Source organism: Lygodium microphyllum, chromosome 27, assembly GCF_053477565.2.
Source record: "Lygodium microphyllum isolate KBCC chromosome 27, Lygodium_microphyllum_v1.1.10, whole genome shotgun sequence".
Classification (NCBI taxonomy): Eukaryota; Viridiplantae; Streptophyta; class Polypodiopsida; order Schizaeales; family Lygodiaceae; genus Lygodium; species Lygodium microphyllum.
In genome coordinates, this window is record NC_141161.1 from 15,285,007 (window position 1) to 15,357,095 (window position 72,089).

The 72,089-nt window shown below is 40.7% G+C and overlaps 1 protein-coding gene across 1 annotated transcript; it reads left to right on the plus strand.

The window, feature by feature from the left end:
• The first annotated feature begins 29,617 nt into the window (after window positions 1-29,617).
• On the plus strand, window positions 29,618-56,773 carry LOC148012088 (uncharacterized). The gene is made up of 3 exons (XM_087669568.1): window positions 29,618-29,771; window positions 56,104-56,192; window positions 56,326-56,773. The coding sequence occupies exons 1-3, from the start codon at window positions 29,730-29,732 to the stop codon at window positions 56,471-56,473; spliced, it is 279 nt and encodes a 92-aa protein (XP_087525694.1). The 5' UTR covers window positions 29,618-29,729; the 3' UTR covers window positions 56,474-56,773.
• The last annotated feature ends 15,316 nt before the right edge of the window (window positions 56,774-72,089 follow it).

Sequence of the window (72,089 nt, forward strand, 5' to 3'; positions counted from 1 at the left end):
ACTTGATATTGATATCATTTCTAATTTCAACCTTCTTGCATTACCTTCATAAATTGAATAAAATGCACTTTTTATACTAACAAGGGTTGCACAATTGTAGCCATTGACTCCCCTTTTCACAGTATGGTGAGGAGGCTAGTACATGCAATTGGTTTTCCTCTGGCAACCCAACATTTATTCAATTTCTAGATTTGCCTTTAATGTCATTGTTGTTCGACCACTAATTTGAAAATTTTTGAAATCTTGTTGGTTAGGCTTCCTACAATACTTAGTCACATGCCTAGATATATTAAAGTGTACCAACTAAATGACTATGCATTTTGTACATCTATATGTCTTTGTTTGTTGATTATTTGTATGGATGATTAAATCATAATACATGTGCATTTTGAATGTTATCTTTTATATGTTGTAGTATTTATATTGCTTCATGTAAAGTATTTAGACCTTGAACTTGAACACAACATGTCTTAATCAATACCATAAGAATAGTGGTTTTGTCACTTCATAATATTTTATATTCTTAGCAATAATTTATAAACATGTTCTATATGTTGAGGTATTTGTATTAGTTCATTTAAAATCTTTGGACTTTGAACTTGAACACGTCATGTCTTAATAAATGCCATCAAAAGTGTGTTTTTGTCACTTCAAAATAATTTAAGTCCTCAACAACAATTAATAATGTTTTATAAATAATCAAGCTATAGGTTCATTGCCTTTTGTTTGCAATTACTTAACTTGTACTAAGAAAATCCAATGACATTTTGTTGTGTGAAATCCTTATTTGATTATGTTTCATATCAGACCAATGAATCTTTGTTTGATAAATTTGTTGAGTAAACTAAGTTGATGTAATGCCCTATAAGACCATTCAAACCTCACGTGCTCTTCTTTTATTAAACCACCCATGGTATGTTGACACATTTTTCAAATGATTGATCCAATGCATCTTTAGTTGGTAGGCTTGAAAAAGATTTAGGATGGACAGTGTGATCCAATGGTTGGTTAATTTTAGGCATAGTTTGGTTGTGTTGATAGTAGACAAACAAAGTTAACAATACTTGAGTAGTATTGTTTACTTGAGTTGTCATGTTATTCAATTAATGTAATTTTTTATTTTTCATTAATGATGTTACATTGATATTTTGCTATTGTGTTTCCTTTTTTTTTTCATGCTTCTCCACCAATAAGTATGTGAAATGCTTGAGAATTTGTCACTCTCTATTATTCCCTTCAAACGTAATACATGGAGCCTCTGATACACTATAGGTCTAAAAACCAACTTCTATCTCAACATTTCTTGCATTTTATATTCTAGTTAGAGATTTGATCCATGTGGTGCCTTTAATGGATACATTAGACAAGTGGAGAGATGAGAAGAAAATTTGGCTAGATCATTTTGAGAGATACAATATACCTATGGAGGTATGGTCATATAGGGTTGAACTCCCAAAATATAATATAGTTTAATATAACATAATATAAGGTCCATTATGGACCATGCAAACATCCATTGAGGATGGAAGTCCACCAATAGGTGTTGGTAGACAATGCTATGTGTAAATTAGTATTTTCATTTTTGCATGCTAGTACAAGTGAGAATATAGTTTCTCCACCAATAAGTATGTGTAATCCTTGAGAATTTGTCACTCTCTATTTTGCCTTTCAAACACAATAGATGGAGTCTTTGATCACTTGTGGGTTTATAGACCAATGTCTAACTTGACTTTTCTTAGCACTTACATACTTGTTGTTGGATTTGGGGTTGCAAGAATGCAAGTACAAGAGAAGAAGAAGCTTGAGAGAGCAGAAGTCAAAGTGTATTAAGAAGTATCAATCGATAAGATTTATGAGACTAATTATGCCCTAAAAGTGAAGATGTACACATACAAGGTTTGGTGGGAAAAAAATCCTAAAGAGGGAAAAAAGTGCCATGGCATTCCTAAGTATGTTCACATGCACCATTAATGATAGATGGTAACAAAACTCCCCTTGGGAGTGAGGTAAATAAGAGCTAGCACTCATGTATAGGGAAGTGTCATGCTTGATGGGCTACAATCAAATCTTTGAGCTTCTAGCAAGGTAAAGCCTTTGTGAAAATATTTGCAAGGTTATCTTGTGTTGGCATATAGACCAAGCAAATGTCTCCTACAAAGAATCTCTATATAACATAGCAATAATGCACCTCAATGTGCTTAACACAAGCATGGTGTACTAGGTTTTGTAAACTACCAATGTGCTCTAACTGTTAGTGAAGATGATGGTGGTAGATAATTGGCTAACACCCAAATTAGCCAAGAGACATCTGAGTCAAACACACTCAACCTATGAAAGCTGCCATCCACTCAACTTCACAACTAGAAGCGGCTATAATGGGATGTTTATTGGTCAACCATGACATGGATGAGTTTCCAACAAGCATGAAGCAAAAGCCACTTGTGGATACATAAGCATCATAACAAAACCAACCTAGTTAGAATCCAAAAAAGCATGTAAATCTAGTGGTAATGATCCCCTCTTCAGAGTACCAATCAAGTAGCAAAAAATCCACTTCATTGCATATCAATGCTTAATGCTTGGGAAATGACTAATGCTCCATTGCATATCAATGCTTAATGCTTGGGATATGAATAAACATGCTCATTTGTGAGACTGCAAATTGAATGTCAGGCCTTATGCACTCTTGGGCTATGCATAAACCTACTCATCTATGAGATTGCAAACTGAATTAGTATTTGACATATGATGTTGGGGATAAATGCACCTATGTCTACACGATCCGTGTATTCACTACACTAATAGTACTCGCACACTTGTACACTACAAGCGGTGGGCACCCATCACAATCACTTCATTCTTTATTATTTCAATGATATTTGAATAAGGAAAGGCCGATCACACATTATGACTATTAGAGTTCCCACATATTGAGTATCTCTCTCTCTTGCTCTCTTGCTCCATCATTCGCCATAGCTCACACCTCCTATGTGTCCGCTCGCTTGTGCTCTCACACGAGCTTCCCCCTTCAATTGATATCAAAGAATTGGTTCAAGGAGCTTCATCTATGATTACTTTAGCCTAAATTTGAAACCTATAGCTCATTGTCAGTAGCCATGGCTTTTTCCCTCAAGGTAAGCATTAGATCACTCACTTCTTCTGAACTTGTGTGGGCTTCACCTAGGCCTTGAATCGGCTTGCTTGAGTACTTCTAAGTGCTCCCCCACCCCCGTTTTCTTCAACAAGGACAACAATAGGTAGCAACGTGATTTGTGCTTGCTACTGCTACTGCCCTGCTCTTAGTCAATCTACTTCTTTCTCAAGCTCTTAGACAACCTTGGCAATCTTGGCAATCATTGTGGCCTATCTACTCTCTACTATCTACTCTAGTGCAGACCTGCTATCATACAAGTTTGAGAGGGTTTACCTAGGCCTTGAATCGGCTTGCTTGAGCACTTCTAAGTGCTCCCCCACCCCCATTTTCTTCAACAAGGACAACAATAGGTAGCAACATGATTTGTGCTTGCTACTGCTACTGCTACTGCCCTGCTCTTAGTCAATCTACTTCTTTCTCAAGCTCTTAGACAACCTTGGCAATCTTGGCAATCATTGCGGCCTATCTACTCTAGTGCAAACCTGCTATCATACAAGTTTGAGAGGGTTTACCTCATTGATTGGAGCTCGTATATGTGCCTACTGATTCTCATATGCATATGCATTGATGTTGGGATATTTGGCAAATGTATTGAGGTGCTCATGGATTAGATTGAGCTTAAGTATCTCAATGTTGATAGAGTTTTATTGTTGTTCTACTAGTGGATACCATACATAAAGCTTTCCAATGCATTTGCAATGCTTTTTATGCTTGGTCTTGATGCCTCAATGGCTTTTTAATGATTGGGATGGCTATCAAATTGATTTGAGTTTGAATCAACTCAATTTTAACAAATATTTAAATGTTGTAATAAACATGATAGCAAACTTTTACACAAGGAACATTATGCCTCTTGCCATTTGATGCTATTCGGATACTTCAATAAATGTATTGATGTTATGCACATGGATATGCGAATGGAATGTCTTGAGCTTTGCATTTGAGTTCAATTACATATTTTGGAGCTTTGGTCAGTTGTTGCTACAATGATCATTGACATTACAGGCTTCAAGATTTACTTAAATGATATACTCACAGCTCTATATTTGATGTATCTTGGATTCTAGATGGCCATGTACTTGATGTTTTGAGCTTGCATTGCTCATTGGGCATTTGGTTTTGTTCTAGTGAGAGTCACTTGAGCTACTTGAATATTATACATTTGAGCAAAGCTTGGGGTTTATGTAGTTGAGCTTCTTTCATTGAGACAGTGAGACTCATTCAACTATGTATATGCTCTCTTAATGCTTATTGTTGGGGGTAAAGGCGCCTCCACCTAGTCGCTCGTGTATTACTACATTGATAGTACCTGCGCTTGCAAATTGCAAGCAGTGGGCGCCCATCACCGTCACTTTATTCTTTATTCTTTTAGTGATAGATGAATAAAGGGAAGGCCGGTCACACATTGTGACTATTGGATTTCCCACATTGTGTCTCTCTCTCTCTCTCTCGCCATAGCTCTCCATGGCTTCGATCGTTCTCACCTTCAACTGGTATCAGAGCATGGTTGGTTGAGCATTCGAGCTTGGTCCGTGACTCCTTCAGCATTCATTCGAATCCCTACACCGTTGGTTCTCACTCTTGGCAGCCATATCTGACTCCTTCGAGCTCCTATCACTCCCTGGCTTCCTAACCCAGTCCATTTGGGTACTCTCAAGGCATTCCTTCAGAGGTATTGAAGCATTCTTTTGAGTGTTTATTTTAGTTTGCAAGGTACAACAGGAAGGGGCATCCATAGCTCCAACCATTGGAAGCTCCCCCATTTCATATCTTGGCTCCTGTCTAATTAGGCTTGACAAGGCTTTGTGAAGGCCCTCTTTAGGCCCTACTTGAGCCCCCCTTCTACCCCATTAATGCCATGTGGACTAGCAGCATACCCAGCAACATCAGACCTATTTGGGCTAGCTTGAAGACCTACAAAAAAAATATCATTTTTTACTTCAACCCCCCCTTGGCACTCATTAGTAGCTTGAAAACACTTCATTTGGCACTTGGGAACACCCCCTTGATGCTCGGCATTGGTGGTTTATCATTGGCATTGATTTGTGGACTGCTTTACCTCAGTCTAGGACTATTTTCCACGGTCCACAGGCAACCACAAACAATGTTACATTAGCACTTTATGTTTATTCTTGGATAGCATTGACATTTGATGCTCAGTTAGTCCCGAATGGTCCCCAAATGTTAGGGGAATGTATGCCTATTAATTGGCCATCATTTGGAGCTGATTTAGTGGCCTAAAATACTCAATTTTACACAATAAATCACAGCTATACACTCCAGGGATGAAGCTTATTTAGTCACTTTATGCTTTGCCTATTGGTCTCAAGCGTGCTTCCCGGGTGTTTCATATGACTGTCGGATGCAAATGAAGGTTGGAAAATGCTTTTGATGGTTCCGAAATGTATTTTGATCCTTGTTTGAGCTCTGTGTTGCTTGGCATTTACCTGATGCTTATGTTATCTACACATGCTAGTTACATTGTTTAGGCTTGAATGCTACCGGAGCTTCATTTGGGTTGACTTTGGATATTCTAGAGCTTATTTTGGTCTTGCTTTGGCTCGTCAAATATTGATTGGCATTGTCTTCATGACATTGGATGCTATCATTGGATACTTGACTGCTCATATGCTTTGGATGTCTTACTGATGTATAATCTTGGATACTCCGTCTCACTGGTGCTCTTAAATGCTTTTTTTGAGCTTATTTGCTTGACACTTACGGCTTTTGTGCCAGTGGGAGCGTCTTTGTCACTTATTAGACATTGAGAAGTGCGGGTTATGCATATTGAGCTTTTGGATACTTGAGATTGGGATCTCCTTGTGGATGATGTATGGTTGATATGCCTTGGTCCGTGTAGATGTACTTGGGCTGATTCGGCATTGTATTCACTGAGTAGACACTGACTTGTGCCAAGTCTTGGCAGTGGTATGTACATTTTGCCATGTTGATTGGGAGGTGTATTGACTTTACTTACAAACTTTATCTGACATGCTTGGGTGTTGGCTCATGTTAGTTTGACTGTTATATGCTTGTTCATGCCCGCTTGATGCTGGTTTTGCATTGACAATCAGTGATTGAATTTGAATATTGGGTTTTGCCTACTGTCAGCTCTCATTGTACACTATTGTAAATTATTACATCAAGCATATATCTCCGGACTGTGATGTATTTTTCATGCTAAATCATCCTAGTTTGATGTACTTTTGATGGTACTTGGTGGGCAGCATCATTAATCTCGCCATTTTGCCTTGGTTTTTGGTGATTTTTTTGTCATTTTCTGCAGTTTATAGCAAGTAGTTTTGAGCTGTCTGCATTGTTTAACTTGCAATATGGCATTTTCTTCCACTGACAATGCTATCTTCAACATCACTAAGCTTAATGGTATGAATTATGCCTATCGGAAGAGCCAAGTTTGGCAGGTATTGGTGTAGAAATCACAGATAAAGCCACTAAGGTTGAGTGAAGAGCAGCTTGAAACTATGACTAATGATGAATGGATGGAGCTTGATAAGTTATGTAAGTCCACCCTCATCTTGTCTCTCATTAAACAAGTGCATTGCAATGTGGTTGAGGAAGCACAGAGTGCTTGGCAGCTTTGGGATAAGATCAAGAACCTCTATGACAAGCAAAGTCCTGCAAGTGAAATGTATTGGATCAAACAACTTATGGATCTCCGCATGAAAGAGAATGTGGCCATGTCAGCTCATCTGAGCTAGTTTCATGCTATTCTTAAGAACTTGGTTTCGCAGGACATTGATTTCAAAGAGGATGTCACTCTGTTATTCTTGCTTGGAACTCTTAATGAGTCTTGGGATGTATTCCACATTACTTTATGTGCTTCTGCCACTACTCTGAAGCTATCTGATATTGAGAGCTATCTTCTGCACGGGAAGAGATAAACCATATGAATTTGGATGCCTCTCGTGTGTCTCGTGCTTTGACAATTAGAGGTCGACATGATGAAAATGCAAAGAATGACCATGGTAATGGCCGTGGACGGGATTCGTTGAAACCTTGGTCCAAGTCATGCAGTAAGTCTTGTGGAAGAAATGCCAATCTGATTTGTCATCATTGTGGGAAGAAAGGCCACATAAGGCTACAGTGTCATGAATTGCACAATGAAAGACACAAAGACAAGGGGAAAGATAAAGTACAGGAAAAGTCTTCTGATTGCAGCATAGTACTTGCTAAGTCAAGTGTTAAATTTGAAGAGATTAATGTTATGCAGCCTGAGAATAGTGATGGGGTATCAAGAGTCAATTGACCGCCCCCCCTATATCCCTCCCTAGAATGGTAAGGCTAAGTGGATGAATAGGACCATCTAGGAGAGGGTTCACAGTATGCTTAGCCATGCAGGCCTACCCCAATAGGTTGAGGCAGTTACGACTGTCGTGCATATCATTAATAGATCGCCCTATAGTGCCATTGATTTCAGGTTGCAGAGGAGGTATGGACAAGAAAGCTTCCCTCTTATGCATATTTACATGTCTTTAGATGTGAGGCGTTTTGCCATGTGCCCAAAGGACAAATGTAATAAGCTGGATCTTAAGAGTGTTAAATGCATATTCCTTATCTATGGCGATGCAGGAGAGACGGGTTACCGTCTATGGGATCCGCATGCGCGAAAAGTCATCCGCAGCCATGATGTAGTCTTCCATGAAGACAAGATGCATAAGCAGCCTGAAAAGATAGTGGAGATACGCAGGGTTATATTTCAAGAGAAGCCATGAGCTCTTGTATAGCCAGCTAGACAGCCTGCAGCAGTAGCAGGTATTCATGGCCATGGTATTGGACAGAATGTTGAGCATGTCAAGATTGTGGGAGAGAAGGAAGGAGTCTCACTTATAGCTTTCTCACTTACACAATGGGGGAATGCACACAAAGGTGGAGGCTGAAAACAGTTTTCCTCTTCTTAGTTGTGTAAGCCAAAAAGAACTCTAGTACAGAGAAATAGAAGAACCCTATATATGGGTCTCAAACCAAACTCAACTAACTAAGGTGGCATACTAACTGAGCCAAGAACTAGAGTAGATAAGGATAGCTGTCATCTAGCTATTATTCATGGGTAGTGTACCAACCGCATCTGCAGCTAACAAGTCAGTGACATAAATGCACAACGGTCACCCTGGCATATCAAGAGTGGAGCTCGATATCTCAACACTCCCCCTCGAGCTCAATCCCAATTCCTGCACACCAAGCAGGTCTCTAAACTTGTGTAGCTTCTCTGTGCCCAATGCCTTCGTAAATATGTCAGCTACCTGATCCTCTGTGCTGACATAAACTAGATCAATAAGACCTAGTAAAACCCTCTCCCGCACATAGTGATGGACCTCAATGTTCTTTGTTCTAGCATGATAGACTGGGCTATTTGCCAAGTGTATACTACTCATATTGTCACAATAAATGACAACTGGCCCATTTGTAGGCTGATGCATATCATAAAGTAGCTTATGCAACCAAGCTACCTCACACGCAGCCATTGCTACACCAACACATATCCACTGGTAGATCGTTTATCAGAAATACTACCAGCCCGATCAGCATCAGTGTATCCATGCAACTGTATCTGAACCCCAGTCTCATAAAATAGTCCATACTGTAATGTGGACTTCACATACCTGAGTATGCGTCTAGCCGCATCCAAATACGGTTTCCTTGGAGCCTGCATAAACTGACTTACCAATCCAACAGCATAGCTCAAATCTGGCCTAGTAATAGTCATATAAATCTTCCAGAAGCTCACCTGCATCTGTGCTCAGCTTCACATTCTGCTCCAAAGGAACTGAAATATGCTTACAACCTGTCATCCCATATTTGGACAGCATGTCCAATCCATACTGCCTCTGCAAGAGCCGTATCCCACTTGGTGATCTAATCACCTCAATGTCCAAGAAATAACGCAGCTCTCCCAAATCCTTCATCTCAAACTTCTGTTTCAATAGCATTTTCACATGAAGGATATCTTCATCACTATCACCTGTCATAATCAAATCATCAACATAAATGACAAGTAGCATAATACCTTTCTCTATTTTTCTCACATAAAGTGAGAAATCTGCCTTGGAAATCTGAAAGCCAATAGTGACAAGATACTGTCCTATCTTGTCAGACCATACTGTAGGTGCTTGCTTCAAGCCATACAAGGATTTCTTCAACCTACAAACAAACTCAGGATGAATAGCATGCACATAACCTAGTGGCTGCTCTATATAGACCTCTTCTTGCGAATCACCATGCAAGAAGGCATTCTTTACATCCATCTGATGTAAAGACCATCCCTTTGATGTAGCCATAGCAATGATTGCTCTTACGGTTGCCATCCTTACAACCGGACTGAATGTTTCTTCATAATCAATGCCATATGTTTGTGCATACCCCTTGACTACTAATCTTGCCTTGTATCTATTCACAGAACCATCTATATTGTGCTTCACCTTATAAACCCACTTACAACCAATTGCATTCTTATCTTTAGGCAAAGGTACTAATTCCCATGTAGCATTTGCTTCCAAGGCATCCATTTCTTCATCCATGGCTTTCTCCCATTTTTCTTTTCCCACGACTTGCTCAAAAGAAGTGGGTTCTGGTTTCTGTATCACTTTGACCATATAGGCATAGTGAATGGCTGTAAATCCATCATATTTCAGCCTATCCACAGAATAGCTAGCTCTGGTAGACCTGCACAAAGTAGGTTCACTCCCAGGTGCTCTCAAAACATCCGTGGTCTTCCTTACTCCAGGTGTAACAATAGAAGAAATACCCAACTCATCATCAATGCTCTGTTCTGAGCCACTGGATTCACCATCCACATAAGAGTGACCTGCATTCACATCAAACATGGGCTGATCTACCTTCTCTTTTCCTTTTCGTGAAACCTGCATACCACTATCTGCATTGCTTTGAGGAGATTCTGATGATCTCAATCTGCCTGTCCATGGCGAAGAATGTGAACCACTGCTAGAGGACACTCCATGTCCACTAATATCTTGTGACTGCTACTGTGAATTCTGTGCATCTACATCATCAATCACATTTACTGGTTTATACCAGCTACTCATCTCATCAAAAACAACATCTCTGCTCACTGTAAACTTATGAGTAGAAGGGTTATGTTTTCTGCTGCAGAGAGTAACCAATAAAGATGCACTTCTCAACCTTTGGATCCAACTTGGATCTCAACTCATCTGGCACATGAACATAGGCAATGCAACCAAAAATTTTCAAATGAGAAATATTTGGTTTCCTACCATTATACCTCTCCTCTAGAGTCATCCCATATATTGTTGCAGTGGGATCATATTCATTGTGTAGACTATTGTAGCAACTACTTCAGCCCAGTAAAAATCTGGCAAGTCTTTTTCGTTGAGCATGGCACGAGATACCTCTCCAATATGCCTGTTTTTCCTTTCTGCAATTCCATTTTGTTGTGGGGTATGACTATATGAATATTGTTGCTTTATGCCATGCTCCTGCAGGAACCTTGCAAACCCATTTGAGAGGTACTCTCCCCCTCCATCTGACCTTAGGCATTTTATTTGCAGGCCTGTTTCTTTTTCAACCATAGCTTTAAGAGTTTTGAAATGCCCAAACACTTCACTTTTCTTTTTCATAAAATACACCCAAACTTTTCTGCTATAGTCATCAATAAAAGTGACAAAATAATGATAGCCTCCAATAGATGCAGCTTTAGTAGTCCACACATCAGAGTGGATTAATTCCAATGGCTTCTTACTCTCTTGAACATGTCTAGGAAATGGTTTCCTTACCTGTTTTCCAAATTGATAGGCTTCACATACCTTATGCATTTTTGCAACCTTGAATTTAGGCAATCTTGCAAAATATTTTGGGCCTGCATTGATTTAAGTCACTGTACATTAACATGACCAATGTGTTTATGCCAGATATCAATATCTGCAACTACTCCGGTCCCATGCGCAAACATTGTTGCACTCAATTCAGGCATGTCTGCATCCAATGTAAACATTCTGCCCTTCTTCTTTCCTTTTGCTATCAAGCAACCTTTATTTTTCATATTCTCAACAAAGCATCCATGAGGATTAAATTTGACCTGCAAGCCCTGCTCAACCATTTGACCAATAGAAACCAGATTCTTGGTGATATTCGAGACATGAAATACATCTGACAGGTATTTCTTGTTGGGGGTAAAGCCGCCTCCGTCGTGCCGCCTTGTGTATTACTACACTGACAGTACCCGCCACTGCACACTGCAGGTGGCGGGCACCTATCACGTCACTTTATTCTTTATTCTTTTAGTGACAGTTTGAATAAAGGAAGGCCCGATCACACATTGTGACTGTTGGAGTTCCCATTTCTTGTCTCTCTCTTTCTTGCTCTTGCTCTCCCGCCATAGCTCGCGTGCAAGCTTCGATCCTTCTCACCTTTCAACTGGTATCAGAGCTTGGCATTCTCTTACTCGAGCTCGACTCGGTGCTTCTCTACCTTCGCATCAACTCCCTTCACGCATTGGATCTCCATCCTGGCAGCCATATCCGATCTCCCCGAGCTCCCGTCACTCCCTGACTTCCCGAGCACCTTCCCAGCCTATTGAGGCACCTTCAAGGCATTGATACTGAGGTATTTGATCATCCTTTCAGGGTTTTATTTCAATCTACAGGTTGCAAACAGTAAGGGCAGCCATGGCTTCAAACCCTTGAAGCTTATTCCCCTCATATTGTGCCTTACACCTATCAAGGCTCAAAGAGGCTTGTCATAGGCCTTTGATAGGCCCTTCTTGAGCCCCCCATTACCCCTTTTTCAGCCCATGTGGAGCAGCAACAAGTTCAGCACCAACAGGGCAGATTGCATCATTTTTTTCCAAGCTGTGAGCACTCATCTACTTCAGCTCCACACTTGGCCATTGCTTCTTGCTCTCTACCTTGATCAAGAGGGCTATAGACTTCATGTTTGATGTCATTCAAGCTTTGGGCATTGGTCTTGATCATTCGGGGCTGATCTCTTCAGATTTGGGACTGTCATAAACTGTCATAACAGGCTGAAAATAGGGCAGCACCATTGGCATTAGCATTTGTTGCTTATACTCCATTCCGGTTGTGCTATTTGATGCCCGTATGCGGTCTACATGATGCCTAGTGCCTTGGAAATGTATGCACATGATTATGCCATGATTTTGGCCTGAAATATTGGCTGATTTGGGACTGTTATTTACTATTATACAGTGCTGAAAACAGGGCAGCCACACTTGGCATTGGCATTTGATGCTTATACTCTACTCCGGTTACCTTATTTGATGCCCGTATGCGGTCTACTTCCTACCCGGATGTATTGGGGATGTATGCATTTGGTTTGACCATGATTTTGGCTTGAATTCGGGGCTGAAATCTACTATTTAGAACAGTAAATACATGCTAGAATAACAATGGGCTGAAGGTACTTTACATGCTTTGGCACTTACCTACCGATACCGGATGTATGCTTTGAGCCTTGGCATGATGTCTCTGACATTTGGGGACAACTTGGAGCATATGTATGAGATTATGGGATGCTTTTGAGCTTCGCATTAGCTCCGTCTTCACTGGCATTTGGACCGACTTGGCATGCTCGTGGACCGCCTATGCCTCATGTCTCTGCTTGATAGTTAGGCTTTTGCATTACATGCTTTAGTTCATGACATATGCTATTTGGTTCGTGTATGCCATACCGACATTTGGAGCTTGGATTTGGATGTATTTAAGCATTCCCGGCTTACTTGATCACTGATCTTGGTTGCTATTTGGATGTCATTGAGTTGACCGAGAGCTTATTTGGGCTTATGTATTGCTTCATGGTTAATACGACCGGTGCTTCATGTATGTCATGCTCTCTTGGATGCGCTTGATGCATTGGCAGGGTCACTTATCACTGGTGCTTTCTCTTGGGTTGTTTGAGCTTCTGAGCTCGCTTTGTACGCCTTTTGTGCCAGTGGGAGCATTTTACATGCTTGCTTGACCTTTGACAGTTGCATGCTATTGGAGCACTTACATGTATTTGGAGCAGTTTATGTCTTGAGCAACTACATATGCATTGAGACTTTGGGATCATACTCCGATCTTTATGGATATGCATTGATGTACTCTTGGTTCACAGGATGCTTATGAGCTGAGTCTCATATTTGGATCTTTCTCTTTGAGCAAACACCTATTTGTGTCAGGTTTTGGCAGTTACAGGAACACTTTGCCTAGAGTGTCTGGGGGTGTGCCTTTCACTGGCAGATGTTATTTTGACATGCTTCGGTGTTGAGCTCATGTTCTTTTCACTGTCATTGGCCTTGCTTATGTCCGTTTCATGCCGGCTTTGGACCTAGCATTGTTTGCTTAACATTGGATCCTATTTTGGGACAGTTTGCTCTCTAGACTACATACCTGCAATTTATTACAGCAAGCAGTTATTGGTGGACTGAGGTGTCCTTTTCATGTTAAAATATCCTGATTTGGTGTACCGCACCTAGTACTAAGTGGGCAGCAACTTTTGGCACACTTTGCTCGCCCTTTGGACCCCGTTTTGGTCATTTTTGGGCAGTTTCTACAGTAAAACAACAAGCAGTTTTGGACTGTTTGGGCATTTCCAGCCTGGATAATGGCGTCATCTTCGCATGATAGTGCCATCTTTAACATTATAAAGTTGGATGGTACCAACTACTCTTACTGGAAGAGTCAAATTTGGCAGGTCTTGGTGCAGAAATCTCAGATTAAGCCACTTCGGTTGAGTGGGGAGCAGCCTGAAACTATGGACAATGACGACTGGCTTGAACTTGATGAGCTATGCAAGTCCACGATTGTATTGTCTCTCACTGAACAGGTACATTATAATGTATTTGAGGAAGCACAGAGTGCATGGGATCTATGGAATAAGATCAAGAATCTTTATGATAAGAAAAGTCCGGCAAGTCAGATGTACTGGTTGAAGCAGCTTATGGATCTACGCATGAAGGATAATGCGACTATGTCTGCTCACTTGAGCCAGTTCCATGCTATATTGAAGAACCTGACTTCGCAGGATATCACCTTTGGAGAGGAAGTAACTCCTCTTTTCTTGCTTGGGACTCTGAATGAGTCATGGGATGTTTTCCGTACTGCTCTTTGTGCCTCTAGTGCTACTCTAAAATTGGCAGATGTTGAGAGTGCTCTTCTTCAGGAAGAGGTGAATCGCAAAAACTTGGATGCCTCTCGTGGTAGTCATGCTTTGATAGTTAGAGGCAGGAATCAAGGCCGTGACTCGCAGAAGGGTCGGTCTAAATCTCATGGCAAGTTGCGTAGTAAGTCGCGTGGACGCAATGCAAATGTCATTTGTCATCATTGTGGGAAAAAGGGCCATATTAGACCACAGTGTCATGAGTTGCGCAATGAGAAGCGCAAGGATAAGGGGAAAGATAAAGTGCAGGAGAAGTCCTCTGATCGCAGCATAGTACTTGCGAAGTCCAGCGTCAAGATTGAGGAAATTAATGTCACGCAGACTGAGGAGTCCGATGGTGGTGATGAGTTTATACTTGCAGCTAGTTCTTCTGATGCTTCACACTTGACTGAGACACCTAGTATGTATGCACAGTGCTGGTTATTGGATTCAGGTATGTCCTTCCATGTGACGCCTTACCGTGAGTGGTTTCACTCTTACCGTACTGTATCTGGATCATCAGACTTGGAGATGATAGGTCTCTTGATATTGTGGGCTGTGGAGATATTCAGTTGCAGTTTTCCACTGGTTTACAGAAGAAAGCCCGTGATGGCAGTTTGCTTATCTTGGTACTCTATGTTGATGATATGCTGATAGCAGGGAAAGCTCATGATGAGCTAGATGCTCTTAAATCTCAGCTGAAGAAGAGCTTTGAGATGAAGGATTAGGGACAGGCCTCACATATACTTGGGATGCGCATTAAGCGCGATAGGCATCAGGGGCTTTTGTATCTCTCACAGCGGGAGTACATTCATAAAGTCCTTGAGCGCTTCCGCATGCAAGACGTAAAGCCTATTGGCTGTCCATTACCTTCTTATGTGAAGGTATCACAGGCCGATTGTCCGCAGGCAGATGAGCAGAGGGCCGAGATGGCCAAGATCCCTTATGCTTCAGCCGTGGGCAGTTTGATGTATGCCATGATAGCCACTCGTCCAGATATTGCGCATGCAGTTGGTGTTGTGGCACACTATATGGCTACACCTGGCAGCAGACATTGGGATGCCGTGAAGGGTATCATGAGGTACCTGAAGGGCACAGTAGATATGTGTATTTGCTATGGCAACCAGGATACGGGGGTCGTGGGATACACTAACTCTGATTATGCAGGACATGCAGATAGTAGGAAGTCCACTTCTGGCTATGTATTCACCTATGGTGGAGGGGCTGTCTCTTGGATGTCCAGGGTTCAGAAGTGTACGGCTTTGTCTACCACTGAGGCCGAGTATGTTGCAGTCACTGAGGCTTACAAGGAGGCCATATGGTTAGGCCGTCTAGTTGTTGCTGACCTTGGGATTGATGCTACACCTACACTGCATTCGAATTCTATGAGTGCCATTCAGTTGGCTAAGAATCCGGTCTTCCATGCGAAGACGAAACACATTGAGGTGAGGTATCACTTCATACGTGGTGTCGTGGAGGACATGTCTATTGACCTTGTCAAGATCTCCACTGACGAGAATCCTGCAGATCTGCTCATGAAGAGCCTCACTACTGAGTGCTTTGCCTTCCTCAGGAGGTTGATAGGCGTTGGATGAGATGTCGCCTTTCCTCATCCCTTGTATCTATGTACATTTGTACTGTCTTTTCTTTTTTCTTTTCTCTCTCACTAGGGCAGATTCGCCTTTAAGTGGGAGGTTGTTGGGGGTAAAGGTGCCTCCGCCGTGCCGCCCCGTGTATTACTACACTGACAGTACCCGCCACTGCACACTGTAGGTGGCGGGCGCCCGTCACGTCACTTTATTCTTTATTCTTTTAGTGACAGTTTGAATAAAGGAAGGCCCGGTCACACATTGTGACTGTTGGAGTTCCCATTTCTTGTCTCTCTCTTTCTTGCTCTTGCTCTCCCGCCATAGCTCGCGTGCAAGCTTCGATCCTTCTCACCTTTCATTTCTTTTTCCCATCATGCATAGACAAATGAAATTTTCCAATCTGCACAATAAGATGTGCAGTATCATCACCAGTCTCCACAAATCCTAGTTTTTCCATTTTCCATGCATCCTACATCCATTCTGCATGACCTGTCATGTGGTTTGACGCACCTGAGTCAACATACCACACTTCGTTGCTTTCTTCTGCACTTGTCACAGAATTGTTCATGTGCTGCACCATAAATAAATGCTCATTTCTGTCATCACCCTGTCTACTAGAAGATGCATAATTCCCTTGTTGCAATTTTCCATTCATGATGTCATTCTGCTTTTTATAGCAATCTTTAGCCATATGGTCCATTTTACCACAATAGTAGCATTCAACATTGTTGTTTGCATTTTGGCCTCTTTGCCATCCACCACGACCTCTTTGGCTCCCCCTGCCTCTAGAGTTACCACGTCCTCCTCCATAGGACTGGTTTTCTTGAGTTTGTTGCATATTCTGATTTCTACCACGGCCTCCAGATCAGCCTCCTCTACCTCTGCCTCTACCTCTTCCAGCATTTGAGTAGAAGACAGTTTCTTTTGAAGTTCCTCCTGAAGAAGATGCACCACCATTTCTCTGCTCCTCGGAAATTGGAAGAGCGATCAACTCCTCAAAATTAGGAAATCTTTCATGGACGGAAATGGATGTCCGAAACTGTACATAATCCTTTCCTAGACCATTCAAGGTCACAGACACTAAATCATCATCTTCCACTGGCGACCCAATGGAAGCAAATGCATATGCAATCTTCTTCACCTTCATGTAGTAGTCATTGATGCTCATACTTTCTCTTTGCACATTGTGCAACTCTTGCTTGAGTTGCATTTTCCTGGCTTGCGTACTTGTGCTATACATTTTTGACAAAGTATTCCATGCCTCCTTTGGCGTACTTGCATCCTGAATATGCACAATCATAGAGTCTGAAATACTGATAGATAGCCAGTACATAACTTTTCTGGCTCTCTCATGCCATCCTTTAAATGCCTGCATTTGCTGTTGATTGGGAACATCAGGAAGAACTGGTTCTTCTTCATTTCCTGTAACGAATTCCCAATATCCTTTTTCCATAAGAAAATTCGTCATTCTAAACTTCCATGCTTGGAAGTTATTCTTGTCAAGATTTTCAGTGACAATCTGTGAAAGAGAATCAGACGCCATTACAGTATACTGCAAAATATTCTATCACTGCAAAAAAACACAACTTCAGCCTCACAAGGGCAAATCTGCAAAACTGATGAAAGTGGTATTTGACCACATAGTCACTTCCTAGTGATGCAACAGGCAACAATGATGATTCTATAACTCCTAATGTCTTTGCGCACAGCAAAAGACAGGGTCTTTTCCTGAGTGCGTGCGGAAAACTTCCGCCTCCAAAACAGGCCCCCGAAATGGCCTCGAATCAAAAAAATAGGGCAACCAAGGGCTAAAGCCCTTACCCGCAGCATATACTGCCCTCTTGCTACATCGCGAAAGGCGTCTCAATCTGAGACAATGCACTCTTGCACTTTCCGGCTGTGCTACCTGCAGAGACTTGCTCCCAAACTCGAAAAATGAAAGCAACACTGGTCCTCTTACCAGAACACCGCGAACTTGGTTTGCTTTCTTGAGCTCCTTACCACGAACCAGGCTCTGATACCATGTCAAGATTGTGGGAGAGAAAGAAGAAGTCTCACTTGTAGCTTTCTCACTTACACAATGGGGGAATACACACAAAGGTGGAGGCTGAAAACAGTTTTCCTCTTCTTAGCTGTGTAAACCAAAAAGAACTCTAATACAGAGAAATAGAAGAACCCTATATATGGGTCTCAAACCAAACTCAACTAACTAAGGTGGCATACTAGCTGAGCCACGAACTAGAGTAGATAAGAATAGTTGTCATCTAGCTATTATTCATGGGCGGTGTACCGACTGCATCTGCAGCTAACAAGTCAATGACATAAATGCACAACGGTCACCCTGGCATATCAAGAGTGGAGCTTGATATCTCAACAGAGCAGGAACCAGAGCCTACAGTGCGGCATTCTACTAGAGATAGATGCCTCCCTAACAGATTTCAGCCCTCGATGCATTATGTCTTGGTCACAAATGTAGGAGAGCCTTTCACTTATGATGAGGCTATGCGCAAGGGTGACAGTCACTCCTAGGAGAGGGCTATGCAGTTTGAGATAGACTCCTTACATAAGAATGAGACTTGGGATTTGGTTTCCTTGCCTAGTGGCAAGAAGGCTCCATCATGCAAATGGGTGTATAAGTTGAAGAGTACCCTTGGACACCCCAAGCTAGCTTATAAAGCAAGACTTGTTGCTAAGGGTTTTAAACAGGAGCATGGAGTTGACTTTGATGAAGTTTTTTCTCCAGTGGTTAAGATGACCACCCTTCACTTGGTTTTGGCCTTAGTCGCACAGCTTGACTTGGACTTGTATCAGATGGATATCAAGATGACATTTTTACATGGGGATTTACATGATGAGATTTACATAGAGCAGCCTAAGGGATTTATAGAGCCTGGCAGTGAGCACCTAGTGTGCATGTTGAAGAAAAGTATTTATGGCTTGAAGCAGGCACCTAGGGAATGGTACCATAAGTTCGATGCTTTTATGTAGTCACAGGGCTACAGCCGTAATGCTATGGATCCGTGCTTGTACACGAAGAATTCTTGTGATGGATCTTTGCTTATTTTGGTACTCTATGTGGATAACATGCTATTAGCAGGGAAAACTCATGATGAGCTAGATACTCTTAAGGATCAGCTCAAGAAGAGCTTTAAGATGAAGGATCTAGGACAAGCCTCTCACATACTTGTTGAGCATTAGACGCAACATGCATTAGGGACTCCTCTACTTGTCATAGAGGGAGTACATTCATAAAGTCCTTGAGCGCTTCCGCATGCAGGATGTGAAACTTATTGGCTCTGTCCATTGCCTTCTTATGTAAAGCTATCACAACCTGATTGACCGCAAAAAAATAAGTAGAGAACTGAGATGGCCAAGATTCCCTATGCATCCATAATGGGCAGTCTTATGCATGCCATGATAGCCACTCATCTCCAGATATTGCCTTTGCAGTTGCTATTGTGGCACGCTATATGGCTACACCTGGCAATAAGCATTGGAATGCCATGAAGGGTATCATGAGGTACCTAAAGGGCACTACAGATATGTGCATATACTATGGCAGCCAGGATACAAGAGTCATGGGGTACACTAACTTAATTATCTAGGACATGCAGATAGTAGGAAGTCCACTTCTGGCTATGTGTTCCACCTATGCTAGAGGTGCTATCTCTTGGATATCTAGGGTGTAAAAGTGTACGGCTCTTTCCACCATTGAGGTTGAGTATGTTACAGTCACTGAGGCTTGCAAGGAAGCCATATGGTTAGGCCATTTGGTTCATGACCTTGATATTGATGCTTTCACCTGCTTCAATGCTTGGGTGGTGCTCGTTCATAACTAGACTGATGCTTTCACCTACTTCAGTGCTTAAGTGTGCTGCTTCATTCATAACCAAATTGATGATTTCACCTACTTTAGTGCTTGGGTGCTGCTCATTCATAACCAAACTCGACATCATGTAGGTACCATGAGTTTTTTCATTTCTATAGGAGCATGACGATATCTGCCAGGGAGATTGATGGGCATGGAATGAGATGATGTCTTTTCTCATCCTGTTGTACATGTGTACATATTGTATTGTCTTTTATTTTTCTTTTTCACTCTTCACTGGGGAAAATTCACCTTAAGTGGGAGGTTGTTGGGGGTAAAGGCGCCTCCGCCTAGCCACCCATGTATTACTACACTGACAGTACCCGCACCTGCACATTGCAGGCGGCGGACGCTCGTTCACCATCACTTTATTCTTTTAGTGACAGATGAATAAAGGGAAGGCCGGTCACACATTGTGACTATTGGAGTTTCCAAATTGTGTTCCCATATTATGAGTCTCTCTCTCTCTCTCTCTCTCTCTCTCTCTCTCTCTCTCTCTCTCTCTCTCTCTCTCTCTCTCTCTCTCTCTCTCTCTCTCTCTCTCTCTCTCTCTCTCTCTCTCTCTCCCCCCATGCAAGCCTCGATCCTTCTCATCTTTCACTTATTTGATATAATTACTTGTCAATAGGTTGATTTGATATTCGCTTTGAGCTTGGTACCTAACTCTATCAGGTTGCTGTCACAATGATGCAGACACTTCCTTTGGCTATGTATTGTGCTTCTTTACACTTGCTTACTCAATTGTGTATCTAGAAATCCTCTTCCATTATATTTGAGACCTACTATATGCATGACAATTATGCCTATTGGATGTATCCCCCTTTGACACATTGAGTTTGACAGTTCTCTATATTGATTGCATGCTCAGTGACTACTAGTGCCTCATATATACCTCACTTCTTGCATGATATACTTGGTAGTTGCAGATTAGGTTTACTATCGTCATTATTTTTAGCATATTGTAGTTGCAAGTTTATACATCACCTATGAGGGAAAATGCTTTGACATGGCTATCATTTACTAGTAGTTAGTGGACATCCCTACTCTTTGTTGATTTCATTTGTTTAGACATTGTCTTGGTCTCAATTTTGGCATGTTTTGTTATCATTTGTAGTAGCCTATTTGTCTTGGAGTATGCTTTCATTTATTGCATTATGGTCTGTGGATCAAATGACATTGATATCTTTAACATTGACAACCTAGATGGCACTAATTACAACTATTAAAAGGCCTATAGATACGGCAAGTTTTAGTGCAAAATTACAGATTAAGCCATTGAGACATGAGGGTGTAAAGCCCAAATTCTTTGATGCTAAAGAGTGGGCTAAATTGGATAAGTTATGTGAATTCACAATCATTTTATCTCTCTAAGGAGGTCTTTTATAATGTTGTCTCTGAAGGGTAGATTGCCTAGTGGTTATGGGAGAAGATCCGTGATATCTATGACAAGCAAAGTCCCGCACTCATGGACCTTCGTATGAAGGAGGGGAATTCCATGTCTGCTTACTTAAATAAGTTTCATTCTATTTTCAGCCACTTGTCTTTGCAAGGGATTGACTTTAAGGATAACCTTCAACCATTGTTTTCCTTAGTTACATTGCTTGATTCGTGGAACACATTCCATACTACCATGTATTCAAATATGCATGATGATAGATAGAAATTGTTGGAGATAGAGGATGCACTATTGAATGAAGAGGTTAATATAAAGAATGGTGATGCTTCCCGTAGTTCTCATGCTTTGATAATTAGAGGTAATAATGGTAAAAGCAATAATGACCATCATGGGAGAGACTCTCAAAAATCTCATTCTCAGTCATATATGGACAATCGCGTCGTAAGTCCCATGGTCATAGGTCTCCATTGACTTATCATTATTGTAGGAAGTAGGGTCATATTCAATCACAGTGCCATAAAATGCATGATGACAAGCAAGGAAAAGAGAAAGGGAAAAGTACAAGAAAATAATGATTATCGCAGCATTGCTCCTAGCAGGTCGAGCATTAAGATTAAAGAGATTAATGTTACGTAGATTGATTCTGATCATGATTGCACACTTTCAACTTCTTCTCTTCATGTTTAGTAGTTGATTGATGCCTCATCCACCTATTCTCAGTGTTGGTTGATTGATTCAAGGGCTTCATTTCATGTTACCTCTCATCAAGAGTGGTTCCGCTTCTATCATAGCATGATAGGATTTATATCAGATTGGTTAATGACTTGGCATTGAATATTGTTGGTATTGAAAATGTCCAGTTACAGTTTGCTTCAGGTACTATGTCTACTTTCCATGATATACACCATGTTTTGGCTTTGACTAAAAGCCTCCTTTGTATTGGATAGCTGGATGATGCAAGTTATGTTGTATCCTTCGAGGATTCCTCATCAAAGATTACCCCTGGGAATCTTGTCCTAGCATGAGGTGTCAACTCTTACACTCTTTATCCCTTACTTGTATCTACATCTATCAACCATGTTTTGGTAGTGGCTACAATACCACATGTATCATTATGGCATCATTGCCTTGGGCACACGTCATTAAAGGGAATGAAAATGCTTACATGTTTGCAGTATCTTCCACCCTTGACTATAAATGTTTTGATTTGTGTGATCATTGTTTTTAGAGTAGGCAGACCCATAGTTCTCATAAGAAATTTGGCATTACATGCATGGGTGATTTTTTGACTCTTATTCATTTTGATGTTTGTGGACCTATGCCCTACAAGTCATTGGGTGATGTGAAGTATTTTTTTACTTTCATCGATTACTCACATAAGGTCTCGGCATACCCCATAAAGTAGAAATTGAAAGTATTGGGCTATGTTTCAGTGTTAACTTATTTTTGTTGAAAATCGATCTAGGTATAAGATGAAATGCCAATGATTAGAGAATGGTGGAGAATATGCATCTAAAGCCTTTGAGCAGTTTTGTGATGAAAGGGACATTAAGCATCAATTGATTGCATCATACATCCCACCCCATAATAGTATGGCTAAGTGCATGAACATGACGATTTAGAACAAAGTTCATAGTATGATATAGGCAAGCAGGCTTATTGCAACACTTTTGGATCGAGGTAGTTACTATTGCTATACATTTGATTAATTGATCCCCATGTACTACTCTTGACTATCATGTTGTAGAAATGGTATAGTCTAAAAAGCATGCATCATATGATGTGAGCCTTTATGTCATGTTCTCAAGGACAAGTATAATAAATTGGATTTTAAGTTTGTAAATTGTATATTTCTTAGTTATGGGGATACATGTGAGATGAGCTATTGCCTATGAGATCTGTAGGCTTGAAAGGTCATTTATAGTTATGATGTTGTTTTCCATGAGGAGAAAATGCATAAGGAGCATGAGTAGGTCGTTGAGTTACACAATGTGATATTTCAGAAGAAGCCTCTTGCTATTGTATAATGAGCTAGATAGAGCTTGTAGACAACTGATGCTCAAGTGGCCCGTGACCATGATATTAGACAATATGTACAAGCCTCGTAGCCTATTTTGAGGTGGCCTATTAGATATAGATATTAGCTTGATCGATTTGTACCCTCCATGGATTATGTTAATTATGACATATGCTTGTGAACCCCTTACCTATGATGAGTCCATGTACAAAGGTAATAGTCACTATTAGGAGAGGACCATGCAGTCAAAGTATGACTCACTATAGAAAAATTCTATGTGGAATTTGGTTATTTTTCCTAGTAGAAAGTGTGCTTTGCCATGCAAATGGGTGTACAAGTTGAAGAGAACCCCTAAACATCCCAAGCCAGCCTATAAGGCCAGATTGGTTGCTAGGGGTTTCAAGCAAGAGCATGGTGTTGACTTTGATGAAGTCTTCTCTCTCCTATAGTCAAGAGGACTACCTTGCACTTGGTATTAGCTTTGGTTGTGCAGCTAGATTTGGACCTCTATCATATGGATGTCAAGATGGCTTTCTTACATAGGGACTTGCATGATAAGATTAATATACAGTAGCCCAAGAGCTTTGAGGAAAAAGATAGGAAACACCTAGTGTGCAAGTTGAGAAAGAGCCCTTAAGGCCTTAAGCAAGCACCTAGGAATGATATCATAAGTTTGATACTTTCATACGTTTACAAGGATATACCCACAGTGATATGGATCCATGCTTATACATGAAGAAGGCCCATGATAGTGCAGCCTTATGATTTTTGTACTCCATGTGGATGATATGTTGATTGTTGGGAGTGCTAATGATAATGAGTTGGATGCCTTGAAAAGTCAGCTCAAGAAAAGCTTTGAGATGAAAGACATGTACATGCCTCACATATTCTTGGGATGCACATCACATGCGATCACTCTAAGGGGCTCCTTAACTTGTCACAGAAGGAGTATATCCAGAAGGTCATTGAGTGGTTTCATATGCAAGACATTAAGCCTATTGGTTGTCCTTTGCCTTCTCATGCGAAGGTTAGTCAAGCCAATTGTCCACAATCTGATGAGCAGAAAGCTGAGATAGCCAAGATTCCTTATGTATCCAAATTGGGCAATTTGATATATGCCATGATAGCCACTCATCCTAAGATAACATTTGTAGTGGTATTGGGATGCCATGAAGGGCGGCATTGGGATTCCATGAAGGGTGTCATGAGGTATCTTAAAGGCACAACATATATGTATGTATGTTATGGTGGCCATGATACAAAAGTCATGGGATACAGTAACTCTAATTATGTAGGACATACTGATAGTTGAAATTCCACCTATGGCTATATCTTCATCTTTACCGAAGGTGCTGTTTCTTGGATGTCCAAGATGCGAATATGCATGGCTCTATCTACTACAGAGACAAAATACGTTGCAGTCGCTAAGGCTTTGCAAGGCAGATTTTTGGTTAGATTATCTAGTTGCAAACCTTGGTATTACTGATGTGGTCCCTACACTGCATTTGAGTTTTATGAGTGCTATTCAATTGGCCAAGAATTTGGTCTTCCATGCGAAGACAAAGCACATTGAGGTGCATTACCACTTTATCAAAAAGGTTATCTCGAAGGATAAGTCTATCGACATTTAAATAAGGGAAGGCTGGTTACACATTGTGATTGTTGGAGTTTCCACATCTTGAGTCTCTCTCTCTTAGTCCATCCACCATAGCTCACACCTCTTATGCTTCCACTTGCTTATGCTCTCACTTACACTTCCCCCTTCGCACGAAGGCTCAACTTTAAACCCATCTTTATAGGAATAGCAATATGCTTATAGTCTTGAAGGTTGAATCTATGTAATGATGTTTAAAGTTACTTTATTTGACACACGTACATTCCTCCATTACACTTTATGAAATGAATACCAAAATAATGATGTATTAGACCAAAATCTAACCTATAAAAAGTTGAATTCAATTGAGCCTTATAATTGACAACATGTATCTCATCCAGGGCTAGTGAGAAGCATGTTATCAACATAAAGCACAATGACAAGAGGCACATCACCCTTGTATCCTAACATATAAGGTGCTTTCAGTTGGACTATTTTGAAAGCCACGTGCAATGCATCAATTCTGAGGTACTTGCTTCAAACCATGCAATGCTATTTCAATCTACATATTTTGGTTTCTTGCCCTTTTTGCACAATACCATGAGGCTTAAAAACGTATATTTCTTCATGTAAGTCACCCTTCAAAAATACCATTTTGATGTCAAATGGATATTACATTTCAACCATTACAAGCTATTAATGCACAAGTGATACAAATACTCATCATATGGCAAGTGGGAGCAAAGGTCTTGTCAAAATTAATGCCCTTTTATTGAACATAACCCTTTGCCACAAATCTAGTTTTTAGCGATCAACGTTGCCATCTCGCTTGCACTTTAATCTGTAAACCCACTTGGTATAAATGGTCTTATTGCCAAGAGGCAAATCATATAAGAACCAAGTATCATTTTTGACAACAACGTCATACTAGATTGCATAACAACCATCTATTTTTTAAAAATTTTGTGCCTTTTCAAAAGATATAGGCTCATCCTTATCACATGAACTAGATATAGCCAATGCATAATAATTTGATGCATAAGAAGCACTCTTAGAGCCTAAATGAGTATGATTAGCCGATACTACATACAATTTATTGCGATGTAATTTTTGTATTAGCCATTTTGGCATAGTCCTTGGTTGTTCAATCTCTTTACTCTCTCATCAAGAAGTGTATAGTTCACATCTACATTAGAAATAGCTCGATGTGTGACATCATGAGAGACCTACAAAGGCTAAAATTTTGCCTCATTTTGCACTACATTTGACTACACACCACTAAAAAGAGGCAACAAAGTATCATAGATATCCTATGAGTGTACATCTATCTCTTTTGTATATGAAAGGAAAGGCTAAACAACGTTGTCCACAATGATTGACCAAGATATACTTACTTTGTGGATCATATAACTTGCAACCTTTGCTTTTATTACTATGCCCAATAAAGATGCATTTTCCATCCTTGTTCCCCAAGCCTCCCCATGCCTCATATTTATAATGAATTAGAGAGGAGGCAATGAGACTGAGAACAAGACTAGAGGGCTCTTGGAAGAATCAGTGATCTGATGCTCAGATCATAAATCTGATGGTTGCATTGGCTCCATAAGGGGGGTAAAACTCCAAAATGCTTGGTTGGAAAGCTCTTAGTTCACTCCTTCTTTTCTCTGTTCGAAATGTTGTCTATTGCCTGTAGACTGCGATCCCGGCGCGTGCGATTTCGCCAATCACTTTTCTTTATTTTTTATTTTTATAAAATCTCCAAAACTAACTAAAACATCACTTGTCTTTTATTTTAAATGACACCTAGTTCTATCTTTTTAGGATAATATCTAAAATATACTTTTTTGGACCATCTAAACTATACACATTAAGACTAGTGATTAATATGGCTCATAAGTCTCGAACATAAAAGAACCTCAAGCCAAAGATAATATAGCAATGCTTAACTCTTAATTATGCATTGTGTTATCTCCATGAGTGATTTACTTTTCCTCGTAGCTACATCATTTTGATAAGGTATATATGGCATCATATATTAAGTTTTATCCCACATTCAACCATATATGTGTTAAATTCCTTAAACATATATTCCCCCCTCAATTTCAATGGAGGGTGCCCACTTTACATCTAGACAATTTTTTAGCTGTGATAACAAAGTGCTTGAAGCACAACAACACTTTGGACTTAGCTTTTAAACCATATACCAATATCTCTCACCAAACCATCTTTTGAAAATGAAGCATGCTACATTTTACCCTATATGAAGGCTTCACAAATGTGTATTTTCTACATGCCTAAAGACTAGAGAATGAAGATATCATATTAGATTTTTGCATGTGTAACAAAGTAGCAAAACTCAAATGCCAAAATGTGTGTGCCAAAGTTTTGCATCTCAAACTGTATGCGGATCAACTACACATGCCATGTATTCCGCACATTCTCCATAGTTATTGAGCTTATACAACAAACAACGTAGTGAACCGGATATAATAATTATAACACCATAAGAGAGATCATGAATTGTACACATGTTATCAACAAACTTCACAATCAAGCCAATCTTATCAAATGCAAAAATTGAAAGCAAATTCTTTTTTATATATTATTCGTGTCAATCATCTGTAAATGTGAAAGCACTACCATTCACAATAGTCATCACAAATTTTCTAACTTGTTTAATGTGATAAGAGGAATTATTGGCACATATCACAAAACTGCCCTTAGGGACAAGCTCTCAAGAGAAGAAGTAAATAGACTATGTGGAGAAGTAATATGCTTGGTGGCACCATTATCAAAGTACCACATATCTAAATCCATAATATACATGCAAGAATCATGTGAAGAAGGGTTGTAATTGCATTGTGCATTAAAGGCCCACTATGTATCCTTCACAACATTTGTATATTTTGGCTTAGAGGAGAGGCATCTACAACAACTATACTAGTCTATTTCTTTTTGGCCTCTTTGGTAACTAGTTTAGGACAGACCTTAAACGACATGTTCTTTTGCTTTACAATACTTACAAAACATTTGACTCTCTTTTTTCTTCTCATCCTTATCAACCTTCTTTGTCTAAATAGCATTTATAGATTTCTACTTACTAGTAGAAAAGGAAGCTTTTCCTTTACCTTTCTAACTACTAGCCACAAAACCGTGGTTTGTGATATGCATAACAGATCTCTTTTGCACAGATTATTCTATTCACAAAACAAAACAAAAATCGGCTCATCAAATGACAAAGCATTTAGATTACCTTTCATCAAGTAGATACAAAACTCTGATAAGAATTAGGAAGACTATTGAGAACAGGCTGCCGAAATCTCATTAGCAACAATGAATTGCTCCTTAATATATTTTATCTTAGTCAAGAAACTATCAATGGAGTTACTTTTATCCATATGATTACTCTCTAGTTGCTTATGCAGGTAAGCAACACGGGCCTTAATTTCGTCATTGAGCATATTCATAGTATTTCTCAACTTGCGAATGCTCATCAAATGTTATCCCAATTTGAGGAAATCGAGTGGAGGGTGACAACTCTGCCTAAGAGGTTGAAGCCTACTATATTACCAATTGTTGGATTTAGGTTTGTAATAATGCAAGTATATAACTTGGAGAAGATGAAGCTTGAGAGAACACAACTCAAAGTGTATTGAGAAGTATCAATAGAGAGGATTTACAAGATTAAGTATACCCTAAAACTGAATAGGTAGATATAGAAGGCCGAGAGAAAAAAACCTCCTAAGAGGGGAAAAAGTGCCTTGGTGGTCCTAAGTCTGTTCACACACATCACTATTGAAATACACTAGTTGGGGACAACCCATCCATGTTGTAACTTTGGTTGTTGCATTGGGTGGACTAAGAGACATCTAGGCTAGTTATATATAATCTAATATAACAAGGCCTTTAATCATAACATTTGATGGGTCTACCAACATGTGTTGGGGGACAATGCTAGGTGCAAAAGAAAAAATTCAAGAGTCACCAGTATACGACTATAGCTCCCTACCCCAATAATCAACCTTCACCCTTTCATACCAATTAGGGATTGATTCTTTGACCCTCCAATTGCTATCATACATCTTTACCAACCAAGCTACTTTAATTGCTTACATGAAAGTGTTACTTTTCGTACTCTATCAAAAATTGGTAGTGAGTGTAACACACCAAGTTCTTCATGTCTCCTTTCCAAGAACATGGAAAGCCATATTGTAAGGGCCTAACATATAGATGGGCATGTATAAATATATAAATGGACATGTATAAATATATATCACCATTGTCAAGAAAAAACAATCTTGAGAGCCAATACAAAAACCTTCAACTTGAAGATTTATAAGTATTTACCAAGGCTTTGAATGCTGTTTTACCAAAACATACCTGAAAAAACGAAATTATTTCATCGGTTTTAAAACCTTGTCTTTGAAGTTTTAAAACCTGGATTTTTTGTGATCATTGCAATATTCACAAAAAATATTTTTTGGAGCCAATATAAAAGCCTTCAATACTGACAATTGGTAGGCTTTTCCTTAAATTTTGAGGTTTTTTAACGTGTCATAACTCAATAGCCTTAGGTTTAAAAGACCTTCTCTCCAACAATTCCAAGGTTTAATTCCAAATTAAAAAATTCGGTGGACATTAGACCTTGGTTTTTCATGAACATGTAATTTATTAATATCAAATTAAATATTACAACATGAGCAAAATGTGCTAGGGTTAGTTAGTCGAGGAGTGAGGCGTGCATCTAGGAAGGAAAAGTTATTTCGACGAATCGCGTGTTGCCACGTGGGGGCGTTGGAGACCCGGATAGTAGGTCAAGGCGGCAAAGGGCGCCCGTGGGACGAGATCGCATCTTCGTGTTCATCACAAAAGAACCAAAATAAACAAACGCAAAAGGAAGAAGCGCTCGTCTGTTCGTTCGTCCGTTCGATCTATCGATTGAAAGACTCTCTCCCTTTCCCTTTCGACTGCGGCAGCAGACATGTCGCCCGCTCACGGCACCAGTCGATGGATCAGACCCGAGGTGAGTCCATTCGCTCGTGTTTCTTTGTTTCTTTTGCTTCTTCTGTGTCGTTCCCTCGACATGGTTTTTAAAGGTCTTTTGGCCGGACGTCTTCCTGCTTCTCCCTTTCATCTCGCCTCTCTTGTCTTATGTTTGCTCGTGGTAGGATGATTCCCCCCTTGCACCTGCTCTTTTTGAGGATTTCTTGCAGAAGATTTCGCTTGTTGTGCAGGCTGCCTGAGGGTGTTTTCAAACCTAGGGTCTCATCAGCAGAAATCTACCGCTTTAGCAACCTAGATCAGGACCTTCGTTTTGTCCAGCTATATCAACTGTTTGTTGGATTTTTTAAACAGAAAATTTCACGAGGATTGACAAAGTGTCTTTTAACCAAGCTTTGCTTGATTGTGTCTTGAGCTGCACCAACAACAACAGTTTTACCACAACCTAGGTCAATTTATTCAACAAGTCTGGCGTATCTCATTTTCTATCTCTACAGTTGCCCCCTTATACTCTTTGCCATGAGAAAGTTTATTGTTGAATGCTGCAAGTTTTTTACTTTTTTGATATGATCATGTTTATCCCTTTGGCTGTTGATATTTTATAAATCACCCAGTTGTTGATGATGGTTTTCTTTTTTGATACGAGTCCGTTTGTTCCTTTGGCTGTTGATATTTTGTGTATAAATCTCTCGGTTGTTGATGACTTTATTGTAAACCTTTGACAATATGGCGGCTGTAGTCTTTACTCAATCATTTTCTCTATGTTTTTTACACACAATTGAGTAATCAATTTTTTGAATAGCTCAGTCACACATTGATCTTCAATGATGCCTCCAAAAAAGAAAAAAGAAGCCCCACTTGGTACTGAGGTTGCATGAAGTGCTTAAGCAGTACCTTCGGTTGATGAAAAATGATGTTTTCTTGTTATAATGTGGAGCATCTTGCATGCTAGGAAGTACATGCTGACTGTCGCCTCTCTAGCCAGAGTGGTGTGTGCATGGCATATCCTTCTGCTGAACTTGTTACTGGAATTGGATGTCTTTTCTTATTTTGGTGATGCTGCATTTCATAAAGATCGTAGTGGTGTCACACCATGGATAAACTTTAGAAAGGACCTCCATAGTCACTAGCACAATGTCCAGGATTGTGTTACTTGGCTTCCTTGTACTTGGAGAACCTCCTCCTGCTAATGATCAGGCTAAAGAAGTCACTGGATGAGTTTCTTTACATTCCTATCAACCTGTCAAAGAGCTAGGAGCTCTCTTATGAGCTTGTAGCCTTGTACGAACTTTTATGTCAGTGAAGTGCTTGACATTGGAGTATTACCAGAACTATTATGATGGCTTTATATGCAAACAGAAAGCATGCTGCTCTATGCACTATCTTTGTGCTGGAATGTAATATTTGCCTGAGTATTGCCCTCCTTCCCTTGCACTGTCATGTCTTACTGGGTGCTATTGTGGACTTCCATATTCTTGCATTTTTGTAGATCTCCCACTAAAAACTAGGCTTATGCTGCTCCTTGCAGCCTGAGAACATTGCTGCTACTTCAGTGGCCCTTCTTTTGCACTGTCATGCGTAGTTGCACTGTTATGAGCTCTCTCGTGCTTTCACTTTTGCAGATCTCCCACTATAACTCTAGGTTATACTGTTTCTTGCAGCTTAGAATGCTGCTACTATGTTGCTTTTGGGATTGTATAGGGACCCTTTCGTTGGTATTTTGGCGGGACAAACGGTTTTTTTGCTGTGTTTGATCATAATTGGGGTCCGTGTGGAGTACAGCAAAGTGTTTGACATTTGACTATTACCCAAACTGTTATGACAGCTGTACAATACAAACAGAAAGCATGCTCCTCTTTGGACTACCTTCAGGGTGGAATATAACATCTGCTGTAATGCTGCCCTTCTCTTGCATTGCTGCACCTTATTGGGCCCTCTTCTGAGCTTTCTTGTTCTTGCACTTTGCAGATCTCTCACTAGAATCAGGCCTATGCTGTTCCTTGCAGCTTGAGAATACCGCTGCTACTTCAGCAATGATGCTCTTCCACTTTTGTGCCTTTTTGGCCCCCTATTTTGAGCTCCCTTGTGGCCGTGCTTTCGTAGGTCTCCCAGTAAAGTAGGTTTATGGTGCTCCTTGCAGCCTGAGATTACTTCCTCTATGCCGCTTTTGTGTGTGAATGCTGAACTCATTGATGCTATGGTGGTAGAAACAGCTTTTTTACTGTGTTCGACCGTGAATGGAGTCCAGATGAAGTCTTGCCTACAACCCCTTGCTGGTGTTCTCTATGGTGAAGAAGCCTGCAAATTGGAGTTCTCATTCATGGTGTGGGCTATTGATTTGCTTCTTGCAGCCCATGTGATTGTTTGTTGTGAAGCTTTCTAGTTATCTTAATGATCTTCTCTTATTGGCCATCTAGGGTTTAGTTTAAGGTTAGAGAGCCTGGAGTATATAAAGGCCAGTTTTGTTTTTGCAAAACATGATTCATTCAGCCTTGCATGTGTGATACTGAGAATGAGAGTGACTGCTGGCATATCTGTTTACATATGACAGTTTACATGTCAATCCTTGTGCATGATTAAACTTTAATCCTCGTGCATGCTGTTGTTTTGTCTGTTTTTGCTGAATATGCTCTGATACAGTGTAAAATAAGTGATAGTGCAAAGAGATGCTCTGATACCATGTCAAAAATAACAAGAATGCTTTGATACCATGTCAAAGTAACAAGTATGCTCTGATACAGTGTAAAATAAGTGATAGTGCAAAGAGATAGTAGGGTTTGTGGGGAGTAACAAAATGTGTGTACGGCAAACATTGAGGGAGAAGAGAAACTCAGAAACACAAGAACATGGTGATGATGTATTGAATCATGCTATGAGAAAAAAAGCTAATATAGCATAGTCGAAGTTCAGAAGATAATTGTCCTATCTGAATCAAGTGGTAGCACCTGTGGAAAATCTGCACAGTGAAGGGAGCGAAACACAGTCCTCGGGGCAATGGGCTATCAAAGTAATCTTTGGAAGGTGAAATACAATTGTTGAAGGAGTGAACGACAGTTCTTTGATGCTGTCGAAGATGTGGAAGATGATCACTAGCTATTGAGGGAGCGAACCATAGTCCTCTGAAATCGGGTAGTGACCTAGGCTGCAAAATGCAAATCTTAGAGTGGTAGCCATCATATGTTGGTAGAGCAGCCGAGATGCTGATGGAGGATGATATGGGCTGCAAAAACACAAGTCCCAGCAGCCTTTGTGATAGACAAGTGACGCCAAGTGATGGAGGAGGATGCAGGTTGTAAAAATGCGGGTCCCAATAGCCCTTGTGATAGACGAGTGATGAAATCATTGAAGCTTGGTGATGTCCTCTAGAGGCTAGGATGCTGATGCCAAGCTGGAGATGATGACGCTAGGTAAGGAGAAGATGTCACAAGACTGTGACAACTATTGCCTTTTTGCTGATTTCTTTATTACTACTTTATTTGGTTTTTTCTCTTTTTGGAAGGATCCCTCTTGAAATCTAAACGCCTGAGTTGCATGGCCAGTATGTGAAACGGGCAGGAATGTCCAGTGAGTCAAGACTAGACAGTTAAGGTCCAGTACAAGTTTGGAAGAGACTGATAGCATTGTAGATTGACAAGCCTGGAAGAGACTTGTGAAAGTGTATATGAACAAGTGTGTTGAAGAACTAGCCTGGAAGAGACTAGTTCAAAGTGAAGATGGACGGACAAATCTCCAAGAGATTAGTCCATGTGGGGTCATCAGTGGAAATTCACTTTCAGTTGAGTTACATTGCAAATTTGGATGTAGCCATAGTCTGCAAAGATGGTCAGAAGACTAGTGGGGATGCAATGGAAGCAGCTCCTAAAATTTAGAAAGTTACTATTTTTGGACCCCAGAATCTGTTCGCATCATTATCTTCGTTTTTGCACGAGAATTAATTCTCTGGTCTGTGCCGAGGTCAAATTTTGCACCGATCATAGAGAATTTTAGACCGAAAGGTTTAAACAGGAAAATTGTTACATGTATGCCATGTGTCACAATTTGGGCATAAATTCCCAAAAGAGAGAGAGAGCAGCACAAAAACGAGTTTCAATGCATAAGGGGCAGATTGGGGCATGGAACTCATGGAGCTGAGGGCAGATTGCTGCAAATACATCAGCTATGGAGGGTACTTCTTGATCTCTGACTCATGTACAGAGGTTGAGCTTGCTCCTCCTAGGTCACTCTCTCCTTATATGAGCAGATGGATTATGTACAATGTTGTGGGCTGATCAGATGGATCATGTACAGTGTTGTGGGTTTATGCATAATTGCCGAGGCAAGAGCCTCTTGAACAGGTACAGGGTTTGCTAATTGCATTTCCAAGCAGATACTTGTGTGGAAAACGTTGTTTTTCTAAGATTTCTCGCGTGAAATCTCACAGGATTCAAAGGGCAAGTGGCCCATAAGGTGCGGGAGCCCGTGGCTACGCACACAAGTGATTGGCAGGTAAAACAGGGCCCAAAACAGGAAATTACAGCCTGCTGTATATTTTTGCAGGTTTAGGTTTTTGGACATTTCTAGTGTCTATTTGCTCCAGAAGCTTCAAGGAAGCTCTAGGGACACTGTACATGTATTTTGGATCAGTTTAAAGACAAAAAAAACCAGAAAATGCAGCGTGCTGAATTTCTTACCAGGCACTTCATTGAGTGTGTTTAGGTGTATGGAGGCACCAATTGAGTAGGGATAATGACCATGTCAAGTTGTACTGCCGTTATGGTGTCGAAATCGGGTTGGAACTCTGTTTCCTTCTCCACTTTGTAGAGGGACAGCTTGTAGGCAGGTTATTGTGGGAATATCCCTTTGTTATTGAATAAAGAAATACCGCAAGGGGCGCCTGACTTAGGGGCCAACAGGGTGTCTGTGTCGCAATAGAAGCATTCTAGCTTCCTGTATATCTTCTTGATTCTGTGTCTTTAAGTTCAGGTAAAGTGGGCGACTATGAATTGGGTGAAAGCATTTATATATTTTGGTTGTACACTACCGCCTTTTACAGTGAACAGGCCGGTTACATGGTTCCGTTGCCGGGACTTGAATCACTTTTTCCCTAAAGAGTGAGCCAGGGTCTGTTTGGGTGTAGACACAGAATTGTGCATTATGGCTGATAGAAAGGAAGACACCAGAGAGGAAGCGACTTCATCACAGATCCCTGTTGTTCATGAGGTAGGAGAGTCTTCTATATCTCCACAGTTTGTTACTCCTCCTGTTATGGTTGAGCCACAAGTTCTTACGGCTTCTTCTATGGATGAAGATATTTTCAAGACTCAGTTAGTTGCTGCTGTGAGTATGTTTACTCAAGTGATGCAGAATCCAAGGTTTTTGGCATTTTTGCAACCCTCCCTTCCTTTACAACAAGTTGGGCAATTTGCAAAGATTTCGAATCCAGTAGAGGTCCAGGATAAGGGTAAGCATGCTATAGATTCAGTGGAAACACCAAGGTAGCTTGCGGAGTCAATGGAGACTCCAAGATTGGTTCCGACTGTCCAGGAATAGGTGGCGGAAATGCTAGTTATACAGGCATTGCCAGTTCAGCTCGCCACTTTACATCAGGCAAATGTTGGCTTAAATGGACAGGGAAGCAGTTTTCAGGCTTTACCACAGGTTTTCCCACCGACCTCTGTACATCCTGGGTACTTTGGAGGTGGATCTGTATTTTAGAGTATGGCTGGTTATGCGCTTGGAAACCAGATTTATGTTCAGGAATAGTGTTTGGGGGTACACAGGGTTTTATGCCAACCCCCCATGTATGGCAATATAGGCATGCAGCCTGGATTTCAGGGAGTTCAGGGCAGTTTTGGCAAGCCACAGGGCACTTTTGGTATGGCTGGTTATCAAAATCAGCAAGCAAGTATTATGTCTACAAGCCTTGTAGTCAGTGGTCCGGCAACTTCCATGCCACCTGTTAGTGTTCCTATGTTACAGGCATATCCTACGGACCTTTTGATGGCTCATGAGAAGCCAAAGCCATACAAGGAAGGTGGTGCAGCCGTACAGTTTGACATCTTCGGAGGATTTGAAGATAGGACTAAGGCTCTCTCTTTCTTACAGCTGTTTGATGCCGCATTTGTAGGAGGGAACTTTACAGAGCCTTCTAAGGTCCGGAAAGCTGCGACCTTTCTTAAGGACAATGCTAGTCAGTGGTGGAGTACACTATTGATGCAAGGACAGGCTCCTGCCACTTGGACTTACTTTAAGCAAGTATTTGCCTCTGCTTGGTTGACCAATGAATTTGAGATCGATGTTATGTCGGCTTGGCACAATTTGGATGCATCTAAATGCAAGGATCTGGAAGATTATAACAAGAAGTTTTGGGGGCTTTGCTTCCAGTCACTTCTTACAGGGTTGTGCCATTGACTTAGCGGATAGAGAAATACTGTTGCGGACTGCCCAAGGAACTCCGAAATTATTGTACAAAGACAAAGGTCACCACTTTGACTCAGTTAATTGAGAATGCCAGCACAGGAAATGCATTATTGCTGGGACAGTCAAGTGATTTTGGGGGCAGCATTAAACAGAACAAATCTGAGAAATTTTCAGCAAAGAAGCCATTTGGTAAACGGGTTTCTCAGATTTCTCAAAGCACAGGTAAACCTTGGCAGTTCAAGAAGAAGCCAGCCAAGTTCTTTGGACAGCAGTCAAAGGACCAGAAGAAGCCTTTTGTGCGCAAGTCTCTTGACGAGAAAAATGCTTTAATGGCTGAGAGGAAGTGCTTTATCTGTGAGTAGACTGGTCATATTGCGTCTAATTGTCCGGACAAGAATAAGAGACCAGTTGATGATGATAAAGAGGACAGGAAAGGAAAGAAGCCCAAACCTTCAGCAGGTTTAGTGCCAGATATGCTGGGAGACAAGCCACACTCGGATGCTAATGAGCTTTGTAGAGCTTGGGGTAAAGTTAGGGATCAACATGTACTCATTTTCTTTGATCCTGGAGCTAAGGCAAACTTTATCTCACCAGAGTTGGCTTCTACTTTGGGCATCAGAGCAGATGAGATGGGCTACACAGCAGAGGTAGGGTTGGCATGTCGTGGCCACTCAGAGTCTGTGACACCCATTCTTGGAAAGCTGCGTCTTTATATACAGTCTTATGTTGATGCAGAAGAATTTTATATCATTCCACTTGAAGGTTGTGATGTCTTGTTGGGAATGCCATGGATGTTCAGAAAGCATGGTGTGCTGGATGCCTTTAACAAGACACAGACTTTGGAACATAGGGGAAAGACTCATGTGCTTGATGTGAAGCTTATGCCTTTAACAAGACACTGACTTTGGAACATAGGGGAAAGTCTCATGTGCTTGATGTGAAGCTTAAAGGAGAGTCTGTACGTGTTGTATCGGCTTCTGCCATTACATCTGTAATAAAGAATCATCTTTCTGTATACTTGATTTTTGCACGTGATGTCAAGGATAATGATGAGTCAAATTTCTCTATGTTAGATAGAGACATGTCTGGTTTCTTGTCTCAGTTCAGTGATTGTTTTTCTGACTCATTACCATCACAGTTGCCACCAGAGAGTTTTGAGGATCATGCGATAGATTTGGTGCTAGGCAGTAGCCCACCAGATAGACCTCTGTATAGAGTTAGTGCAGCCCAACAGAAAGAGATATTGAGCCAGGTGAATGAGCTGTTAGAAAAAGGGTTGATTCAGCTAAGTTTATCTCCCTTTTGCTCACCAGTGCTCTTAGTGCAGAAGAAGGATGGCTCTTGGCGCATGTGCATAGATTATCGTGCGTTGAACAAGAGTATCATCAAGAACAGGTTCCCCATTCCAAGAATTGACGACATCCTTGACCGTTTGGAAGGAGCGTCATATCAGCAGGATAGATTTAAAGAGTGGATACCATCAGATCAGGATTAAGCGAGAGGTGTGCACAAGACTGCATTTAGGACCACGTTTGGTCTCTATGCATTCTTGGTAATGCCATTTGGACTTACTAATGCTCCTGCTACGTTTAATCGAATGATGGACAGGATTTTTTGTCCAAACAAGCAGTTTGTTGGTACATTCTTTAATGACATGATTGTCTTTTCAAAGAATGAACAGGAGCATAGAGAACTCTTGAAAGCAATCTTTGATGAGCTTCACAGTAATAGGTTGCTTATCAATGGCAAGAAGAGTGAGTTCTTCTTGGAAGAAATCCAGTTCCTGGGGCACATAGTGTCAAAGGATGGTGTCCGAATGGATCCTGCTAAGGTTGAAGCAATTAGAACATGGCCAGATTTGAAGACTGTCCATGATGTTAGAAGCTTCTTGGGTTTGTGTTCTTACTACAAGAGGTTCATTCGCAATTTTGTAGAGATTGCTTCACCTTCGACATGCTTTACAGAAGAAAGGAGTCTCTTTCCAGTGGACACAGAAAGAGATTTCAGCTTTTAATCTTCTTAAAGAAAAGATGACTTCTAGTCCAGTGATCATTCTACCAGATCTTAGGAAGTCATTTGTTGTCCAGTGTGATGCTTGTGGCAATAGCATTGGTGCACTGCTAATGCAAGATGGCCGGGTAGTGGCTTATGAAAGCAGAATCTTGCGAGGGCCAGAGAAGACTATGCAGGTCTATGAGAAAGAATTGCTGGCTGTGATCCATGCGCTTTCTTGTTGGAAACACTACCTACTTGGGGCAAATTTTGTTGTCCAGACAGATCATCAGACATTGCGTTATTTCTTAACTTAGACTAAGCTGTCAAAAAAACATATGCGTTGGGCAAACTTTTTGTCAATGTTTCATTTTCAGATTGTGCATGTGGAAGGCAAAAAGAATGTTGTGGCTGATGCTTTGTCAAGGAAGCCACAAATTTCAGCTGTGTCAATTCCTTATCATCATGAGCTTGATGATATGAAGGAACAGTATGCTGATGATGAAGATTTTGCAAGGATCTTTGATCAGCTTGTCAATGGACAACATCATGAGCATTATCTTCTCAAGGACGGTTTCATGTTGATGCATGGTAGACTATGTGTGACTATGCCATTGAGATGGAAAGTTATGATAGAGAGTCATTCCCCGCCGTATGCAGGGCATCGTGGTATCGATGCAATAATCAAAGGAGTAGAGACATTCTTTTATTGGCCTACTTTGAGAAGAGACGTGGATGCTTTTGTGCGGCAGTGTTTGATTTGCCAGAAGGTCAAGTTTGATAGGCAAAAAGCACCAGGGCTTTTACAGCCATTGCCTTTTCCAGATAAACCATGGGAAAGCATAGCTATGGATTTTATCTTTGATCTTCCAAGGACGCAGACATGAAATGATGGGATATGGACTATTATTTGCAGGTTTAGTAAATAGGCTCATTTCATTCCTGTCAGGAAGAAGATAAAACCAGATCAGATGGCACGTTTGTTTATGTGCAAGGTCTTCAAGTATCATGGTATGCCATAGTCTATTGTCAGTGACCGTGATCCACGGATGACAAGTCTATTCTGGAGAGGCATATTTGAGAACATGGGCACAACGCTTAAGTTCTCATCGTCATTTCATCCACAGACTGATGGATAGTCGGAAGAGGCAAATTCTACTGTCTTGGATTTGCTTAAGTGCTATGTGTTAGAGCACAGTCAAAGTGGGAGCAGTATTTGCCTTTGGTTGAGTATGCATACAATAATACTGTGCATTCGTCAACAGGCAAAGCCCCTTTTGAAATTGTTGAAGGTGGTAAAAAGGTTCCTCCCATTTTGCATACAAAGGATAAGATCTTTCAGGCAGATCAGTATGTGCAGAGTATAGATGAAATGTATCAGAAAGTTAAGCATGCCCTCGAAAGGACTCAGACAAAGCAAAATAAAGCTGTTGATCATCACCGTCGTGAATTGTTATTTTCACTTGGTGATTGGGTACTGTTGCGGTTTGAAAAGGCACGCTTAAAGAAGCGGAAAGGCAAGGAAAGTCTTTTCACTAAGCTTAGTATGCGATACTATGGGCCTTTTCAAGTAACAAAGAAGATTAGTGATGTCAGCTATAGGCTGAAATTGCTTGACAATTGGAAGATTCATAATGCTTTCCATATAAGTCTTCTTAGACCCTATGTGGGTGATGTGCCAGAAGATATGCCAGTTGAGGAACAGCCCGAAGTTGAGGAATTTGATGAAATTCTTGTTCCAGAACAGGTACTGGCACACAAGGAAAGGAAAGTGAAAGGCAAGGTTGCTAGAAGGTATTTGGTTAAGTTTAAGAACTATCCAGCTATAGATGCTAAGTGGATGGACGAAGGTGAACTTGCAGAGTCACCTAATGTGTTGGAACTTTACCTGAAGCATTTCGCTTGCAACCTACCTTGACCCCTTGTATCTCTAAGCTGAAATAGATTGTCAAAGTGACAATTGCTCAAGAAAGAAATTATGTATAGAAAGAGATTTTGTACAGGTTAACACTTATTGTGTCCATATGGTTTTCTTAGTGCTAAAGAAGTAAGTATTGCTTGCAAGAATACAGTTTTTACTTCTATTGAATTGAATATATGTTGTAACAATGGTTACTCGATCGGGCATGTATTTTGTGAATTGACTCAGTGGGGATATCATTTTGATGTACCGGCCACTAGATCTCTAGTCAGGGTGATGTGGAGTCATCAAATGAGGATCTGCCACTATGGGGATATCATTGTGGTTACCGGCCACTATATCTGGAAACAGTGATGTGGAGTCACATGATGATAGTCTGCCATGTTTCACAGTTAGAACATACATGTGTTAACAGTGTGTTCAGTACACAATGTTGACTGATAGCATGTATGTGTTGTACATGTGCTGCCAAGTGTAAGTTCACTGGGTTAGTTGGAAGCATGTATGACATTCATGCAAACGAGGACGTTTGCGATTTCAAGGTGGAGGTATGTCACAAGACTGTGACAACTATCACCTTTTTGCTGATTTCTTTATTACTACTTTATTTGGTTTTTTTTCTTTTTGGAAGGATCCCTCTTGAAATCTAAACACCTGAGTTGCATGGCCAGTATGTGAAACGGGCAGGAATGTCCAGTGAGTCAAGACTAGACAGTTAAGGTCCAGTACAAGTTTGGAAGAGACTGATAGCATTGTAGATTGACAAGCCTGGAAGAGACTTGTGAAAGTGTATATGAACAAGTGTGTTGAAGAACTAGCCTGGAAGAGACTAGTTCAAAGTGAAGATGGACGGACAAATTTCCAAGAGATTAGTCCATGTGGGGTCATCAGTGGAAATTCACTTTCAGTTGAGTTACATTGCAAATTTGGATGTAGCCATAGTCTGCAAAGATGGTCAGAAGACTAGTGGGGATGCAATGGAAGCAGCTCCTAAAATTTAGAAAGTTACTATTTTTGGACCCCAGAATCTGTTCGCATCATTATCTTCGTTTTTGCACGAGAATTAATTCTCTGGTCTGTGCCGAGGTCAAATTTTGCACCGATCATAGAGAATTTTAGACCGAAAGGTTTAAACAGGAAAATTGTTACATGTATGCCATGTGTCACAATTTGGGCATAAATTCCCAAAAGAGAGAGAGAGCAGCACAAAAACGAGTTTCAATGCATAAGGGGCAGATTGGGGCATGGAACTCATGGAGCTGAGGGCAGATTGCTGCAAATACATCAGCTATGGAGGGTACTTCTTGATCTCTGACTCATGTACAGAGGTTGAGCTTGCTCCTCCTAGGTCACTCTCTCCTTATATGAGCAGATGGATTATGTACAATGTTGTGGGCTGATCAGATGGATCATGTACAGTGTTGTGGGTTTATGCATAATTGCCGAGGCAAGAGCCTCTTGAACAGGTACAGGGTTTGCTAATTGCATTTCCAAGCAGATACTTGTGTGGAAAACGTTGTTTTTCTAAGATTTCTCGCGTGAAATCTCACAGGATTCAAAGGGCAAGTGGCCCATAAGGTGCGGGAGCCCGTGGCTACGCACACAAGTGATTGGCAGGTAAAACAGGGCCCAAAACAGGAAATTACAGCCTGCTGTATATTTTTGCAGGTTTAGGTTTTTGGACATTTCTAGTGTCTATTTGCTCCAGAAGCTTCAAGGAAGCTCTAGGGACACTGTACATGTATTTTGGATCAGTTTAAAGACAAAAAAAACCAGAAAATGCAGCGTGCTGAATTTCTTACCAGGCACTTCATTGAGTGTGTTTAGGTGTATGGAGGCACCAATTGAGTAGGGATAATGACCATGTCAAGTTGTACTGCCGTTATGGTGTCGAAATCGGGTTGGAACTCTGTTTCCTTCTCCACTTTGTAGAGGGACAGCTTGTAGGCAGGTTATTGTGGGAATATCCCTTTGTTATTGAATAAAGAAATACCGCAAGGGGCGCCTGACTTAGGGGCCAACAGGGTGTCTGTGTCGCAATAGAAGCATTCTAGCTTCCTGTATATCTTCTTGATTCTGTGTCTTTAAAGCCCCAACAGCCATTTGCCAGCCTCGCATAGGAGGGTTTGTTGCTTGGCAGTTTGTTTTGTGACTTGGTAGCCTTCTAATTGCATTTTTCAGCACTAACTAATTACTTTTTAGAATTAATTTTTGAAAATTAATTAATTATTCCTTTGTACTTGGCAAAAAACTAGCTCTAGTGCCTATTCCCTTGATGTCACCACTAGACATTTTAATGGTCCAATTAATGGCCTTGAGTCAAACTGACACCAGGCATCCACAAGTAACTTTGCAACATAACTTTGTACAGCTTTTGCCAATGTTACCTATTGCTCACTTGGGGTACTTAGACCATCATCATGACCAAATTGACTTGCATTTCATGTGCATCTCATATGTGCACAAGTTAGTAATGCCAAAGTTAAGCATTAAAAATACACACATCCTTGTGACATGACTCCATGTATATGCCTTAGTTGGTGCAAGTATATCTTTAGGGCTATTGCACACTTTAGTAGATAATTGTGTGGTGCATATCTCATCCACTTGCCATACATTTATTTTGTCCCATATCATGATGTGTAGATATTTTAACATTTGGCACATTTTTATGAGGGAATAGAGCACATTGATAATAGTTAGCACACTATTGGACATTCAAAATCTAGGTTTAGGATTTTGAGCTCACAGTTTGATACCATGGTTATATATTCGAATTTCTACTTCAACTCAGATTATGATGAGCATGCATTATTTTGCTGTAAATATAACTATATGGTATCTAATTGTCTAGTTGCACCACGTAGATCAGCTTTTAGGTCAACTTGAGCATCATCTGGACCTCTCAGAACACACCTTGTAATTCTTTAAATTTAGATTCTTTGCTTTAGTTTGTGAGCATGTTAGACATTCATTTGTTCCATGTCATCATATGTGGATATTTTAACATTTGGCACCTTATTATGAGGGGAGGGGAGTAACATTGAGAATAGCTAGCATACTACTAGATATTCAAGATCTAGGTTTTAGATTTTGAGCTGAAATGGATACAATGGCTGTAGATTTAAATTTCTACTCCAACTCACATTGTGATATGAGTGCATCGTCTTGCTCTAGATATCTCTATGGTATCTAGATGTCTAGTCGCACTAGAGGGCCTCTAGTATATAAAAGCCGATTTTGTATTAGATGGGAGCTTTTCTTAGGGTTCTAGTGATGTTTCTCTCTCCATGCTCGGGTGTAGGTCTCGTCATTGAGCTAGGGTACAGACATCATAGTGCCTCAGATTGTGAGTATATGCATCGGGGTATCATCTCCATCTCCATCTCCATCTCCATATCTATTATTTTTGTTCATGAATGTTTGATTTTCAGGGTTTCTTGCATGTGGAATTGCTTCATGAGATTGTTCTAGGCTTAATATCACATGCACATGGTTAAGTCTGTCAGGTGTGCTTTTATTGGTATTAGAGTAGCATTATAAGCTACTCAATTAGTAAGTTTCGATTTACTATACATCTTTGCATGTAGTTTTTAAGATTTGAAGTTAAAGCAAGCAATAGAAAAAATGAGTCATAAATTTGGGACTTTCGCCATGTGGTAGATTGATTTGGCATGACAAGTGGGTCCATAATACAATTGAGGATCTAGGAGATAATGTTGTCAATGTGTGACAAACAATAGGCTTTTGTCATGGCACACGTGTTAGGTAGCTTTCATGTGAGAGGTTGATACGTAGCATGACACAGGGTTGGTTCTTCATGCTAGGTTCTATAGTTAGACAGGATAGCTAGATGGATACAAGACATCTTACTCTCTTACTTACCGCTAGTTCCAAAGAGCTTTGTAATTGGTGATTTTGTGAGATACTTGAGCTTTACACTAAACTGGATGCTCGAATCACAATAGGTACATTGAAACACAAAATATCTTCATTGGTGATTGGATCTTTTGCTAAATCTAGAGCCATTGTGTAGTGTGTGCTTCAATTGAGAAGAACCTTATTTATCAAGGTAAGGACAACTTTTTGGCGAGAGATCACTATTTTCGTATGTGTCAACGACTTGGCACTTGCTAATATACCCTTGTCTTGAAAAGGCAATTCCTAGTTTATGCATATGCGCCCAACCCCACTCCTCATTTGTTTGGCAATAGTTGTGAAGGGTCAACACCCTAATATAGAATTGAGAAAATGGTATGAATGATGGAAATGTATATACTTTGTAGTAGTAAAAATGTTTGTACAATAGAGATACATTAGTGCAACTGTCTACCTTGATAATCCAAGTGCACCTCATACTTTCATGGTTGCAAACTTCTCATTTTGCAAACCCCTTGCCCATATCTTGATATAGTCTTTTTGCATGTTGATACCTTTGGAGGCCCATAGAATAGTAGATTACATTTTAGTAAATACTTAATTCAGTTTAACAATAAGTTTAGCAAGAAAAATTCACACACCACTAGAGTGAGAGTGCTCCTGTAGCACACATGACATCCATTGGCCACAAAGCTTAGTGCCCCTTTTGGTGTTTCTTTAGATTTGTGATGTATCCTCAAAATTAGTTACAAAATGGTCGTATTTCAGTGATTTTTCGTAGTGCAAGTGGTCCAAGGGTGCACAATGACCTTGTCATCTTTGATGTTGGCTGTCAATTTATTGAAGGGTAAATTCAAAAATGCAAATGAACACCTTAGCTTGCCAAACTAAAAAAATGATGACCAACATTGAATACAATTTTGTGGAGCATTCACCTAGACATCTTGCATAGTTTGCATGCAATTCCACACTGTTCCTCTCACAAATGGAGGGATTTTCTCGTGATGAAATTGTGAGGTCGCTCTCTTTGCAATAAAGTTGCCCATAAAGTGCACTAGGCTTGAGATCTTAGAGGAGAAGAGGGGATCTCAGCATGGTCACCTAGTTGACTCATGTTCAAAGGGACTACTCTTATTAGTGTGAGGAGACTTCAATTGTACATCACATCCAAATGTGATACACAAGGAAGCTAAATGGGCATGAATACCCAAAGCTATGACAAACGAAATGGTGAGCAAATGTACATCTTAAAACCTTTTATGTGGTAATTCTTGAGTATAATTGAATGTGACTTATGTCTCTTTAATGTCTAGTTCACTTTTAGAATTTGTACATTATGTTTACGGATACATCCTTGTAAGCTGTGGCAGCAAAACAACATTGTTGTGTTTGTATTCCTCACATAGAAGAGGGAAATGCCTTGAAATGTCCCTTTGCATGACTCAAAATGCCAAAATGCGTGAGGGATGACCCAAAATATGTGTCCTTGTCCAAAATGTTAATCCTTTGGGGAAACAATTGCCATGTGGTGTTTCCCCTTGGAGAAACATTTTGGTTCATCTCGTTTCCCAACAAGCATGAAACCCTCTTATTAAAATGTAGTATATTCTTTATGCTTTAAATGTAGAGTTATTAATCGTTATATTCTTTACGCTTTATACTTAGCATTATTAATCATCATGTTCTTTATGCTTTTTTGTTTAATGTTTTATTATTAAATGTCTAATGTACCAACAAACTAGAATGCAATACAAATGAAAGGATGTTGTTATACAAACGGATTGCCACTCAGCCACAAGATTGCGACCAATAGCTAGCTCTCTTACCAATAGACTTTAGTTATGGGCACAATAGACCTATGATTGCCACTAACAACTCTCTCTCTCTACTTACCAACAGACTTCAAAGTTCAGTTGTGAGCATAATAAACCTGTAATTGCTACTAAACCACTCCCCCCCGAACAAAAATCAAGTTGCAAACTTTAGGTATGACCACCATACAACATATTGAGAACTGCCACTAAGAGCCTACCACAATCCACTTGCCAACGAACATTAGTTATGAGCTTAGAACTATCTTAAGATTGGCACTAACAACTCTCTCTCTCACTCTCTCTCTCAGATTTTAGAATATGATAGATTAATTATTACACCACACTTGTGTAATAAAAAAAATCAAAGCTTGAGAAAATAATGCGGCAAGGGTATCAAGGATATAAATATGTGATTTGGGCTTTATCTAAAGCATCCTTCAAGTATCCAACAATCAATCACCGTTTATCTAAGCATCCTAGCCTTCAAGCAAACACCCCTCTCTCTCTCTCTCTCTCTCTCTCTCTCTCTCTCTCTCTCTCTCGGCCCAAAGCTCCCTCTTCCTCTCAAAATACGAATCTCGAAGTTGTCGAAACTTTTCTCAACGAGATTGGTGTAGAGGAGAGAACCCAAGCCAAATATTAGTGGGATCAAGTCAAGACCCTATGCAAATACAATAGTAAGAAAGGTGGTCCTAGGTGGTGGACGTGCCATTATTGTTGCATTGAAAAAGGTGGATCAGTAGAAAGGGTGAAAGCCCATCTACTTGGCCTTAGTGGAAGCGGGTTTAAGGTTTGCATCAAAATCCCTATGAAGGAGGGTGCTTGAATGGAGAGTGAGCATAGAATATTTTTAGAATCAAAAGTTCCTCGAAATTCCTTTGCTATTCTAGTGTTAAGGCAACCCATTAGTGCAACCTGGGGACCTCATGCACATGAAGATAGAGGGAGTTAATCCTCTTTCTAGGTTGGTAGTGTTCTTAATACCCATGGAGTTGCAACTTCTCAACCAACCTCTTGATGAGTAGTACTTTTAATACACATGGAGCTGCAACTTCCCAATCAGTCTCTCAAGGTAAATAGAACACTCTGTTAAATTCTTGGCATTTCCAAAATAAGGCACAAGTTGATGCAATGGTGGCTCGTTTCTTTTATTCTTGTGGAATTTCTTTCAATGTTGTGCAATCTCCTTTCTTTAAGGAGATGGTGATAGAGATTGCTCAATTTGGGCCCACCTATACACCAACCACATATGATGCCTTATGGCAAAAGTGCCTTGAGGATGAGGTCTCAAGCTTTACAGAGGCCATACAACCAATCTAGCAAAGGTGGAGGTCATATTGTGTATCACTACTAGGCGATGGATGAATAGATGTGAGTAGTCATTCTTTAGAAGGGTGATTGTAGCTTGTTGCAACAAAGCACTTTACATCAAGTCCAAAAAGTGTGGTCCACGATAGAGGACAATGTTAGAGAGATCACAGCCAGGCAGGTATCAGCCTGGTGCAGTCCAGTCGGACTGCTGCAGTCGGACCTGCAGCAGTCGGACTGCCACGTGGCAGTCCGACTGCCTGCAGCCATTTTATTCCAGGCTGCGCCCCATTTTTGAGCCCCGTTCTAGGTGATTTTTCGCCTATTTATTGCTGACGTTTTCAGCAGTCTGGCCACTATTCTCTGTCGCAGATTACAGACCGGTGCCGTGCAGATTTCTGTCTCTGTTCACAGATTTCAGACAGCAGACAGTGCAGACTGCAGCAGACTTCGAGGTGGACAGCAGGTCGCATCGTCGAGGTGGAGACACGCAGTCCAGCGCACTGCGCCCGTGTATATCTTTGTATTCAGCATTCTTTATACAGCAGATCTTCATTGTACACTGTCTCTTTCTCTCCCTTTTCTCTCTGCGTTCTCTCTCTCTCAGTCCTACGCTTCCGCACCGCTGCACTCTGACATGGTATCAGAGCAGTGTTTGAGGGCTGACTGAGCGCAGAATCAACCTGAAGAGGAGTTTCCATCGCGACACAAATTTGCGTTTTTTGCGTTTAAGGGCAGACAGGAGGGCTGCGCCTTGGAACAAGGCTGAAACGAGTGTGGGCGCACAGGAAAGGAGTACAGGTGGTGGATTTGCTGCTGTTTACTGCTGTTTGACGCGGAGGAAGTTTGAGTTTTCAACCTAAAAGTGCAGGTTTTGCTTTTTCATCGCCTCCGGCGGGTGAAGAAGCTTCGGGACGCGGAAGAGCCTTAGCAGGCTGAGTTTACTCAGTCAGAGGGGGCTGCTTTTGCGTTTGAGAAGGCATTGCAGGTGAAGATGTCTACAGAGATGGACTTGGAGTTCCAGGCGATTATGGACTGGAAGGTGCCTGTCCTACCGGCTCTTCCTACAGATCAGAAGCTTGACGGCGACAACTACCGCATTTGGCGCGTTATGATGTTGGCCATCCTTGAGTCCTATGATTTGGCGGAGTTGGTCCAGGAAGATATTGACCGGCCTTCGGTAAGAGATGAGTCCAAACTCTCTTCCGATGCTCGTGCGGAGTTGGCCAGGGCCCAGTCTCATTGGGACAAACTGAATGCCAGGATTCGATCCTTTCTCTTTCTATCATGCACTACAGCCGTGATCGCTCACATCGAGCACTTGACGGTGGCTCGTGAGATATGGCTGGAGCTTGATCAAATGTACAATCGGATGACCCTGATGAAGAGGGTTTCTTTGGAGGTACAGATGCGGACCTTGTCCGTCAATAAGTCTTCTTCGCTAAGGGAACACATTAACAAGCTAAGGCAGCTACAGATGCAGGTTCAGAATGCGGGGAAGCCAATTTCCTCCGAAGACATGGCGATTACACTCTTGTCCCAGTTGCCGCCACGATTCGGTACATTTTACTCTGCCCTTATTGCTTCGGGGCGAGAGTCTACTCTTCGGTGGGAAGAGTTGGTTCCTATGGTCTTGGACCAAGAGGAACAGTTAAAGAGACAGAATGCTTCCAAGACGGAGGCGTTGACAGGTCAAGCCTCTCAGAAGAAGGGGAAGGACCAAAAGAAGAAGAAGGGGGATAACAAGTCCAAGAAGGACAAGGAGAAGGACAAGGACAAAGACTCCACATGCCATATTTATGGAAAGACTGGCCATTGGAAGAAGGATTGCCCTGACAAAGACTCGAAGGACACCAAGAAGAAGGAAACCAAGGATTCTGGAGCGGTGGCTGCACCCTCATCAGCTGCATTTCTACATTTAGTTGTCATTGAGGACGCTTCACCGAATGCTTCTGATGCTGCGATGGCGGCTTTCCAATCTCGAGAGTGGATTATTGATAGTGGTGCCTCACGGCACATGACTCCTTCATCAGATGGTGTTGCCCAGCTGCGACCTTCGCGTGGGCAAGTTCTCATTGGAGACAGCTCTTCAGTTTCTATTGCAGGTCGGGGTAAGATGCAGCTTATTCCGGATGGACGAGGTGGCACCCCTATCTCAGAGGTTTTGCATGTACCAGGATTGGGGTACCATCTCCTTTCAGTCCATAAGATTTGCTCCCTTGGTCTTCTGGTGGAATTTGACAGTTCTACTGTGCGAGTCCTTGATCGTGAATCGAGGAAGGTTCTATCATCTGGATATGAGGAGAACGGCATTTACAAACTGAAGTCTTCCACTGCCCTCTCTACTCTTCTTATTACCTTACAGTCACAGTCTGAATTATGGCATGCTAGGTTTGGTCACCTGAACTATGACTATCTTCGGAAGGCGTCACGGGGACAGCTTGTTCGAGGATTGCCGGATATTGTGGTGAGCCAGCAGCCATGTGTCTCCTGCATACGGGGGAAGCAGCATCGGGATGCCATTCCCCACACAGCTTCGCGGCGGTCTACTTCACCGATGGAGCTAGTATCTACGGATCTATGTGGCCCTATGAGGAATGAGTCCCTGCGTGGGAGCTCGTACTTCATGCTGATCGTGGATGACTACAGCAGGATGACATGGGCCTATTTTTTGGCACTAAAGTCAGAAGCTTTCTCGCACTTCAAGGATTGGCTTCTCTTTGAGGAGAACCGATCAGGCCGGAAGTTGAAGACCTTGCGATCCGACAAGGGAGGTGAATTTGTGTCTAATGAATTTGCTCGGTTTTGTGCAGATAGAGGAATTCACCAGGAGTTTGCCAATACCAATACTCCTCAAGAAAATGGTATTCTAGAACGGAAGAACCGTAGTGTGATCGAGATGGCACGCACCATGATGGAGCACCGACAGACCCCTCAGGTTCTGTGGGCCGAGGCTGTGGCTACTGCAGTCCACATCCTTAATCGATCCCCTACTTCGGCCGTGGAAGGGATGACTCCATTTGAGGCTTATTTTGGGACGAAGCCAGATGTTTCTTACTTTCGGGTCTTTGGGTGTGATGCCTATGTTCACATTCCCAAGGCTCACTGTGACAAATTTGAAGCGGCTTTCCGAAAACAGGTATTTGTTGGCTACAGCTCCCAGTCCCAAGGCTACCGACTGTATGATCCCGTCAAGCGGGATGTATATACTAGCCGTGATGTGCGGTTTGTGGAGGTTCCGGCTGCTTCAACGGGTGAGGAGCATCCCGTTCTTGGAGATCCAGGGGAGAGTTTGGCTCCTTCTACAGTTCCACTGGAGCCTGTGCCGTTTGATTATGATTCTGTTTCTGACACAGAGTCTACTGTTCCACCGGATCCTTCTGAGGAGTTACCACCGGTGGACATTCCAGAGTCTTCTACTGATGGAGAACGACGAGGGGAGGTTCGGCCTCCTCCTCGCTGGGCCCGTGACACACTCCGTGATTCAGGGATCGAGGGGGTTCCTGAGGAGTGGGGACCGCAGGATGGTCCGCGGCGGTCACGGAGGCACCAGGCGCATTCTTTGGAGCTTGTTTGCTCCAATTATTGTTTGATGTCCCGAGTTATGCAGGATCGAGAGCCCACCTCCGTGAAGGAGGCTTTACAGTCCGCCCCATGGAAGAAAGCTATGGAAGTTGAGTTGGAGGCTATTGAGAGGAATGGCACTTGGTCACTTGTGCCACGCCCCCTGAAGAAGAAGGTGATTGGAGTCAAGTGGGTCTTCAAGACCAAATATCTCAGTGATGGTACTTTGGATAAGCACAAGGCTCGCCTTGTTGCTAAGGGTTTTGCCCAGCGCCCAGGGATTGACTGTCATGACACCTTTGCCCCTACAACTCGTATGGCAACCATTAGAGCTGTTCTTGCTTTGGTTGGCCATAGGAGATGGCCTGTTTATCAGCTGGATGTGAAGTCGGCCTTCCTGAATGGTGATTTGAAGGAGGAGATCTACGTTGAGCAGCCTCCTGGCTTTGGTTCTTCAGATGGGAAAGTCTACAGGTTGAAGAAGGCCCTGTATAGTCTCAAGCAGGCCCTGCGAGCTTGGAACGAGAAGATTGATTCGTTCCTCCAGACTCAGTTGGGATATCGGCGGTCCAAGGCCGATCTACAGCTGTATGTTCACACTTCCGAGGATGGTTGTGTGCTGTTTGTATTATATGTTGATGATTTGATTGTCACAGGTGATGATGCACAGCAGGTCCAGGAGACAAAGTCAGCTTTACATCGGACGTTCGAGATGACGGATTTGGGGCTACTCCATTTCTTTTTAGGCCATGAGATTTATCAGTCTCAGAGGGGGATCTTTCTCTCCCAACAGAGATATGTACAGGAGCTCTTGGTGACTTTTGAGATGGAAGATTGTCGGGCCCTCTCTACTCCTATGGATCCGAACTGGAAGGCCACTTCCCACTCAGCTTCTCCTTTGGCGGATGCTTCCCGCTATCGACAGTTGATAGGGTCCTTGATTTGGCTTCTCAACACGAGGGTTGATCTATGTTTTGCTGTTGGGCTCTTGGCAGGGTTCATGAGTGAACCTAAGACGGTGCATTGGCAGGCTGCTCAGAGGATACTTCGATATCTGAGGGGGACGTCTGATTTGGGAATTCATTACCCCGCAGGGACAGATGGGTCAGATCTTGTACTTGCAGGTTGGAGCGACTCGGATTGGGCCGGTGACGCGGACCACAGGCGGTCTACAACAGGTTACTGCTTTACTTTGGGTGCAGGTGTTATTTCATGGAGTAGCAAGAAGCAGCCCACGGTAGCCCTTTCGTCTACTGAGGCGGAGTATCGGGCCGCATCTTCCACCACATGCGAGGTTGTGTGGCTTCGGAGATTGTTGGAGGAGCTTGGGTGCCCCCAGACTCGTCCTACATTGCTGCGATGTGACAATGAAAGTTGCATTGCCTTGGCGAGGAACCCTGTTTTTCATGCCCGGACGAAGCACATTGAGATCCAGTACCACTTCATCCGAGAAAAGCTTCTGGATGAGACCATCACTGTGGAGTATTGCAAGACGGAGGATAATCTTGCGGATTTGTTTACGAAGGCGCTTCCTCAGGCTCTACTTCGGCAACATTCCAGATCCCTCAGGCTTCTGCCCTGTCCAGGCTCTGAGAGGGGGTGTTAGAGAGATCACAGCCAGGCAGGTATCAGCCTGGTGCAGTCCAGTCGGACTGCTGCAGTCGGACCTGCAGCAGTCGGACTGCCACGTGGCAGTCCGACTGCCTGCAGCCATTTTATTCCAGGCTGCGCCCCATTTTTGAGCCCCGTTCTAGGTGATTTTTCGCCTATTTATTGCTGACGTTTTCAGCAGTCTGGCCACTATTCTCTGTCGCAGATTACAGACCGGTGCCGTGCAGATTTCTGTCTCTGTTCACAGATTTCAGACAGCAGACAGTGCAGACTGCAGCAGACTTCGAGGTGGACAGCAGGTCGCATCGTCGAGGTGGAGACACGCAGTCCAGCGCACTGCGCCCGTGTATATCTTTGTATTCAGCATTCTTTATACAGCAGATCTTCATTGTACACTGTCTCTTTCTCTCCCTTTTCTCTCTGCGTTCTCTCTCTCTCAGTCCTACGCTTCCGCACCGCTGCACTCTGACAGACAACTCTTGTCTTATGTGAGCTTTGGCGTGAGGCTTTGGAGTATGTGGGCCTACAAAATGTTGTGCAATTTGCATATGATGGAGAGGTCACTAACAGTGCAATAGGTGGCATGTTGGAGAGTAAGTACCCTAGCATCACATGGAGTCCATGCATGGCACATTACCTCAACAATTTGTTGAAGGAGATTGGTGCTTTGCCATGGGTAAAAGGCATTATCACTACAAGTAACAAAATAGTGACATAAGTACCCTAACATGGAGTCCATGCATGGCACATTGCCTCAACAATTTGTTGAAGGAGATTGGTGCTTTGCCATGGGTAAAAGGCATTATCACTACAAGTAACAAAATAGTGACATTCATCACTCATCACCATTTCTCATTGGCATTGTACAAGAAGTTTGCAAAGGATATGTAGAGAGGCTTTGAACCACCTTTAGTTACATTCATACAAAGAAAAGGAGTTGCTTGGGGCTACAAAGAGTAGATGATCTCGTTTTTGTCAATGCAAACCTATGTTTGTTGACAAAAATGAAGTTAGAGTATTCTCGAGATGTATACATAGGCTTCCGTAAGAAAGAGGAGGATTTTGGGTCTATGCAAGATGCAAATGATGAGGAGGATGATAATGAAGATGAATTGCCTACATCAATTGAAGACTATGACATTGATGAGGAAGAGAGAGATGGAGAGGAAGAGGAACTAAGAGATGATAATTAGTTATCACTCACTCTCTTGTATGGTTTTGCACTTATTTACAATTGTTCTTTCTTTGCAATCATCATCATGTTAATTATGTACCAAAATCCTTGTATATTAGAAAGCTCCTTTGAGCTTACGCCTTTTGCAGAACTCTTTTAAAACTTGGAAATTAGAAAGCTTTGACTTTGAGTATGAACCGTGTGTTCTAAGTTTTACCTTCAAAGCACCCAAATATGTTCCTTTGTGCCACAAAACACATTTCAATTGTGCCATAGGTGGTATTCTGCATCTAAAAGTTGTTAACTGATATGTTAGTTCATGGTTGAAGTATGCATGTTAGTGTGCTAGGGCACCAAGATATTATCTTGATTATTTAGGCATTTTTCCTAGCATTTTATGATGGGCATTTTAGCATTCATTGTTGGCCGACCTGACATGATTTATGGCATTATTTTTGCCTATTATTCAAGCTTCTCCTCCACATTCATCATTGTGCTATAGGCTGCAACTGATTTACAGCCTAAGTAACCATCTTCTAATCATTTTCAGTCTGTTTCCTTAGTGTTTTGTAGCATAGTTGGATTTAGATGCGTATGACAAGCATGCTAGATGTCTATAAATGTCTGGTATGTAGACATATGAAAAGCCATAAAAAATGGCTCCCAACTTGTCAAAACTGTTGCTTTTTCTTGGTGGCATTTTTTGCTGCAGCCTTAATATTTTCCTTGTAGATTACCTGCATGTGCAGCCTACGTGCCCCAGCTTGTTGATGTGCAATCAGCAAGATCAATCATCAGCCTGTGCATTGTGCAAAACCAGGACAGCATTTGCAGAAATTCAGATTTAGGGCAGTGTGCTCAGTATGTGCAAAAATAGGGTAGTGTGTGCTCAACCCATGCATATTGCAGTGTGCACATTGTTGAGTGCTCAGCCTCATTCTCTCTCTCTCTCTCTCTCTCTCTCTCCCGTGCTGTAGTTTCGAGTGCTGTATAGCCTACACTCTCTCAAAATTCATATAGTTCCCTTGTCAAATTTTATTGTCTTTTATGCTTGTTTTTTAGAGTGTAAGCTTTGTTGAAATGTTTACAATTCCTTCCAAGGTTCAACTTATCATTCTCACATATTTTTAGTTTTTAAAGCAAAAAATTAGGGCAACGTATGATTCAGCCCAGGGGTCTGAATCATACTTTAATCATATCCGTACATGTATGGAAGTATGAAACGTATGTTATCAACTATGTTTTGTAGGCTGCCATTTTCGTTTTCAGCTTTTTGGGCTTGTTTTAGGATTGGGGACTTGTTATTGACCCTTCCAAATCTGCGTTTTGGTGTCTGTTGCTTGCGTGTTACTAATTGGCACCTGCGTTTTGGTTGTTTGCTCTTGTGCAAGGCTGGGTGATTGTATTTTCAGGCTGATTTTTGGTTATTTTTGGTTCGTCTTCTCATTTTGAGATACACTGCTCAGCTTTAGAGAGGGTTCATGTGCATCCGGTTGTCGTGTTCTCATCACTACACACTGGTTACTGTTGATCTTTTCTCTATGTGCTTTCTTTCTTACTTGGAACTAGTGCAATGCTTGTGAGTTTGTAAATTTGGCATACTTTTCTCTTTGAAGATCCCTTCCCTTTCTTCATCTTCTCTATATCTTCCTCATGATGGCTCCTCCAGCATCTCCTCTTGATGGTCAGGATGCAAATATTCTTTACTCATCTCCAAGTGTTATGTTGGAGACTTGTGTTCAGCTTCAAGTTTCTGTGAGGATGCCATCTCTTGGTGCTTCAGATGTTCCTGTTTCAGGGAGGGGTGTTACACGGCAGAAGAAGTCTTGGTGCTATTATTGTGGCAAGAAGGGACATCTCCAGAAGGACTATAGGAGATTAGCATCTTTCCAACAAGAGCAGGCGTGGACGGTGCCGATGAGTGATGACTCTCTTGGCGAGTCTTTCTCTTCTCCAGGTCCTGATTTAGGCTCCATCTATGTGGCCTTGGCTATGGTTGCAAGGGCCTCTCTCCAGGTTGCTAGTACAGGTGATGGGGTCATCCCTCACAACTCTCTAGTGATATAACACAAGGCCTTGAACCAATAATGTTTGGCTCCTATAATTCTTAAAGTTGAACTTCATGATTGGGGCCTGCGAGCAAGATAAATGAAAAGTGCCAACAGATGTTCTTTTGATTCCAGTCTTTATATTCTGATAACTTGTGATCAATCAGAAAGCTTGTGAGCAAGATAAATGGAAAGTGCCAACAGGTGTTCTTTTGACTGGGGACAAAGGGTTGCTTCCAGTCCTTGCATTCTGATAACCATGATTAATCAGAAAGCACAGAATTTGTTTAAGGAACTCGCTAAAGGCCTATACATATTTTATGTGCTTGTTGAACGTTTCTTGCCAGCTGACTTGCTCTCAAGGGGAGCAGCAGCTGATGCAACCATATGTCTGATGTTGCTATTAGCTCATGTGGGCAGTGGCCACTTACTTACTCATTTGCTTCTCTTGTCTATATGCTTTTGTTATGGATTTTCTGATTTTGAATCATACCAGTCATTGTAGTGTAGGCTGTGGCACACATTTTCATGACTCTATAAAGGCTTTTAGTGTTGAATCATACATCTCAAAAATTTTGGAACTCATATATATGGTTCTGTTATTCTAATATTAAGTTTATATTGGTTGTGTATGATTCATGCAGGTATTTCCACTCTTTGCTGCGATAGGAGCAGCTCTTGGTTTGTGTGGGTTTGCGATGGCTCGGACTATTACAGCAAATCCTGATGTCAGGTCTGCTTTCTCAGAAGATAATTCTTGGAGTTCTCATTTGAAATTCCTTAAAATAAACTAGGGAGACTTGGAGCACCTATATTGCTTTAATTGGTAGTAACTTTGGTTATTTCCCTTTGTCATGATGGTCAAGGATCAATAAGGCTGATCGAGCAGCTGGATATTTGGAAAACTACAAAGAAGGTGAGAATTATCATAATCATGGTTTGAGGAAGTACGTAGAGCAACGACCACCTCACATATTTGCGAGTCTCAATAAGGAGTTCACTACACCCAAATAAAAGATATGAAGCATCAGTGTAAGAGTGAACACTGAACTCAAATTGGATCTTCATTTGGATGTTGACAGTTTGGTGTAGTGTTGGCAGTACGACTGTTGTAGTAGCTTGCTGGCTCATAGATATGCAAATAAAATTTTGTGGACTACAGTCGCCCTAGCTGATCCTGCTATCCTTATTGTGGCTTCCAGCTATATTTGTTATCAGCTAAAAGATACATACAAGAATCGTAATTTGCTAGCCTGATTGATTTTGTTCGGTTGAGTTTTTTGTTGGTTAATACAGGACTCTGGTCAGAGCTTAGGATTGGCTCTCTTTCTCTATTTTTAATGGAACAAGGATGCAAGCTTCCTTAGCACATAATAATGTATGTTACGTTATTTGCTTCTCTCAACCATTTCATACAATCTGATAATGCAAAGCTAAAGTTGTTCCCTAACAATATCTGCCAATTTTTCTTAACATTCTGGATATTTTGTTGGCTAGAGTTTTGCATGGTTTTCAAAAGATTTATGTAAGCATGGAGTGCACATTTTTGTGTGGTGCTACGCTACTACAAAATGTGCTGGAACTGAAGGGGTCCAGTTAGCATGCTGTGAGATGAAAGGTTGAGTGAGAGGAGGTTTAGGTGGGAAAGCATTGGTATGCTAATAGCCAAGCTTGACTTTTTGGTAGCGCATGGCATCAATACTGTATTTTCGTGGTGTTAGGCTCAGCAATTAGAAGGTCAATATTGTAACCTAAAATGCAGTTTGCAGTTTTACTTTCTTGCCTAGCTTTGTTGTGTTGTGCAATAGCAAAGCCTAAGAACACTGTATGAGGTGTGGATAGCAGCAGGGATAGTAAATGCCTTTTAAGGTCTGGGTATCTACTGCATTTATTGAATGTAGTCAAGCTTCAAAAAGACCTTGCAGAGATGGTTTTGCATGTACAAATATTAAGTTGCTTCTGACTTTAACTCGGGGTGAATTCCTTTTAAAAATCCTGCATTGAGTTGTGCACACAAATGGATTAAGAACAAGCTATATAAGCACCTAGCAGTGTTTTGACGTGTGCAATGCAAAGATTAATTTTGTTTTGAAATGTGTGTATCCATTTGGATTGCAGAATTTGAATGTAGTAAGATCAGCTGATTTTGAATGTACTGTTTGTCTCGCCATGCATTTGAAAACTATCTGCAAATCCATAGCCATATGAAACGGTGTGATGTCCATCTAGTTCAGAAAGAGGGCAGTGCCTGTGAGATGGGTTTCTTTTTCTCAGGTCTAGATATTTTGTTGTGCCATGTGGCATCATTGAAAATGATTGTCCATGTCAACATTGTAAACCAATCAGGTGCATGTTCAACATAAGGTGACATTTAGCACAAGGAGGGGGTTGAGGAAGATTAGTGGATTATGAGCCTATCCGTTAGAGAGTTGAAGGTTATTATAAACTCATGGTTTCATGGTCATTAACTCCATTTGATGAGCACTTGCTTGCTATTGGCTACCATCCCCTCATCATGAGCCCAGGTGTGACGTGCAAGCCTTTGGCTTTTATCTCTTCTAGTTGAGACCTCATAATTCTGGTTGTAAAGGTTTTTGTCACCATCTTTTAAGGCCACATTGCCACCATCTACAACTCTACTATCCTTGCTAATCATAAGAAAGCAGAAGTTGATGAGAAACAAGTTGCAAAGCTTCAAAGGACATCAAGAGCCCCAGGGCTTAATGCCTATGTTGAGTACTTTCCATTTGGGTTGAGAAATAATACTCCATTCTATTAGTCAAATATAGGGAAGCTCCATCCCGATATATTTGTAGGCCAAAGAAGCAGGTGTATGTAAATTGTCTATTGAGAGAAAGTTTCAATCAAAGCCCACTCCAATTTTCTTCTCTGCATATCTAATGCCAATATATAAGAATTCTTATGGGGAAGTTGGTTCGCAGACCAAGAGAGTGAGTGAAAGAAGAGGAATTGGACCAATTCAAGACTCTGTTGTAATCTTTCTTGGCTTATGATTGCAATGCTGTTTTTCTGGTCTACCAAAGCTAGGTCATGAAGAGGGAAATGATGAACATTTGGATGCTATCAATTAGCTTTATGAATCAAAATATATTTAAGAGTGATGACAACTTGCTGTAAATACCAGTAAGACACGGAAGTTGGTACGAGTGGCTAAGAGCAAGAAGGCAATTGCTTCTGTGTGGCTTTCATCTCTCAGCAAAAGAGGAGGTATATAGTATTGCCATTGTCCAGCTGGAACAGCATTCCAACATGTGGCCCCTTGTTTGTCACATGCATGTTTTAGTTCATGTTGGCGGGCGTCAAATGCCTTGACAAAAGTTGCCAACATGTATCTCCATGTCACTTGAGCACAAGAGGTTAATGGCTTGGCGCATTTGCTTTGGCTATCACTCAATTGCATGTGCATGTGTGCTTGCCTTGCAGTCCCTTAGAAAACCAGCTTTGAATACCATCTCATTACAAGCAACAGCCTTCAACTTTGCCATGATTGCCAGGTATTAGTGGACAGTGGTGCTGCCTTTCCACAACCTTTGAACACACGGCCTTGCACTTCCATCTATGACTTATAATTGCACAGGGTCACATGCAAGTATATAGCACATATCAACAACATCCCATGGATCTAAATTTTGCACATCTACTTTACGTAGTGATAAGTATATTAAGGATTAAGGACAGGAATTTTGGATAGAAGGAAGTTTAAGATCAAAATAAGAGTTCTCTTTGACATGGAAAGGAGACACAAGATCAAACAAGAGTGGCATCAAAAGACACTAGGAAAGAAAGACCGATTGGAGAGTGCGCTTACTTGCAATGAATTAGTTATGGATGTGAACAGTAGTGGCAGCTGCTGCGTCAGGTTCTGATGTGGTCATATGCCCGATATGCGTTGATTGGAAGCCATGCAATCATATGATAGTAATGGCCAATGATTTGCTCACAAGCCCTTCAAATTGCAGCAGCTATGCTAAGGTATCCAGTGATTGAGCAGGTGATAACTCTTGCTAGCGGCCTCTAAAGCAGAGCGCTCTCTCTCTCTCTCTCTCTCTCTCTCTCTCTCTCTCTCTCTCTCTGTGTTTCTCTGTGTCTCTGTGTTGGTTAAAACTACAAAGCTTGAAAGTGTAGAAGCCTACAAGGAGTGGATGGTCTGATCGAAGGCGCCCTCTCTAACTCTCAGTCCTTTATCAAAGGAAGAATTCCTGTGAGAATACCCCTGTCAAAATAACATAGTTTTTCTATTTAACGTCGCCAGTAACGGATGGAAATGAGACATCTATATTTCTTTCTTTTTGCTCACACACACACACACACACACACATTCTTTATCTACGTGTATTTTCAACCTCTATTCCCATGCCTGTAAAGGACGTCTTCTGTACTAAGACTCAGAAATCCTCCTCTTTCTTTACACACGTTCTCAATTTTTTCTTATTCTCAGAAAAACTTAAAACAAAAATGGCAAAAAACAATTAGTTTTTAAAAACTTCTAATTCCTTCTCTAATAAGAGACAGGGAATTCTCCCTTTACTCGTATTTTCAACTCTTTTTATATAAAACGTTTAAAATAGTAAAATCTCTTTGTTTACATGTACCCTTAGTATAATTTTACTCACGCCTTAAATAAATATAAAGATCTAAAGTATTTGTGTAGCTTTTCTTATTTCTATATAAAGAACGTCAAAAGTAACGGATGAAATAAAACTTAATTTATTGCATTTACAATATGTAGACATCTTTTGTACTGCAAGAACCCACGTGTCAAAATAACGTAATTTCTGCTACTGCAATACATTTTCAGCTTCCCTTCTTGGTACGCCTCGCCAACGGGCAAAGTTTACATCAAAAGACAATGTTTCACCTTCCCAATGGTATCGAAGCACAAAGTTTCACATGGAATCACATTAGTTATACCTAAGTGTTATAGTTTGTGTACATGTGTGTCCACTTAAGAAAGTTTGCATGTATGTCATATATAGAATATACTTTAATTGTGTGTGTATTGTATGCGTGCGCGCAGAGAGAGAAAGAAAGAAAGAAAGAAAGTTATATTAACGTCTTCTAAAGACCAAAACTGGCCTATGAGACAAACTGTGATACAACTGATGAGAGAGAGAGAGAGAGAGAGAGAGAGAGAGAGAGAGAGAGAGAGAGAGATTTCTCTCTTTTGGGATCTATTTCATTCCTCTCCAATTAGAGTTGGGAAAGAGTCTCTCTTTATGAGCTTATGAGGAAGGGGGATTCCTAGCCTCTACATGGCTTCATTATTACCCATGCAAAATGGAGAAAGAGAGAGCATGGATTTGATGTAGGTATGTTCATGAGATATATATGTGCATACCTATGCATCTGTGTGTATTATGTGAATTGGAAGGGGCAACAAAAGTAGAAAAAGCTACTAGTAACATGTTCATGTGATAAATGTGTTAGGGGGTGAGAAAGGTAGAGAAAAAGAGAGGGCATATTGTGTAACATCTTTAGTTTCTTAATTAAGTATTCTTGCACGCTACAAGCACATTAAAAAATAGCATTCTTAATTAGTTCATTGCACAAGGTTTATTGATGAGCACATTAAAAAAAAAGCTTCCTTAAGTAGTTGATTGCACAAGGCTCATTAGTCATTCTCTAGGCACGTATACAAGAATAATTCAAAACAATCATGTTAGTAAAATACTTGTTCGAAAACATTATGTGGCTTATATAGTATGTCCCCTTTGGGATATATATCCAACCACTCGATATCCCAACCCTTCTCATGTTCATATTTCAATCCCCTTTGGACTAACATGCATATATATAGAATCGGGTCTTCCAACATCCTCAAACTTTGGGTCCATGAAGATTCTATTCCCACTTTAGGGCTAGTTTGAGAAGGTCCATAGGCCTCTTGGTTTCCAAATTGGCATAGGAGTGAATATACCTCCGTGGTCACCTTTGCACAACTCGACTATTGGTTAATGTCCAAAGCAAGTACCTCGTGTATCAAACATGAGGGTGATGTGGCTCTAGGGGAAATAAAGACTCTCAAAAAGTGCCCTTCAGCTTAAGGATTAATCACATTTTGGATCATGTAATATTTGAGGTGGACCAATATGAGAGGGGGTAGTGTGCACATTTCATCCACTTGCCTTTATCGTGTTTAGCCCACAAGTCTAGTCTTTCTCAAAAGGTCATAGTTCTGTAATATAAAAATGCGAAAAGCACCCTCATGCATTAATTAGATTTTAAATTTTAATTTTAAAATTAAAGATATATTTTCAATAAAAAAATTTGGGCCAAAAGGCTAGAAATGTGGGATAGATGCCATGTGGAGGGCATCTCCCATACAACTCACGAAAATTTTGTGAGCGTCAAGCTGCATACACGAGGATATGAACTCACAATCTATGAGATCCAATTTCCAAGCCTTACCACCAAGCTAAGAGCTCTTCTTATGAAGACATATTGCACGTTACTTACTTTAATAAACCATATTTTGGGTTCTTTTCTTTCATTTAAAATAAAAAACCATCATTTTTAGTCAAAGCCACTTCCCATCTCATCATGACTTTTCGGCCCACCTGGCTCTCAAGATTAGAAAAGTAGTCCTCTACTAATTCATTCCTTACCAGGCCCTTTTGAAGTCCATATTCGCCCTAATGATTATGGTTTATGTTGATGACATGCTACTCGTTGGTCCTAATGAGACATGTATTGGTGATTTAAAATTCAACTTTGACATGTCAAAGTTGGGCTTATTGCATTGTTATTTAGGCATATAGTTCAAGCAATGTGATGGAGGTGCTACATTGCATCAAACAAAGTATGTCATCTCAAAACTAGCTAGGGGGCTTGTGCATTCTGTCCTCTCTATCCAACATCATGATTTTGCACAACAGGTAGACCCTGGACCATTACATCATCAGCAATTGTATGCTATCTAACTAGGGTTGGTTGTAATGCAATAAGAGACTTCCCTTAAAAGTTTACCATGTGGATGGCTCTAGTTGCTTATGAAATTTTTTCCTCATGAAAGACAACATTATGGCTGCAGATAGCCTTTCGAGCTTGCAAATCCCAAAGGTGATAGCCGATCTCACTTATATCACCATATCCAAGAAACATGGATTGGATAGACTTTGGATCTAGTTTGTTGCATTTGTCTTTGGAAATATGGCAGAATGCCTCGTATCTAAAGACTCGCAAAAAGGCATATAAGGGAGGTTTTCTAGGCAACTCGACCACTAAGGTAGTGTGTATGGGGATCTATTAATCAATATAGCCTTCCATGCCTCCAGATCCCAAATATGATACCCTATCTCACTTGCACCATCATTTCCAAGAAACATGGATTTGATGGGCATTGGATCTAGTTTGTTGCATTTGTCTTTGGGAATATGGTAGAATGCCTTGCATCTAAAGACTTGCATCTAAAGACTTGCAAATAGGCATATAAGAGAGGTTTTCTAGACCATACATCCTTTATGACTCTACCACCAAGAGGCAATGTATGAGGAAGTAAACGATAGTAGTAACTACCTTAGACCAGAATGTATATATATGGTAAGCCTACCTAGCTAAGCATGTTGCAGACTCTTTCTTGGAGTCATATTCATGCACTCTACAACACCATTCTAAGGTGGGGTGTAAGGGACAGTCAACTGACACTTGTACACCTCTTATTATAAAACTACTCAAAAACACATGATATACATTCATCTCTATTGTCAAATCTTAGGCATTTCTAGATTGGTTCTCAACCATAGCAAGAAAGCGTTATAAAGTAGATACAACTTTTGACTTGTGCTTTATGGGATAGCCCCATGCCTTATGTAAATAATCATTAATGAATGCAACAAAATACTTTGCACTATCCAACGACTGATAGGGCATGGGACTATAAATATCAAAATGAACAAGAGCCAATGGCTCATTCATGCACATAGTGCTAGACTTTTTATGCGTGTTATCAGTCTGCTAGCTATTTAAACAATGATCACATGAATCAAAACATGAAAAGTCCAAGGACTAGAGATATTGCAAATGAGTCAAGACTTTCATTCCTTTTAGGGACATATGCCTAAGGTAGCGATGCCAAAGAGATACTTGTGAAAAATTTTTCATAGCCAATACATGGTGTAGTGCCAGATATAAGGGAGGGATAAAGATTGCCGGTCTTGGTACCTTTAGCTAAAATGATGTTGCCACAAGTGATTTTGCATACAAAATCACTAAAAGAATATGATACCCAACATCATCTAACTTTTCTACAAAGATAAGGCTTTTAGCCAAAGCCAGCACATGGTGTAGATCATGCAACACAACTGAAGTACCAAAAGCAAATTGCAAGAGAACATCCCCAACGCTAACAATGTCACAAACATGATCATCTCCCAGCCTCATAAAACATGTTATAGGATGATAGGTATACGACCAAGCACAATGTGGATTCCATGAAAGAATGCCCCCGAATCAACCAACCAACACTAAGAGAAAGATGATAGAGCATCAATCAACTAGACACTAGGATAAGAAGTAGCCAAATATATTCATTAGGTCTAGAAAATCTAATGCATTTATCTCCTCAATCTTGGTAGTAGACTTGCGATGCTACAATAATTCAAAGTCTTAGCATTATCATGCACTCTTTCCTTACCTTTATCTTGTCTATCTTGGCACATTTTATGGCATTACGGTCGAACATGACCTTGCTGCCCACAATAATGACATGTAAGAGATGATTTGGGGTCATGAGATTTACTACGACATTGGCCATGATATCTAGACTTTGATGTGCTCTACTATACATCTTTGCCATGGCGATCATGAGTATATGTGCCGTCATTATATCCTCTGCACAAGAGGCACTGGCGATATTATTTGTGTTTACTTCCTCAGTAAGCAAGGCAACCTCTACATCTTTGAGCGTAAAACCATATGTAGGAGAATTTGTGCTTATGGCAATGTAGAAAGTATCCCAAGATGCATGGAGAGTAACAAGTAATAGCATAGCCCTGGCACTCTATTCAAAAGTAATCCCTTGTGAAGTAAGTTAGCTAGAAATGGAATGAAACTCATTCAAATGAGAAGACATAGTAGTGCCTTCCTTCATATAAAGATCCATGAGTTTCTTAAGCTACTACAACTGTGAAGTAGGGCTTTGCTTATCATAAAGACTTCATATTTTCTCCCATAACTCCCAAGAATCACCCTCTATCTCAATGATATTAAAGTAAACCTGATTTGAGAAAGGCGGTGGACCTGCATAACTCATCAAGATCAACCTAAGGATTTACATCAAACACTGTGGGCTTTATGCCTTTGCATTTTAATGATCTAATTTTCTTTTTTTGAACCAAAACTTTCATATTTGGGTCTTTCGATAATTGAAGTTCTTGCCATTCAACTTGCCTATGTTGCAACAAATGGCACTATCCCTAGAAGTAGATGCCATTATGACAGCAAAGGAAAGAGTGAATAGGTTACTATAAGAACAATAAATTAGTCTCAAAATCAACCCCAAACTGAATGCGAGAGGCAAGATGCAATACAATGTGTGGTTATCCACCAAAAAATGCACTAATGTGCTAAAACCAAGTGCTTGCTCTCAACAAACTGACTCAAAATTGAATTTCAGCATTGCTCTCCGTAAAATTGTAAGAAAAGAGTATGTAACTATAGGCAAAAGACCAAAATGACAAGCTCCCAATGCTAAGGAAATTTGGGTAGCAACCGAGATATGCAATGCAATTAGTAGTCAAGAAAGAGCATAAATTGCCAAGATACCAAATATTGTTAGAGACCCAAAGATGTCATGTACATAAATGATTCCAAGAAAAAGAGTGGTGTGTATATATAAGCAATTTGTGCATAAGAGATCTCCAAAAGCAACAAAGATCCACCAATTTTCAACTAGCTCACTGCATATGAACAATGAAGCTCAAGTACATAACCAAGCATGCATCCAAAGTTGACAAAACCATTTGATAGGAGGAAGTATCATGTGTACAAATCAAATATAAATCAGCCCATAATAATCAATTTTCACAAAGGTAGTGTATGCACAAACCAACTAAGCATATACAAATACATAAATAAGAGACCCCCACTGTCTCTATAGACCAATATCTACAATGATAAATGTCAAGGTCCAATTGGAACAAATCTGGAATAGCAAAGGGCAATGCAAGCTCAAGATATTAGTGTCATAACATTCGCGAACCCAAGAAGCATCAAATGTATATCTAGGAGCATATGTATAATACGAGCGACCAAGCTCGTAACTAATAAAGCTCCAAAAAGCAAGTAGCCACTACAAATATGCAAATATCCTAGCTCAAGATCAAATCTCAAAGCATGTACATTAGTTGCAAGCATCCATAAGTCCATATAACATCCCCCCAAAGCATGTAGTCATAAAACATATCAAATGTATTGAGAAATGACAAATGATGTATGCTCCAGGAAGAGATGTCCTGAATCCTATATGCATAGTGAGGAGAGTGGAACAACCCAAATACTATAAAGCATTGTACTTGACTATCACTTTCTAGAATGATGAATACAATATCATGATGCTTTCCTCTTTCAGTTAGTGTCATTGTCATTGTCAGTATAATACACAAGATTGTCTTTATGAGTCCATGCTTCCATCTTGGAACCTAATTCACTTGTGTAACAGTTGTCTACTCGTTGTCCATGTCAACATGAATTTAGTCTTCACCTTCCAACCTCCATAGCTCCTGCCATGCTCTAGATCCAACATTTTCACATGGTATCAGAGCTCAGCTGAGCATGGCATAACTCTCCTCTTTGCTCCCTCAATCGCTCTTAACCTTAGGTCAGCTCGAATCCAGCTCATGGTTCCATTTCTCACTTCCATCTCCACTTGACCTTGTGGTAGCCATAGCCAAAACAGCACCTACCTGACTTTGAGCTTCTGAATCTCTCAAACCAGAGTATATATCTTCAAGCTCTCTTTTGGAGATCTCTCCTTTGACTCCATGACTAACTTTCTATCACTTCAAACATTGACATTGCCCTGGCTATAGCTCAGCATTGACGAAATTTTTGAGCTCGCTGCTATTGAAACTACGCCTGCTAATGTTCATACGGCCTGCTCCTCCTGCACGTAGTGTGATACTCGCCGTCACCATAGGGCAACTAAAGCACTACCTCTAAGCTTTCTCAAGCTCAGAGGGTTCCCTAAATGATCTCCTATATGAACTAAAATCTGAGAAAAACCAGTTGGGTACAGAAACCATAGCCACTCAAGCTTCAAGCTCATCTTTCCTACATTTTCTCACTCTTGCCACTTGAACCAAGTTCCTACCCCACTGAGATCTGAAGTTTCCAGCAAGTCAAACCTCAAGAAGAAGATTTGGAGCAACCCACTTAAATTCAAGTAGTCCACCTGAAGATCAAGAAGACCACTTGAAATCAGGCAACATCAAGCCTGAAATCAAGCTAGTATCTTTTGATACTATTTTGATTGTGTCTCTTGATACATTGAAGTACAACTTTACTACTGGTTGATTTGCTCTGCTGATCAAAAATGGCAAAGCTCGAACAAATAACAGAGTTCAATGGAGAAGGCTTCCAGGCCTGGAAGGAAAATACCATGTACCACCTTATGAGGAAAGACCTTTGAGATCTCTTTGAAGATGATGAAGGTGATGTAGATGGTAGGAAAGAAGGTTCAGAAAGTGGGATCCTTGCAGCAGTAGCTCCACTAAACACCAAAGAGTGGAAGAAGATGGATAACAAGGCATTAGGTATCATTGCTTAGGGACTAAGTGACGATGTGCTAGCATCAGAGATGCTAGAACTGCTTGGGAGGAACTTGATAGGATCTTTGGTACCCAAGCAAATAATTCAAAGGTAAAATTACTCATGTAGTTTTATAAGCTGGATATAAGAGATAATGCTTCCATGACCATACACATTAACAAGTTCAAGAGCCTAAAAACCCATCTTGCAACTCTTAAGAAGAATATTGATGAAGATGAAGCAATAGTCGTATTGCTTGGAAGTGTAATTAAGGATCCATATGAGAATCTTGTGTCTCCTAAGTAATGTTCCAAGTCTCTCACTTAAAGATATTGAGCACTCACTACTTGATGGAGAAAGCATAGTTAAAAGCAAGGATGCAAAGGAACACACCACCAACAATAGTCTCTTGTACACCAATGGCACTTATGGAGCAAAAGACCGTGGTCGAGGACTCAGCACCAACAACAATAAGGATCAGATTATATGTCATTACTGTGGCAAGATTGGCCATACAACTAGTAAATGTTTCCACAAGAGAGCACATCAGATGCATAATGATCACCACCAGAACTAGTTCATAAATGAAGAAGAAGAAGAAGATGCTTCCGCTACCACCATCAACAACTCTGACAGATTGTTCTAAAGAATTTTCATTGTATCTTTCATATATTTTTCCATAGTGGATTTTCTTTGTAAAAACCCTTGCCAAAGATGTAAAGTTTCAAGCTTTAACTTGACTAGGTTGCCTATGAGCTAGTCTCCCGGGCCATGTCACCATGTAGGGGGAGCAAGAGCCAACAAGTGTAGGGACTCATCATTTGAGGGGAGTGTTGAGAAATGACAAATGATGTATGCTCTAGGAAGACATGTCCTGAATCCCATATGCACAATGCGGAGAGTGGAACAACCCAACTACTATAAAGCATTGTACTTGACTATCACTTTTTAGAATGATGAATACAATATCATGATGCTTTTTTCTTTCAGTTTGTGTCATTGTCATTGTTAGTCTAATATACAAGATTGTCTTTATGAGTCCAAGCTTCCATCTTGGAACCTAATTCACTTGTGTAATAGTTGTCTACTCATTGTCCATGTCAACATGAATTTAATCTTCACCTTCCAACCTCCATAGCTCTTGCCATGCTCTAGATCCAACATTTTTACAAAATGCATAAGCATTTAAGTTGTATGCTTGCTATCCATAGGGTATTATAGAAATAAACCTTTAAAAAATTGACCTAAACAAGCTGTAATTGATTCAACAAGCTTTAAAGAAACTAATTCCCACATGACATAATTAAACTAAAAATACAAAGAAATAGACTAATTTGCCAAGAAACCATAGCCAAGGTGGCTAAGCTGAAATGGTATTACTATTAATGGTTGAGAATCAGTTGATGAGAGGCTGTAGCATGGTATGCACCCCAAGTTATGGTAGCCAAGAGTATGCACCCTCTTAGATGGTGGGAGGAGGAGACCTCAAATATGAAAGGTTAGAAATTGCAAAAAAAAATCATTGGCTAGTTACAACTTAGCCTTTTATACTTAACCCTAGTAGGCTAAATATTGGCTAAGACATTAAGGCATTTTTACTCTATTATAAGCCATCTCGACCTAGAAGAGCTTTGTCCTCAAAGTTGAATTTGGGACAAGATACAAGGATGAGTACAAGAATAGCTTAAAATAGATGAAATCATACTAAAATAAAACTCCATGCTGAAGAAGACCAAATAAGTCGATGAAGAATGACCATGCAAGTGGAACAAATTGCCATAGCTGTCCAAAATAGGATGCATTACAAATTTGGCCATATCTTGAAGTAGAAGTGTCCAATTTCCATGTGCAAGCTATAGAAATGTAGAAGACAATATGTAGTATCTAGCCATGCCATCAAAATAAAATTTTGATGAAGCAAGCTGATTACTGCTTCAGTGAGTGAATTATCCTCTTGAAAAAGCCATGGAAATTGTTATAAATACGAAGCATGCTGCCAAGAAGACTCTCCCATAGGCAAACATTTCCACTTTATAAGGTACTTCACAAGAACTAGGTTCCTTAGAACCTTCTCCCGCTTACCAACAATCTTTTTTAGGTTCATAAATGATCAAACCATCTTCATCAAGGGGAGGTAGTTCTTCAAGAACTTGAATTTCAAGACCAACATACTTCTTGAGTTGAGATATATGAAAGACATTGTGGATACATGTAGTTGAAGGTAAATAAAGTTGATAGGCAAGATCCCCAACTCACTTAATTATTTGGTATGGACCATAATGCCTACTATGAGCAAGTTTATTATGTCCTCCCTTAAGAGAAGCATAACGGGATTTTGGAACCTTCAAGAAAACCCATTCACCTTTGTCAAACTCTACATGTCTTCTTTTCTCATCCGCATAGGCCTTCATTGTCTCTTGAGCTTTTCCAATGTTATCCTTGCATTGCTTCATAAGAGCCTCCATCTTCTCTAACTCTTCACGAGCATTAGGATTCACATAATCATGAAACAATGTAGCTGGCACTTGAACCTTACAACCATATGATGCTTCAAAAGGAGACATTCCAATACTCATGTGATGAGTACTATTATAACAAATTCTGCAAGATGAAGCCAATGGTTCCATGTGTTTTGTGTATCATGGCAGAAATGACGCAAGTAAACCTCTAGCCATTTGTTGACCCTTTTGATTTGCCCATCCATTTGTGGACGATAAGCCATACTAGGAGTCAAAATAGTCCCCATAGAAGAGAACAAACTCCTCCAAAAGCTTTCCATAAATTTAGTATCACGATTGGACACAATCTTCATTGGCATTCCATGAACCTTAAAGACACATTCCATAAATTGATCAGCCACTTGCTTTGCTATAAATTGAGCCTTGGTTGGAATGAAATGGGCTAATTTACTCAACCGGTCTACCACCACATAAATGCTATTCTACCCATGTTTTTTTGTAGGAAATCTTATTATGAAATCCACGCTAATATCACTCCACTTTTCATGAGGAATAGGTAGTGGCTGAAGCAAACTTTCGGGTAGAAGCGTGGAATCCTTATTTTGTTGACATGGAAGACAACTCATGACATAGTCTTTAACATCTCTCCAAATACCCTTCTATTAAAAGCTCTTATGGATATTATCAAATGTTTTGAACAAACCATTATGTCCCGCTAAAGGTGAAGAGTGCATCTCTCACAAAATGTGGTCTTTGAAAGATGATTGAGGAGTCAAGAAAACTTGTCCTTGATACCATAAAAGGCCATTGTGTCATTTTTATATTTGGATACTCTGCTCCTTTGCATTGCTACAATTCCTTCATCATTTTGGATGCTTGCTCATCAAGAAAATACTCTTCTTGAATGTCATGGATCCAATCCTTATGCACTGTTGAAATGGTAGAAATGGAACATGTCTACATTCTTGATAAGGCATCCACTACCATGTTATCTTTTCTAGCTATATAAGATATCTCAAAGTCATATCCTTGAAGAGTAGCTAACCATCTTCATTTCTTGGGAGACAAATTTGGTTATGAAAGGGAGCATTTCAGCACATGATGATTGCTTTTGACCTTGAAATGACTGCCATAGATATAATGATGTCACTTTTTAATAGCGTGAAATATTGCCAACATCTCTTGCTCATAAACATATTTTTGATGCTCCTTATTATCAATCTTTCAACTTTCATAAGCTATGACCCCATGATCTTGACACAAAACAACCCCAATTCCTCTTCCACTATATGATAAACTCCTTAGAGAAATACAAGCATACAAGGATAGGTGTTGAAATTAAAAGAGATTTCAACTCATCGAAAATTTTATTGCCTATGAAGTTCCAAAAGAAAGCCTCTTTTTTAAGTCTATCCACCATCAATGGAGCTGCTACATGAGTATAATTCTTGATGAACCTCCTATAGAAGGATGATATTCCAAGGAATCCTCTCAAAGAGGTTGCATTTGTAGGAGTAAGCTATTCTTTAACACATTTCACCTTGTCAGGATCCACTCTAATGTCTCGCTCTCCTACAATATGACCTAAGTATTCCACTTCATCTTCCATGAATGAACACTTTGTCATCTTGGCAAGGAGTGTGTATCTTCGTAATGTGTCAAATACCTCTTGTACATGCTTCAAATGCTCATCCTTGGATTTGCTATAGATAAGGATATCATCAAAGAAAACAAGGACTATTTTGAACAAGAAGGGCTACAATATTTTATTCATGAGGATTTGAAAAGTAGCGAGCATATTTAAAAGCCCAAATGGCATAACCAAGAAGTGATATAACCTCCTTTTAGTTCTAAAAGATGTTTCGAACTCATCTCCTTCCTTCATTCGAATTTGATGATAACCTAAACGAAGATATATTTTGGTAAAGACCTTTGCATCTTTAAGTTCATCCAAAAGATCATCAATTCGGAGAATAGGATACCTATTCTTGACCGTTGACTTGTTCAAATTCCTATAATCAATGCACATATGAAATGATCCATCATTCTTCTTGACTAAGAGTATGGGAGAGGCAAACAACGACGACTAACTTGGCTGAATTAAACCCATTTGCAACAATTCTTTGACTTATCGCTCCATCTCTTCCCTCTCAAACTTGGACAAGCGATAGGGAGGTTTATTGATGGGCTTTATGTTGGGCAACAAGTCGATAGGATGGTCTACCTCTTGCTTTGGAGGCAGAGATAATGGTGGCTAAAATAAATCCTTGTAATCCTTCAATAACTCTTCCAATATTGGATCCCTTTTCTTTGGAGAAGAAGATGATTGATTTGGTGGTTGCTCTTTATCTACTTTCATAAGCAAAAGAGTGAAGATGCATGACTTGGCATTTATTTCCTTCCGT

What these genes read in the sequence shown, in the direction of transcription:
- LOC148012088 (XM_087669568.1), top strand. Translation starts at nt 29,730, where the DNA reads ATGTCGCCCGCTCACGGCACCAGTCGATGGATCAGACCCGAG. An exon ending in GTCGATGGATCAGACCCGAG is followed by an intron (nt 29,772 to 56,103) that starts GTGAGTCCATTC and finishes TGATTCATGCAG; the next exon opens with GTATTTCCACTCTTTGCTGC. An exon ending in ACAGCAAATCCTGATGTCAG is followed by an intron (nt 56,193 to 56,325) that starts GTCTGCTTTCTC and finishes ATGATGGTCAAG; the next exon opens with GATCAATAAGGCTGATCGAG.